At 50.6% G+C, this 72,089-nt stretch overlaps 1 protein-coding gene and 1 pseudogene across 1 annotated transcript; one reads left to right on the forward strand and one right to left on the reverse strand.

The window, feature by feature from the left end:
• Positions 1–10,257: 10,257 nt before the first annotated feature.
• On the reverse strand, positions 10,258–21,586 carry LOC140387665 (C-type lectin lectoxin-Enh6-like). Its single transcript, XM_072470858.1, has 6 exons — positions 21,557–21,586; positions 21,397–21,479; positions 13,631–13,791; positions 11,785–11,925; positions 11,589–11,697; positions 10,258–10,464 (listed from the first exon to the last, which is right to left on the reverse strand). The coding sequence occupies exons 2-6, from the start codon at positions 21,449–21,451 to the stop codon at positions 10,385–10,387; spliced, it is 546 nt and encodes a 181-aa protein (XP_072326959.1). The 5' UTR covers positions 21,452–21,479; positions 21,557–21,586; the 3' UTR covers positions 10,258–10,384.
• Positions 21,587–27,171: 5,585 nt separating this feature from the next.
• On the forward strand, positions 27,172–42,356 carry LOC140387793 (ras-related C3 botulinum toxin substrate 1 pseudogene; annotated as a pseudogene).
• Positions 42,357–72,089: the final 29,733 nt, after the last annotated feature.

Genomic DNA, 72,089 nt, shown 5'->3' on the forward strand with positions numbered 1-72,089 from the left:
TGAAACGAAAATCACTTATTGTCACAAGCAGGCTTCAATGAAGTTACTGTGAAAAGCCCCTAGTCGCCACATTCCGGCACCTGTTTGGGGAGGCTGGTACGGGAATTGAACCGTGCTGCTGGCCTGCCTTGGTCTGCTTTAAAAGCCAGCTATTTAGCCCAGTGTGCTAAACCAGCCCCCTTGATACCCTCAGTGCCTCTGACAAGTCATGTTCAACATGGAAAAGCTCTGATTGATCAGCTGTGGAAGGGGGTGGGACATAGGTAGTTATCACCAGGATGTGTCCTTGTCCATGTGTAGAATTACACCACAAGACTTAGAAACCTTTAACAAGGGCAGCAATGGGCACTAAGGTGGAGAATCTCTTTTCCTAAATAATACTTTACAAAGGGCTCAAACACTCCAAAGGCTGAGAGTCTCTTCCCATTCCTGTCACAAACAAATAGATGAAACCGGAGAAGATGGAGGCCATTCGGCCCCTCGAGCCTGCTATGTCGTTCAATAGGACCATGGTCGATCTGTTTGTGTTTCGAGTTCCACATTCCCATCTGCCCCAATGACCTTTGACTCTCTTCCCTCAGAACAATCTATTTACCTCGGTCTTAAAAATATTCAGTGACTCCTCTTCCACTGCAGTCTGAGGCAGCGTTCCCAAGTCGCACAACCCTCCGAGAGATAAAAAACCTCCTCATCTCTGCCCCGTAAGTGCGATCCCTAATTTAAAGACAGTGAATCCTAGTTCTGGGATCCTTTCCACGTCCTTCTTGTCAACACCGTTCAGGATCTGATACACTTCAATCAAGTCACCCCTCACTCTTCCAAACTCCAATGGAAACAAGAACAGCCCGGCCAACGAATCCTTACAAGACAACCGCTTCATTCCAGGTTTCAATCTAATGAACCTCCTCTGAACCACCTCAAATACATTTACATCCTTCCTTAAATAAGGAGACAAAACTGCGCACAGTATTCGAGATACAGTCTCACTAATGCCCTTTATAACTGAGGCATAACATCCCTACATTTATGTTCAATTCCTCCGTAATAAAGGATAACATTCCATTCGCCTTCTTGATTAGCTGCACAATGACCTTTTGTCTCTGATACACGAGAACACCTAGCTCCCTCTGCACCTCAGAATTCTGCAGTCATTCTCAGTTTATGTAATAGAACAAAGAACAATACAGCACAGGAACAGGCCCTTCGGCCCTCCCAGCCTGTAGCGGTCTTGATACGACCCTTGGCCAAAACCTCCGAAATTCCTAGAGCCATATCCCTCTATACCCATCCTATCCATGTGTTTGTCGAGATGCCTTTTGAACGCCGTTAAAGTATCTGCTTCCACAACCTCCCTTGTCAACGCGTTCCAGGCACTCACCAACCTCTGTGTGAAAATCCTGCCTCGCACATCGCCTCTAAACTTTGCCCCACGGACTTTAAGCCTGGTGACTGACCCATCCACCCTGGGAAAGAGTGCCTGCCCATCCACTCTATCCGTGCCCCTCATAATCTTGTAAACCTCCATCAGGTCACCCCTCAACCTCTGTCAATCTAATGAAAACAGTCCAAATCTATTCAGTCTCTCCGCTTAGCTAACAACCTCCAGACCAGGCAACATCTTGGTAAACCTCCTCTGCACCCTCTCCAAAGCCTCCACATCCTTCTGGTAGTGTGGCTACCAAAATTGTGTGCAATATTTCCAGTGCGGCCTCACCAAGTTTCTATGGAATTGCAGCATGACCTGCCAGTTTTTAAACACGTTGCCCCATCCAATGAAGACATCCCGGATGCTTTCTTGACTACCTTGTCCACTTGTGTTGCCACTTTCAAAGATTCGTGGACCTGCATGCCCAGATCTCTCTGACTTTCTATATTCCTAAGAGTTTTGCCATTTACTGTATATTTTCCCTCTGTTAGACCTACCAAAATGCATTACCTCACATTTGTCTGGATTAAACTCTATTTGCCATTTCTCTGCCCAAGTCTCCAACCTATCTATGTCCCGCTGTATCCTCTGACAATCCTCAACACTATCTGCCACTCCACCAACCTTGGTGTCATCCGCGAACTTACTAATCAGACCAGCTACATTTGCCTCCAAATCGTTTGTGTATACTACAAAGAACAGAGGCTCCAGCATAGATCCCTGTGGAACACCACTAGTCACAACCTTCTACTGCTACTCATTGTCTTCTGTGACCGAGCCAGTTCGGTCTCCATCTTGCCACCTCACCTCTGAACCTGTGTGACTTCACCTTTTATACCAGTCTGCCATGAGACACCTTGTCAAAGACGTTACTGAAGTCCATGGAAACAGCATCCACTACCCTCTCCTCATCAATCATCTTTGTCACCTCCTCAAAAAACACGAGGAAGCTAGTGAGGCATGACTTCCCCTTCACTAAACCATGCTGTCTATCGCTGATGAGTCCATTTGTTTCCAAATGGGTATAAATCCTGTCCCTGAGAATTCTCTCCAACAAGTTACCAACTCCCGACATGAGACTCACTGGCCTATAGTTTCCAGGATTATCCCTGCTACCTTTCTTAAACAGCGATACCACATTAGCTATTCTCCAATCCTCTGGGATCTCTCCTGTTGCAAATTAGAATACACAGATGTCAGTCAAGGCCCCAGTAATTTCCTCCCTTGCTTCCCTCAGTATTGTGGGGTAAATCCCATTGGCCCAAGAGACTTTTAAAACAATCATTACCTCCTCCTTTTTGATGTCAACATGACCCAGACTAACCACACATCCGACCCAAGAATCATCTTCCACAAAGTTATTTTCTTTGGTGAACACTGATGCAAAGTACTCATTTAATAACTCGCCCATTTCCTCTGGCTCAACATATAGATTCCCCCCACTGTCCTTTCCCTGGCTGCCCTCTGTAGCCATGTAAAATGGCTGCGTTCCGTTTAATCTGGCCAAAACCCAGTTTAAAACGGCTAACCCGAAAGACTGCTGGGAAAAGCAGCCAAGAAGACACAAGCAGGCAGCTGCAGACAGTTTTGCATATTCGGCTCTGGGAAGGTAGCCCAGATCGATACTCAGGGCTATCAACAGCCCATCAACCCAGGTATTCACAGTTGCATTCAGGACTGTTTGCAGCCAATCTATTCAGACATCCACAGTTAAATCGGCTATCCCTGGGAACAATTGCAACATATTAGCAATTGAATACCGGGCCAGACCTGTCGGCGCCTGCAGTGGCCGAAACAAAGACAGGTGAGCGACCACCCCCCGATCGAGGAATCGCCTTACCATTGGACACATCGACCCCAGAGATTGGGGACAGAATCCAATCACTTGGGACTCAGGGTCAAGGGCCGCCCCGGGAGGCGGGAAGTCCCTGGGCCCTATAAAAGTGAAGGTCTAAGTTCAGACCTCTCTCTCTCTCATCTTCGCCTGCTCAAGACCTTCGCAAGACCAGCCACCGTGTATAGTAAGTTTGAATCCAGCGATCGCTATCCGGTAGAGACACCTAGCCACCGACCTGTAGCAGCCTTTTGAATCCCGCGGGCCAGATTTGATTGGACAAGCCATTCGTTTCCCTGACTTGGTGGGCTCTTCCTAAGTTAAGTATTGGCCAGTAGTGATAGGTTTATTATATAGAAAGTAGTATTAGGGTATTAATATTGCTTGTTGTATATAATAAATGACCGTTGTTTTAATCCTTACAGCGGTGTGCTGTGTTATTAATCATAACCTGAACTTGAACCACTTGGCGGTATCATAAAGATACCTGGCGATTCATGAGCAAAGGTGACCTAAACAGAGCAAATAGACTAAGGTTAAAAAGAGCAACACCTCTTGCTTTTTAAAAATCTAAAGTGCCCAATTCATTTTTTTCCAATTAAGGGGCAATTTAGCGTGGCCAATCCACTTACCCTGCACAGCTTTGGGTTGTGGGGGTGAGACCCACGCAGGCACAGGGAGAATGTGCAAACTCCAGATGGACAGTGACTGTGCAAACTCCACACAGACAGTGACCCGGGACTAACCCAGTTCCTCGGTGCCGTGAGGCAGCAGTACTAACCACTGCACCACTGTGCCACCCCTCTCTTGCTTTTTACATATTAATAAAAAGCTTTGGGATTCACCTTAATCCTACTGGACTTTTAATGACCCCTCCCCGCCCTCGTAATTTTCCATTTCAATACCTTCCCACATTCTTTATACTCCTCAAGGGTTTTGACTGTCCCCACCCTTCTCGACCATACAAATACCTCCTTTTTCTTTTTGACAAGGTTCACAATATCCCTCATTATCCAAGGTTCCCTCAACTTCCCATATATATCCTTCGCTCTCTCAGGAATGTGACTTTCCTGAATCCTAATCAACTGTCGCTTGAAAGATTCCCACATGTCTGCTGTTGATTTACCTTCCAACAGCCACACCTAATCCAAATTCTTCAATCCCTGTCTAATGTTATCATAATTTGCCTTTCCCCAGTTTAGCACCTTAACGCGAGGGTTACCCTCATCCCTATCCAGAAGTACCCTAAAACTTACGCAATTGTGGTCACTACTCCCCAAATGTTCCCCCACTGAAACCTCAACCACCTGTCCAGGCACATTCCCCAAAACCAGCTCCTGTACTGACCCTTCCCTAGTTGGACTACCCACATATTGGTTAGCACTATGGTTTCACAGCGCCAGGGTCCCAGGTTTGATTCCGGGCTTGGGTCACCGTACGGAGTTTGCATGTTCTCCCCGTATCTGCTTGGATTTCCTCCGGGTGCTCCAGTTTCCTCCCACAAGTCACAAAAGACGTTCTGTTAGATAATTTGGACATTCTGAATTCTCCCTCTGTATACCCGAACAGGTGCTAGAATGTGGCAACTAGGAGCTTTTCACAGTAACTTCATTGCAGTGTGAAGTAAAAAACTCAGCAATATTCTTAGAATTCCCCCGATACTAAAAAGGATCAATAAGACATTCTAAATGGTGAACAGGGATTCTCACTCCCTGACTCCTATGCAGACTTAGGTGGGTGCTATTCGGGTCAATCTATAATTTCAAGTTAACCCATATCTTCAGAGAAGATTTCATCTACTTACCACCTGGTAGTCTGGGCCCCGCGTTGCTATGTAAGTAAAGTAGACTTTGTAATAATCCACAGTTTCATGTTAAAACTTTGTAATTTTATTATTATTTTTTCTTTTAAATGATAAAATCATTGTCTTTACAAAAAAGTAAAAAGATCTTGCTTCTGGATTCTCCTGGTTGGTTGAAAAGACCTTCAGGTCTGCCTTGACAATCTCTCTTCTTTATCTTTTGGTTGACATTATCGTAAAGTAACTTTGTTTTGCTCTTGATTGTTCAATGTACCTTTAATCTTAATTACTTCTAATGACTTTAGTTCATCGAACTCTGATTATATTTTTTCCCTTGTCATGTTCAAAAGTGATTTGATCCCAGAGGGGTGTTACATCTGGTTCCTGTCACTTCTAAAGTTGCTTTATTACCCAATAGTGCCCTTAGCTTGTCGGAACTCTGACCCCGATTTGGTGTTAACCTGTGCTTTCGTGGACACGTCGTCTCTGGCTTCCCATATTCAACTGGTGTCAGCAGGATTTCACGCCTAAACATTTGTCACCAATGCAACTGAAGATCCTGGCAATTCTTTTTTAGCTGCTTACTAAAATAATTAACTTCAAAGAAGGTGTGAAATATTGTTTCTCTTCATGTAACTAAAAGTTCAATCTGCTTTAACTTGAAAGACAGGCATCAGTTTTACAGCATGAGCTGTTACAAGCTGTTTTCTTAACACCTGTTTGATAAAGGCTATCTGCATTTAAAAACCTTCTTTGCAGCTGCCGTTAACCCTTTGTGGGATTTTTCCCTACATTTTCTCATGTACCCTCAGGTCAGGTTTTTCCAGACTTCTATGTTTCAAATGACATATTTTCTCATTTTTACTTTACAAGTGTTAATGGATACCTACTTGTGACAATAAAGATTTTTTTTTAATTAAAAGAAGCCTTCCTGGATACACCTTAGAAACTCTGCCCCATCCCTAGCACTAAGTGAATTCCAGTCAATAATGGGGAACGTTAAGATGCCTTACCACAACAACCCTGTTACTTTTGCACCTATCTAAAATCTCTCTTCCTATCTGCCCCTCTCTCTCTCACTGGCAGTTGGGGGGCCTGTAATAAAGCACCAACATTGTGATTGCTCCCTTTCTGTTCCTGAGCTCAACCCAGATTGCCTCATTGTATGAGCCCTCCAAGGTGTCCTCCCACAGTACGACTATAATATTCTCCTAAACCAGCAATGCTGCTCCCCCACCCTTTTTACATCCCCCCCATCTCTCCTGAAGCATCTATATCCTCCTACATTCAGCTGCCAAACCTGCCCTTCCTTCAACCACATTAATGTGATAGCCACAACAACATAGTTCCAAATATTAATAAGTGTTCTAAGTTCATCTGCCTCAGCCGCTATACTTATGGCGTTGAAACAAATACACTTCAAACCACTGCGTTTGAGCAGACAGAGTGATGTTATTCTCTTATTTTTGTTCTCTATTTTCCCTTCATTTATTACTCTGCTTTTTTATTCTTCTTGCCACATTATATTCCATTTGCCACATTTTTTTCCCACTCACTCAATCTTTCCATAACGGCCTGTTAATTCCTTTATGTCTTCTTCACAACATTTGTGCCCCTCATCAAAGTCATTGATGTACATTAATTGAGGCTCCAGCACTGAGCCCCGTGGACCCCACTCGTCACATCCTGCCTGTCAGACAACGGCCCATTTATACATACTCTCTGCTTTCGATGAGCCAGCCAGTCTTCAATCCAGGGTAATATGCTAAACCGCAAACCATGAGCTGTCAGTTTCTGCAATAACCTTGGACGTGGCAACTCACCAAATGCCTCGGGAATTGTCAGTGGGAGCCCAGTTTTGGTGGTAGGAGCAGCAGATAGTGACAGAGGGACAAGAGTCGGGAGTCATGGTGGACATGTTGGTGTCAGGGTGTTCAGGTTGCCATCAGGGTCAGAGGTTGCAGCAGGCAGGGCCTGAACTTTAAAGATCCAGTGATTTTGGGACTGTACTGAAATTAATAAACTCACTGTATTGAACCCTTAAAGTCAAACTGATGATCTGTGGATTGACATTTTTTGTAACTCTACCTCCTGACGGCAATAGCACCAAACCTCATTTTAGCCTCGGTCCAAACACGGATAAAAAAGGAGCTGAATCCAGAGATGAGGTGAGGGTCACTGCCCTTCACATCGAGGCTTTGGGACCAAAGGGCTCGAGTATAATTGGAATCAGTGGGAATAATCCCCACATATTGGAGTCATACCTGAGGAAGATTGGACCAATCATATAACTACAGCTGAGAGGTTGGGAATTGCCTCCTCATCTCCTGACTCCCCAAATCCTGTCCACATCTACAAGGCATAAATCAGGAATATGGTGGAATAATCTCCACTTGCCTGGATGAGTGCAGCTCCAACCAAACTCAACAAGACCCAACACCTTCCAGGACAAAGCAACCTGCTTGTTTGACACTTCCTATAACAGCAGTGCAGGATGGCAGCAATGCGCATCATCTGTGGTGATATGCATCACTGTAAATAAACAAGGGGTGAATATAAATACACTACACCTAGCTAGACACTAGAGGGAGCACCAGAGACATCATGACATGCAGACATACAGCCAATGGGACAGTAGATTAGGACATAACCAATGGCTAGCCAAGCCGCCCAGACGCAACACTACCACAGGGGGGCATTACACACACCCATATACAAGGACACAGCACAGTGTCTCTTTCCAGTGGCGACACTTAGTGAGTACAGGCAGGGTTGATTCAACACATCATACCCACACGTGGATTGTAGCAGACTGGTTAGTTAGTCTGAGTAGCTGTAGCAGGATTAACAGGAGCGTCGAATCCAAGTAGGAGACTCGTGAACAGTTTAATAAATGTGTTAAAGCTATCTCCAAGTCTGAACCTTCCTTTGTCAGAGTGTACATCAAGGAAGCAGCTTATGCTACGTCAAGAAGCATAACAAATCATGGCTTCTTTGACAGCACCTTTCAAACCTGTGACCTCCACTGCCCAGAAAAACAAGGGCAACAAGTGAACCACCTGCAATTCCCCCTCCACATCACACACCACCCTGACTTGGACCTATATTGTTCCATCACGGTAGGATAATGGTTAGTACAGTTGTTTCACAGCTCCAGGGTCCCAGGTTCGATTCCCGGCTGGGTCACTGTCTGTGCGGAGTCTGCACATTCTCCCCGTGTCTGCATGGGTTTCCTCCGGGTGCTCCGGTTTCCTCCCACAGTCCAAAGATGTGCGGATTAGGTGGATTGGCCATGCTAAATTGCCCTTAGTGTCCAAAACAAGTTAAGTAGGGGTTACTGGGTTACGGGGATAGGGTAGATACATGGGCTTCAGTCGGGTGCTCTTTGTAGGGGCTGGTGCAGACTCGATGGGCTGAATGGCCTCCTTCTGCACTGTAAACGCTATGATTCCTTCACTGTCACAGAATCACAATCCGAGAACTCACACCCTATCGTCAGGTGGACTGAAACAGTTCAAGAAAGAGGATGTTGTCTGTATGGACTTCAGTAAGGCCTTTGACAAGGTCCCTCATGGCAGACTGGTACAAAATTTGAAGTCACATGGGATCAGGGGTGAGCTGGCAAGATGGATACAGAACTGGCTAGGTCATAGAAGGCAGAGAGTAGCAATGGAAGGGTGCTTTTCTGATTGGAGGGCTGTGACTAGTGGTGTTCTGCAGGGATCAGTGCTTTGGAGGAAATGTAACTGGTCTGATTAGTAAGTTTGCAGACTACACAAAAGTTGGTGGAATTGCGGATAGCGATGAGGACTGTCAGAGGATACGGCAGGATTTAGATCATTTGGAGACTTGGGCGGAGAGATGGCAGATGGAGTTTAATCTGGACAAATGTGAGGTAATGCATTATGGAAGGTCTAATGCAGGTAGGGAATGTACAGTGAATGGTAGAACCCTCAAGAGTATTGACAGTCAGAGAGATCTTGGTGTACAGGTTCACAGGTCACTGAAAGGGGCAACAAGATGGAGAAGGTAGTCAAGAAGGCATACGGCATGCTTGCCTTCATTGGCCGGGGCATTGAGTATAAGCATTGGCAAGTCATGTTGCAGCTGTATAGAACCTTAGTTAGGCCACACTTGGAGTATAGTGTTCAATTCTGGTTGCCACACTACCAGAAGGATGTGGAGGCTTTAGAGAGGGTGCAGAAGGGATTTACCAGAATGTTGCCTGGCATGGAGGGCATTAGCTATGAGGAGCAGTTGAATAAACTCGGTTTGTTCTCACTGGAACGACGGAGGTTGAGGGGCGACCTGATAGAGGTCTACAAAATTATGAAGGGCATAGACAGAGTGGATAGTCAGAGGCTTTTCCCCGGGGTAGAGGGGTCAATTACTAGGGGGCATAGGTTTAAGGTGAGAGGGGCAAGGTTTAGAGTAGATGTACGAGGCAAGTTTTTTACACAGAGGGTAGTGGGTGCCTGGAACTCGCTCCCGGAAGAGGTGGTGGAAGCAGGGACGACAGTGACATTTAAGGGGCATCTTGATAAATACATGAATAGGATGGGAATAGAGGGATACGGACCCAGGAAGTGTAGAAGATTGTAGTTTAGTCGGGCAGATGGTCGGCACGGGCTTGGAGGGCCGAAGGGCCTGTTCCTGTGCTGTATATTTCTTTGTTCGTTGTTGACAGAGTGGATCGTCAAAGGCTTTTTCCCAGGGTAGAGGGGTCAATTACTTGGGGGCATTGGTTTAAGGTGCGAGGGGCAAGGTTAAGAGGAGATGTACGAGGCAGGTTTTTTTTACACAGAGGGTAGTGGGTGCCTGGAACTCGCTGCCGGAGGAGGTGGTGGAAGCAGGGGCATCTTGACAAATACATGAATAGGATGGGAATAGAGGGATACGGACCCAGGAAGTGTAAAGGATTTTAGTTTAGACGGGCAGCATGGTCGGCGCAGGCTTGGAAGGCTGAAGAGCCTGTTCCTGTGCTCTACTTTTCTTTGTTCTTTTGTTTGTTCTTACAACCACCTTCTCAAAGAGGGATCCATATGGACCTTGTCAGCAAATTTCCTATCACATGAATAAGTTAAAAAGTCATCCAAGTCTGTGCTGTCTGCTTCCCCATGGAGTATTGAGTGGAGGGGTGGTTAGGAAGCGACAGTGGGACAGGAAGGCTGCTATAAACTAGACTCACACAGCTCGTGATGCAATTCTATTTATTATTGATTCAGAGACTAAGTACAGTCACAGAGGCAGTGATTGTGTCTACAAACAAATCAAAACATTGAATCCACTCCTGGACAGGATCACGGAGCATCAGCAGATTCTTCTAGCAATAGGGCAGCTTGTAGGAGCAAATGGAAGAATATTCTATCTCGCAAGGTCCATCATTCCAAACAAACTGATTCCCTGTAGAAAGAAAGGTTGAATTCAGTGAAGTGAGCAGCTATTGTTCTAATTAGTTGATTCTTTCTGTTTTGAGAGTGTCAATGATCTTCTCATTTTAACCATCTCTTAATCCATGAGTAACCCGGGGGTGGGCACTATGTTCCTCTGCGCTGGGCCCCTGTAGGGCTCCGCCATGTTTCCTGGGGGCCGGCGCAGAGATAGCAACCCACACGCATGCGTGAACTCGCGCCGGCCGTGCTGGCGCCCGTTTCGGCAGCTGGAGCCGCATGAAGTGTTCCAGTGCCACACTGGCCCCCTGTGCAGCGCAGGATCGCTGCCCCTAGGGGCCAGATGACGTCGTCGTAAAACGCTCCGCTGTTTACGACGGCGTCAACACTTAGCCCCAGGATTGGAGAATCCCGCCCAGTGTGTGAGTCACTGAAATCTGAAAACCTGGTGATATTTAGTGTGGGTTTGGGCAGTTCCTGAGTGAAGATGCGGAGTTTACCCTGGGTGAGATTCTCCTGTGTGGGTGGACAGCACGGCCTCACCACCAGGGGTTAAACTGTCTCCTTCCCCATTGCACAAACTTCACACAATTGGAACATTCCCAATTAGAATTCAGCTTTCAAATATCTGTCTCGATTACATTATCTCCAATCTGGGAATTGAATCCTGCGGAATGGTGGACGTCTGTTTGGTGCATTAGTAAAGTGAGGGCTGGATACAGGAAGGTTGAATCTTTTGCGTCGGAATGTTGTATAAACATAGAGTGGAGTCTTGCTCACCGGGAGCATGGCTGCAGCCTGGGACATGTCAGGATCAGCTCAGTAAATGTGCAGTTATGAAGCTGCTCTTGGTCGAACCTCATCGCTGCAGAGCCCACAGAGACGCACAATTGAGCAGAAGGAGAAACTTTAGTGTCACTCCCAGTGAATGTTCCTTTCTTCACAGCATGTGACCCATGTACTTTCCCCCAGGAAACAGTTTTACCTGGAAGGTGACTGTCAGAGGGGCAGGAAGTAGAGATCTGTCAAAGTCTAAAACTCAACCACATGGAGTCCACTCAGAATCTCATCCACTGATCTATTTGCCTGGAATTACTTTCCCCTAGGACACAGTCACAATTCACAACATCAACTTACTCCATCCAAAATGCGCACAGTCTTCATTTCCTAAATTATTATTGGGTTCACCCAGATTCCATTTAGTAAAATCTATTGAAGATCCATCAGTCCAAAGGAAAGTCCCCTCCTGTGGAAATGTAAAATTAAATTACATTAAAAAATGTAGAATTTGTTTACCATAAGTAATAAGATGAATCACCTCAAGAAACGTTACCTTGAAGAAGTCATGTAAACCAATCCAAGTTCGGACAGCACTTCCCTGGGCTTCAGTCACCATCTTTCCAATGAAGGAATTTTGAGTCTCGAAGTGTATGGAGGCAAGATGGCTGCCTGGGCCCAGAGTTTGACAATGCAGCTTTAAATAGAAACAGACCAATTGTACCTTGTTATCTGTTTACATTGAACATATTCAATTGTTTTGCGAAATATGTTTAAGATTGAAACTTTGTTCTTTTACAGAATGTGAACAATAAAACTACAAACTCCTGCTAAATGTGCATGATCTCCTGATAGGGATTGATCCCAAACACCAGTGACTGGGACACTCACACTGATTACATGGAACCAATCGTATTGTGGCTTCAAATTACAATACCAGCAGCTTGTGTTTATCAGCTGATATTGAGCTGGGTTTGTGCTCGAACGAACGCTCTCTGGATTATTTGGTGTTTCTCCTGTTCTCGCCAATATTTATCCATACAACAGCTGTCAGCACAGACATTGACAGTCACTGCAGCCCATGGCATTGCAAAGTGACCACATTCACACTAACAGATTTATCATACTGACAGACCACTGCTCAGAGGTGTCTGTGGAGTTTCATTTAATTTAAATTACAATTCTATCTGGAGATCACGAGGCTCAATGGCAGCAACACAGGAATTTAACAAGTTGATGCTGAGGGAGGTGAAAGTTACACACTCAACGGCTTTGGTTCGAGCGCAAATGTGTAAATTGTGAGAGATTTAGGAATCCAAACTCAGAAATCACCGAAAGGCTTTGGACAGCCACAAGCAGCACGGTAGCATAGTGGTTAGCACTGTGATTTCAGAGCGTCAGGGAATTGTGAATCCAAAGTAGAGAGATTTAGGAATCAAAATTCAGAAATCACCGATTTCAGCTGCCTTGGCCACAATCCCTGCAAAAACCCTCTCGGGAGATTTAACGGTCTCGTCGCGTCACCGAGTTGGGCGCGGCGAGGCCGTTAAACAACAAATGGTGGGAAAGTCCTTCAACTATACTATAATTTCATTGCATGTGATTCCCGACCTTTGAACCTCGTTATGTGACCAGTGGGGGGCAGGGAGACTTGGAAAACGAGATGTTGTCTGCGGGTTTCTGGATTTCTGACTCTCGCGATATTTTGCGTCAAGTTGCCGTTTGCCCTTGTGGTGAACACGGGGACAACATCTTAGCATCTGTTTCCCTCTGCTTCAAAACATTCTTCAAAATGACAATTTCTGATCAAGCTTTTGCTGAGCTGTAGGGTGTAACTGGGTGAAGCCTGTAAGATGCAAACTCCACTGATTTGTATCTGAATTTGAATCAAAATCCAACAACGTGGGCAAAAACCAAACCCCGATTTGCATATTGGAGTGAACATTGTCTGGTCTGAAGTGTGGGTGTGGAGTGAATAATGCTGATCTTTCAATGGACCTTGTTTCCTCTGATCTGAAGATCAGGATCCCAATCCTGTCCCCACTAACCTTCCACACCTTGTGTTTTACAGCAAGTTGCACTGGATGGTGATCAGGATCAGGGAGCTGTGCTGATTGGATTTTCTTCTAATACAGAGACACTCAGACCAGTTCTAACACTCTCATCACTGTCCATGGATGAACCAATGATCTTCATTGTCTGCACTGTTCAATGTCACAGATCATTACCCTCAGTGTTAATGGAGAATCCAATGTAGATCATATTACCCAGGTGATGGAACACTGAGTCAATTCCAACTGTGCAGATATAAACAAGAAGATTCTTTCCTCCTGTGTTTGGTCAGGTTTAGAAACATTGAGGAACAAACACTTGAATAACTACCAAAGATTTCAGGGTCTTACCTCAGCATCTGCCCAAGTCTTTTTATCAGAAACAAATTTGTAGCAATGGCCAAAATAATACACGTCATCACCACAAAGTCCTTTCCCCGAGAGACCACGTTTCCCAAGGTCCTGCTCCACCTCTGCCTTTTTCTCCAATTCAACCGACGGAGGAGGTTTAGCTGCAAATTAAAACAAAACTGTAATAATCACAACATTCACAGTTCATTTCTCATTCATGGGGCTAGAAATTGATGAATACATGGTAGACAAGACCTGACTCACGAGTGGGATTTTTCACCTTATTGAATTAACCCATTACTCACAGACCATGTTTACATCAAAATATTGAGAAGTTACAGAACAGGAAGAGGATGTTTGCTCCAATTGGCCAATGCCTGTGTTTCTGTCCCTCAGGAGTCTCCTCCCACTCTGTTTACTTCCTCTCACCCGACCACCACATCACTTCATTCCCATATTCCCCATGTGTTTATCTAATTTCCCCTTAAGTGAATCCAGCAGCCTTTATCCTTATCCTCACAGCGGCAAGAATGAGAATTAGTCTCCATGGGGCCTCCTTCTCTCCCTCCTCTTGCCTCCTGACAGACACACAGTCATCTTCCTACAATGTGCTTCACTATGAGGTGACTGTGATCTGGAGAGAGCCGTGTGGGTATTTCCCCTCCTCCCTTGTGTTGGAGGCTCTAAAACTCACACTTCAGCTCAATGACTCTGAGCTGCTGTGTCTCAGGCAAGAGACACTTCCTACAGGTGTAGTCATCTGGGACAGTCTGATTGTTCCCAAATTCCCATGTCCTATTAATGGATACACCCCCTGTGCTGCCAATTTAATCTTTATTTTTGTTAACAGTCATTGATTTCTCGAGCTAATAGAATCAGTTTACCTGCATCTCTCCAGCAGCTCCAACTCACCCTATTCCAAACGCTGGTCTTGTCCCCATTTCCATCTCATTCTTTGTCTGACTGACGTTCAAACAAGAAACTAGTTCTCTATCTTTCTTGTTTTAATGAACACAATACTCCAACAACTTTACCAGATCAATTCCCACCTGGGTCCTTCCAGATCTTCCTGTCTCTCTAACCCCATCCCTTCTTCTAATGCCAGCTCTGACGTGTATTCACTGTGCACTCTGACCTTCTCCTCTCTGATGCTAAATGTTTTGTGCTCAGCTAAGGACTCCGTTTTATCACTTTCTGTCCTCCCCTCAAATAATTTTGTGCTCGACACGAAGCTGAACTCTTCTTCCATCATCTTCACCTCTGCGCTCACCTCTTTGGACAGGAATCCTCCCCCTCGTTCATTGGATCCTTTCACCCGTCTCCACCATTCTCCCGCTACCTGGAACCATCCTTCTGACCTTGATCGTTTCATTGAGAACTGTTACCATGACATCGGCCATCTTAACCACTCTGCTGCTCTCACCCACTCCAACACTTCTGAACTTTCTGCACTCAGTTCACACCCAACCCTGACTTTGTCGTCAAATCTGCCGACAAGGTTGGGGTTGTTGTTGTGTGGCGTACCGATCTCCACCTTGCAGAGGCTGAGTGCCAATTCTCAGACACTTCTTTCACCCTCCACCTGACCATGACCTCACCCCAAATATCAAACCATTATTTCCAGGCATCTGGAAATGCCTCATCATGTCTGGGGATCTTCCCTCTACAGGGGCGGGATTCTCTGATCCCCCGTTGGGTTGTAGAATCACTCAGGCACTGGAAATTCGGCGGGGGCGGGAACCGCTCCACGTTGGTCGGCGGGCCATCCCCCCACCCCCGGCAATTCTCCGGCCCATGATGGGCTGAATTCCCGCTGCTGTCATGCCAGTCCCGCCGGCGTGAATCAAACCACATACCTTAATGGCGGGGCTAGCGGCGCGGGCGGGCTCGGGGTCCTGAGGGGGGACGCGGGACGATCTGGCCTGGGGGTGCCCCCACAGTTGCCTGACCCGCAATTGGGGCCCACCGATCCGCGGGCGGGCCAGTGCCGTGGAGGCACGCTTTTCCTTCCGCCTCGGCCATAGCCTACGCAATGGTCGACGTGGAAGTGACCCCCCCCCCCGCGCATGCGCGGGGATGACGTCAGCAGCCACTGACCTGAAGGTGAGGGCTTAGCCCCTAAAGGTGCGGCGAAATCCGCACCCTTGGGGCGGCCCGACGCCAGAGTGGTTCATGCCACTCCCTCCCGCCGGGACCCCCCGCCCCGCCGGGTAGATGAGAATCCCGGCCCAGACTCCAAACTCATGGGCGCAATTCTCCCAACGGGAGACTAAGTGCCGACGCCGGAGTGAAAACCGGAGTGTTCACTCCGGCGTCGGAGTCCGCTCCCAGACCGCTATTCTCCCGCCCCGGGGGGCTAGGAGCGGCGTCGCGTCATTTACGCGTGTAGGGCCTTGGCGCCGCTTAAAAGCAGCGCTGCGTAAATGACGTGGCCGGCGCCACATAAATGACGTCACCCGTGCATCATGCGCGGGTTGGTCGGCGCCAACCTACGCATGCGCGGTTGCCGTCCTCCGAGGCCACCCCGCAAGAAGATGGCGGATGGATCTTGCGGGGCGGAGGAGGAAAGGAGGTCCTCCTTCAGAGAGGCCGGCCCGCCGATCGGTGGGCACCGATTGTGGGCCAGACCCCCCCCGGTACAGGTACCCCCCTCCCCCACTCCCCGCCCCCCACAGGCTGCCCCCCCAGCGTTCCCGCGCAGTTCCCGGCAGCAGCGACCAGGTGTGGACGGCGCCGGCGGGAACCCATCCTGTTGGGCCGGCCGCTCGGCCCATCCGGGCCGGAGAATCGCCCCTCGCCTGTTGCAAATGGCGAATGGCGATTCTCCCAGCGGCCAGCCGTGATTCTCGCCGCGCTGGTTTGGGGAGGCGTGGGAGAATCGCGTGCGGGTGTCGGGGCGGCCCATAGTCCCCAACCCTGCACAGCCCACTTCTACCTCCCTCCCAGAATTCACAACAGGATTGTCCTGGTAGAGCCATCGTACCAGCCTGGTCCTGCCCCACAGAGCCCATTTCCTCCTATCTTGCCTCCGTCCTCTCTCTCCTTCTCCAGTCTCTTCCCACCTACATTTACCATTCCTCTAATCCCAACCTCATTTTTATAATTTCCAATTCCTTGGCCCTAACTGTCTTCATGTCACCATGGACGTCCATTCCCTCTGCACTTCCATCCCTCACCAGGAGGTTTTGGGGGCTCTCCATTTCTTTCTAGAATGCAGGCCTGTCCAATCACCTTCCTCCACCTGGCTGAACTTGTTCTCTCATTGAATAATTTCTCCTTGAACTTGTCTCACTTCCTCCAAATAAAAGGTGTAGCTATGGGTACCTGCATGGGCCATGCCTTTTCCTTTGTGAGCTATGTGTTCCGGTCCTACTCTGTCCCCCCACACCCAGAGATCTCATTCCATTACAAAGGTGACTGTATCAGAGCCGTCTTAGCCTCTCGTCTGGACTTTGAAAGATTTATCAGTTTTGCTTCAAATTTCCACCCCTCTCTCACCTTTACATGATCTACCTCCCTTCATGGACACTTCCCTTCCCTCCCATGACTTTTGTGTCTCCATTCCTCGTGATAAGTGTCTACTAATAACCATTACAAGCCAACCAACTCCCACAGCTACCTCGACTACATTTCCTCACACCCTCACTCCATAAGGACTCCATCCGATTTTCCCAGTTTCCCTGCCTCCATTACAACTGTTCCAGTAATTCTACCTTTCAAAATGGTGCTTTTTCCTGAGCCAGCCGAGGTTTCCCACGATTGACAGGGCCCTCAACTGTGTCCGACCATGTACCGCACTTCTTAGCTCACCATTTCTCCTCCCTCCCATAACCATGATAGGCTTCTCCATGTTCTCACTTTTCACCCCAGCAGCCTCCGCGTTGAAAGGATCATCCTCCGCCATTTCTGTCAACTCCTGCATAGTGCCACCACCAAACACAATTTCCCCCTCATCTCTCCTGTCAGCATTCCACAGGGACCATCCACTTCGTGACACCCTCTTCCGCTCCTCTTTCAACCCAACACCTCATCCCTTCCCACATTACCGTGCTATGCAATTGCAGGGTGTGAACCACCTGCCACTTTACCTGCTCCCTCCTCTCTAATCAAGGCCACAGACGCCGCTTCCAGGTGAAGTCACAATTCACTTGCATCTGCCTCAAGTTAGTCGACTGCATTCACTGCTCACAATGTGGTCTCTCTACTTTGGGGAGACTAAACACAGGCTGGGTGATCCTTACGGAGGTGTAGCTATGGGTACCTGCATGGGCCATGCCTTTTCCTTTGTGAGCTATGTGTTCCGGTCCTACTCTGTCCCCCCACACCCAGAGATCCTTACGGATCACCGTTGCTCAATTCAGAAACATGACCTCCAAACATTTTCATTCACAATTTTGGTCTCAAGCTCACATTTCTGTCCTCGACCTGAGCTTGTTGCGCACATTGAAATTGGCTGGTATGATGTCGTGGGCATCACAGAGATGTGGCTGCAAGGGCATCAGGGCTGGGATCTAAATATCCAAGGATATATGTCCTATCGAAAGGACAGGCAGATGGGCAAAGAGGGCGGGGTTGCATGGTTAGTAAAAAATGAAGTTAAATCGATAGCAAGGAGCGATATCGGATCAGAAGACATAGAATCTCTGTGGGTAGAGTTGAGGAATCACAAAAGTAAAAAGACCCTGATGGGAGTTATGTACAGGCCCCCCAGCAGTAGGCAGGATGTGGTGCAGAAAATAAATCAGGAGATAGAAAAGGCATGTAAAGAAGGCAATAATACAATAATCATGGGGGACTTCAATATGCAGGTGGACTGGGAAAATCAGATTGGTAGTGGATCCCAACAAAAGGAATTTGTGGAATGTCTAAGAGATGTTTTTTTGCTTGTGACAGAGCCTAATTCTGGATTTGGTGATGTGGAATGAGGCAGACTTGATTAGGGAACCTAAGGTGAAGGAACCCTGAGGGAGCAGTGACCACAATATAATGGAATTTACCCTGCAGTTTGAGAGGGAGAAGCTGCAATCAGATGTAACGGTATTACTGTAAAATACGGGTAACCAGAAAGACATGAGGCCAGAGTTGATTGGAAAAGGAGCCTCGCAGGGAAGACAGTGGAACAGCAATGGCAGGGGCTTTTGGGGGTTATTCGGGAGGCACAATAGAAATTCATCCCAAGGACGTGGAAACATGCTAAGCGTAGGACAAGGCATCCATGGTTGATGAGGGAAGTCAAGGACAGCATAAAAGCTAAAGAAAAAGCATACAAAATGGCGAGAATTAGTGGGAAGTCAGAGGATTTGGAAGGCTTTAAAAGTGAGCAGAGGACAACTAAAAAAGCAATAAGGGGGGAGAAGATGAAGTATGAGTGCAAGCTAGCTAGTAATATAAAGGAAGATAGGAAGAGTTTTTTTTAATCTATAAAAGGCAAGAGAGAGGCAAAAATAGACACTGGACCACTGGAAAATGTGGCTGGAGAAGTAATAATAGGAAACAAAGAAATGGCAGATGAACTGAACAGTTACTTTGCATCAGTCTTCATGGTGGAAGACACCAGTGGGATGCCAGAGTTCCAGGAGAACCAGGGGGCAGAGGTGAGTGCAGTGACCATTACTAAGGAGAAGGTTCTGGGGAAACTGAAAGGTCTGAAGGTGGATAGGTCACCTGGACCAGATGGACTACACCCTGGGGTTCAAAAAGATATAGCTCAGGAGATTGTGGAGGCATTGGTGATGATCTTTCAGGAATCACTGGAGGCAAGAAGGGTCCCAGAGAACTGGGAAAGTGGCTAATGTAACACCTCTGTTTAAGAAGGGAGGGAGGCAGAAGACGGGAAATTATAGGCCAATTAGCCTGACTTCGGTCATTGGTAAGATTTTTGAGTCCATTATTAAAGATGAGATTGCGGAGTACTTGGAAGTGCATGATAAAATAGGACTGAGTCAGCATGGCTTCGTCAAGGGGAGGTCATGTCTGATAAATCTGTTAGAGTTCTTTGAAGAAGTAACAAGGAGGTTAGACAAAGGAAAACCAGTGGACGTGATTTATTTAGATTTCCAGAAGGCCTTTGACAAGGTGCCGCATAGGAAACTGTTAAGTAAGTTAAGAGCCCATGATGTTAAAGGTAAGATCCTGGTATGGATAGAGGATTGGCTGACTGGCAGAAGGCAGAGAGAGGGGATAGTTGCCAACGGCGACTAGTGGTGTACCTCAGGGGTCGGTGCTGGGATCACAACTTTTCACAATCTACATTAATGATCTGGAGGAAGGAACTGAAGGCACTGTTGCTAAGTTTGCAGATGTTACAAAGATTGGTAGAGGGGCAGGTAGTATTGAGGAAGCAGGCAGGCTGCAGAAGGACTTGGACAGGCTAGGAGAGTGGGCAAAGAAGTGGCAGATGGAATACAATGTGGAAAAGTGTGAGGTTATGCACTTTGGAAGGAAAAATGGAGGCATAGATTATTTTCTAAATGGGAAGATGCTTAGGACATCAGAAGCACAAAGGGACTTGGGAGTCCTTGTTCACGATTCTCTTCAGGTTAACGTGCAGGTTCAGTCGGCAGTTAGGAAGCAAATGCAATATTAGCATTCATGTCAAGAGGGCTAAAATACAAGACCAGGGATGTTCTTCTGAGGCTAGATAAGGCTCTGGTCAGACCCCATTTGGAGTAATGTGAGCAGTTTTGGGTCCCGTATCTGAGGAAAGATGTGATGGCCTTTGAAAGGGTCCAGAGGAGGTTCACAAGAATGATCCCTTGTGAATGAAGAGTTGTCGTATGAGGAACGGTTGAGGACTCTGGACTCTGTACTCGTTGGAGTTCAGAAGAATGAGGGTGAATCTTATTGAAGCTTTCAGGATACTGTGTGGCCTGGATAGAGTGGACATGGAGAGGATGTTTCCACTTGTTGGAAAAACTAAAAGCGGAGGACACAATTTCAGACTAAAGGGACGATCATTTAAAACAGAGATGAGGAGGAATTTCTTCAGCCAGAGGGTGGTGAATCTGTGGAGCTTTTTGCCGCAGAAGGCTGTGGAGGCCAAATTACTGTGTGTCTTAAAAAAGGAATAGATAGGTTTTTGACCAATAAGGCGATCAGGGGTTATGGGGAGAAGGCAGGAGAATGGGGGATGAGAAAAATATCAGCCATAATTGAATGGCGGAACAGGCTCGATAGGCCGAGTGGCCTAATTCTGCTCTTATGTCTTATGATCGTCTGGACCTGCTGCAATGTTCCAGTGAAGCCGAACACAAACTGGAGCAACAGCAGCTCATTTCCGATTGGAACTTCTGAATTTAACATTGAGTTCATTAACTTCAGACCATGATCTCTCTTCGCCGTTTTGAAATATTTATTTTTCTCCCCCCCCCGCCCCCCACCTCTGTTTACAGACCCAGTCCGTAACTTGCTCCTATGTTTTACTGTCAGAGACTGCTGACCCTTGTTTGGCTATTAACACATTCTGACCTTTATACCACTATTAACACCTGCTTTAGTCTTTAACACTCATTACCACTCCCTTTGTCTCATGTCCATGACATCTTTGTGAAATCTCTCCTCAACACGCCTGCCTACACCTGGTCTTCTGTTTTGCTCCATCTACTCCACCCTCGTTCTTCAACATCACAACACCATCACATTTCTCCCTCTTTTCAGCTCTGAAGAAGTCAGGCGGACTCAAAATGTCCACTCTGATTCTCTCTCCACAGATGCTGCCAGACATGATGTGTTTATTTCCAACATTTTCTGTTTTCATTTCAGTTTACCTGCTACATCACTGGTGAATAATGCAGCCAACAGCAAGACTCCAAACAGCATCATGTTTGTAGTGAAGTTCCTTTCTTCAAATCTGAAATATAAAAAAGATTCAACATTAACATTAAGATTCCCAATTAAAAGATGGGAATTTGCAGCTCCCATTCCTACCTCTCTCTTTCCCAGCTGTCTGATGTGATGGGGTTTTAAGTGCAACTGTGAATATATAGAGCAGACCAAAGACTAATGGAATCTCAAAATCAAATCCAATTGGCTGGACCATTAATGATGTCAAAATAATCATTGAGTAATTAGTGGCTGAGAGCCAACAGGAGATGCTGGAAGATTTACAAATATTTACTGTGCCACACCTGAGATTGTGTAACGTGGCTCTGTAACTTCTCAGTGAGGAATGGAAGCTGCTGTTATTTCCTAAACCCATTAATCAGACTGTAAATTAACCAATTGAAGAAATTAGGATTTAACGATCAATGAGAACATTTAGAATTTTCTCATTATTATGAGAAGAGGACCTCAAAATATAGAAATGATATCCTCAAAGCACGAGAATTTACATCAGATAATCCAATCCCTTTTGTAATAGATCTGAACCCCATCTATTCCCCCGTATCTCACCTTAATGGTAGATCTGCTTCACACACTGGCAGCAGTGAGAATGTAACCCATTTGTAAAGAATAGTACAGGAGACTCATGACAAAGATAAAAGCAGCTGAAGGAACAAGTTGTAGATGGACAGCAAACTGGCTTGAAAACAAAGAATAGGGGCTGGATCCTTCGTCAGCCGATGCTGAAATTGGGAAACGCGATTGGGCGAAGAATCGATTTCAACGCCAAATTTGCGGCGGCGCCGGTTTCATGCCAAAGCAAAATTCTCCGTCACCTCCACAGCGCCATCAGTATGTTGCGGAACGCATGTACAGTAGATACCGTTGGCATATCATTAGCGGCCCGACCCAGTATTTTCCAGGTCCTCCACGATTCCCCTCCTCTGGTTTGCCGAATTCCCAATTAGGCAGTTCACTTGTGCTTTTAAAAATCGTGAAACCAGCATCGTGGCTGATGAAAGACAGGGAGGAGGTAGAACACAGAGAGGCACCTCCATGGGCTGCTGAGCCGGACGCTCGCCTGGCTGGCTGGGGTGAGGAGGCCCTGCCAGAGACGAGGGGAGGGGGCGGTTGGGGGTGGGGGGGTTGGGGTGTGGGGTGGAGGTCTCGGGGGAATGGGCAGTGTGGCCGGGCTGACCCCCACGGTACTAGGTGGTGTCCAGGCATGGATTGCCATTGCCGCAACCTGCAAGGCAGCCATATTGCTGCACACCCACTGACCACCCACCTTGGCCCCTGTTTGTGCAGGGTGACACTGGCCTGCATCGAGGTGGCCTGCTGCATCCTCCACAACAGTGTGCAGCAGAGGGGCAATGGTCTCCCCGCCTGCAACCCCTTTCATGATGCACATCTGCCGCACCACAGTGTGCGCGCATTGGGTTGGCAGTAACACCGGGTATGGTCCATGGGATGGAGGATGATGACAACCCCGCTCTGCGATGAGCTCTGGTGCTCCACATTGTATGACAATGTAGCACTTTCCACCGTCTACCTGGGTGATCCCTGCTTGCGAGCTGCCCATTCCATCGCACGGTGCCGTCGAATCCCTGGGTGACGGTAGTGGGGACGGTCAAGGGGGAGGTTGGGGAGCCAGCCCACCCACAATGTCTGCCCATCCCCCCGCACCCATTCTCTGGCAAGCCCAGACCAGCCCACTCCTCACACCCATCTGACATAGCATCGAGGCAGGTTGTAACAGTGTTAATGCGTGCTTAATGTGCACAAAGATTTACAGAAACATGACTTAGCCCCTATAACTAAACTGTGCCCTGCACCCGTGCCAACTTAACAGGTGTCTAACTTTCTGACCTTTCGGGTCCTAACGCTACGTCTAGGTGGATCTGCAGGAGTGGAGGCGGCCTGCTGTCATTCCCACCCTGTGACCTGAGTCCCTGTTGGCAGATTTCTTCTGAGGCTGTTGCTCAGGTATCCCAAGTGGCATGGTGCCACCCTGTTCTCCCCACTTCCCCACCAGATGCACCAGGGACAGGAGAGGGGGAGTCCGATGCACTGTGGTGTTCTGGCATCTCCCCTGCAGAGTCACAAGCATGGCCCCCATCACCTCCTCCTCCCGCGGGCTGCCCGATGGCACCCGGGCTACTCCATGAGACGGGTGTGGGCGGAGCTAACCCCATGGCACCCCACCGCCTGGCGCTGCCAGTCCTGGAGGCACGCTCTGGTCCCGACCAGGATCTGCATGCTCGCGGCCTGGAGTGGACCATCACTGTCTGGGTCTGTGCCACATCACGCTGCGATTGTGCCACCACCTTCTGGGCCTGTGTCACATGAGTCATTGACTGTGCCAGCTCCCTTTCAGACTGGGCCACCTCCCTCTGTGTCCGTGCCATGTCAGCCAGTGGCTGGGCAATGCCGCCGATGTTCCCAGCAATGGCCCGCTGTGACTGGGCCATGCTGAGGAGCGCCGCTACGATGTCCAGGTGGCGCTGGCACATGGCTGCCTGTGAGAGGGCAGCCCTGTCTCTGGCCTCCACCTGTACAGAAGTCCCCAGGCCTTCAACGTGCTGATCCTTAGTCAAAACCCTTGCCCCCAAGGCCTCCGCCGCGGACGCCACCTGTGTGGTGTTGGCCTGCATATCACGCATGGTCGGAACCTCCTCCTGCTGTTGCACACGGTTGGACTCCTCCAACTGCACCTTCAGGTGCTGCATGCCGACATCCCCTCATGTTGTCTCTGGCTCTGTAACTGCATCACAACAAGAGATGGGCCCATCCATTCCAGAAGCCTGAAACCAGTCTGGACGACAGCCAGTTCCTGGGATTGGCCCGATCTCCGACTGTCTGCCCCCTCAGGAGTTCCTACCTCCACCTGATGTACCGGAGCAGCTGTGTGGTGTGCACCAGATAGTGTCCCAGGAGCCTCTTCACTAAAATGCCCAACCGAGGTGAGTGTCTCTGGGATGTGGAGGGTGATGGAGACAGCTGTGATGGGAAATCAGTTTCATCTCCGGATTCGAGCTCCGGGGTGTCTTTGGTCTCTTGCTGAGGGCTGCTGTCCGTGCTGCTCTCCTCATCACTGGTCGGCACACAGTGGGGGGGCTCTGTCTGTGGCACTGAGTGTGGGTGGGAGACACCGGATGGACTCACCCCATCTCCAGAAGGTCCTGCCAGGCACAAGACAAGGCGCATGTTTAGACTGTGGGCTGAAGGGTGGTGGTGGCGGGGGGGGGGGGGGGGGGGGGGGGGGGGAGGAGAGTGGGGATGAGGGTGAGGATGGGGGTGAGGGTAGGGGTGAGGATGAGGGTGGTGTTGTGGGGGTTGATACAATGAGTCTGGTTTAGCACAGTGGGCTAAAAAGCTGTCTTGTAATGCAGAACAATGCCAGCTGCGCGGGTTCAATTCCCAGACCGGCCTCCCCTAACAGGAATGTGGCGACCCGGGGCTTTTCACAGTAACCTCATTGAAGCCTACTTGTGACAATAAGTGATTATTATTATTATCATGTGACAAGTAGAACCGCAACTCAGCGGGGTCTCACTTCCTCGCCGACAGCCGATCTCCACCCCAGTGACCTCCCTTTCCTCTGTGCTGCCGTACACGTCCAGGGCCCTCTGTTCAGCCATGGGAAGGGGCCGCAGGTCCAGCGGGCCTCCTCCATTCGTCCCCTGCTTCCGGCAGTTATGGGCAGCCTTCTCCTGGGGGGAGAAATAGAAGACAACAGTGTTAGATAGTCTGACGCATGCAGCCCAGGGGGTGGGTAGCTGGTGGCCTCAGTGGCCAGGGCACCCAGCCATGACGGCCAGTGTAGAGATCTCTGTTTCTGCATGTATGTGCATGTGTAATCAGTAGAATCAGATGATCACTAGAGGGCAGTACTAACAGGGGTATAAAAGCAAGCTCATTCTGCTCCCTGGTCTTTTTTGGGTGTACTGTGATGAGAGAGAAGGAGTGTAGATTAGCTCAGAGTGTTAGTGCAATTAAAACATAGTTATTGTATTTGGATCTTGTTAACCTTATTGCTCGTATTAATATTAAAGTAAAGAACACATTAAATTATTGTTTTCGTTACTCAATGGATCTTTTGTTATTACTGGACGACTTTGCGTCTCTTTCATCAAGATTCAGAAAACCTCACCAACAACAGTATTGAGTAACAGATATTACATTCAGTAGTATAACATAACATACTTGAACATACATGTGAAGGGGAGGTCGTGTCTCACTAACTTGATAGAGTTTTTCGAAGAGGTCACAAAGATGATTGATGCAGGTAGGGCAGTGGATGTTGTCTATATGGACTTCAGTAAGGCCTTTGACAAGGTCCCTCATGGTAGACTAGTACAAAAGGTGAAGTCACACGGGATCAGGGGTGAGCTGGCAAGGTGGATACAGAACTGGCTAGATCATAGAAGGCAGAGAGTAGCTATGGAAGGATGCTTTTCTAATTGGAGGGCTGTGACTAGTGGCGTTCCGCAGGGATCAGTGCTGGGACCTTTGCTGTTTGTAGTATATATAAATGATTTGGAGGTAAATGTAACTGGTCTGATTAGTAAATTTGCAGACGACACAAAGGTTGGTGGAATTGCGGATAGCGATGAGGACTGTCAGAGGATACGGCAGGATTTAGATTGTTTGGAGGCTTGGGCGGAGAGATGGCAGATGGAGTTTAATCCGGACCAATGTGAGGTAATGCATTTTGGAAGGTCTAATGCAGGTAGGGAATATACAATGAATGGTAGAACCTTCAAGAGTATTGGAAGTCAGAGAGATCTAGGTGTACAGGTCCACAGGTCACGGAAAGGGGCAACACAGGTGGAGAAGGTAGTCAAGAAGGCATACGGCATGCTTGCCTTCATGGGCCGGGGCATTGAGTATAAGAATTGGCAAGTCATGTTGCAGCTGTATAGAACCTTAGTTAGGCCACACTTGGAGTATAGTGTTCAATTCTGGTCGCCACACTACCAGAAGGATGTGGAGGCTTTAGAGAGGGTGCAGAAGAGATTTACCAGAATGTTGCCTGGCATGGAGGGAATTAGCTATGAGGAGCGGTTGAAGAAACTCGGTTTGTTCTCACTGGAACGACGGAGGTTGAGGGGGCGACCTGATAGAGGTCTACAAAATTATGAGGGGAATAGACAGAGTGGATAGTCAGAGGCTTTTCCCCAGGGTAGAGGGGTCAATTACTAGGGGGCATAGGTTTGAGGTGCGAGGGGCAAGGTTTGGAGTAGATGTACGAGGCAAGTTTTTTACACAGAGGGTGGTGGATGCCTGGAACTCGCTACCGGAGGAGGTGGTGGAAGTCGGGACGATAGTGACATTTAAGGGGCATCTTGACAAATACATGAATAGGATGGGAATAGAGGGATACGGACCCAGGAAGTGTAGAAGATTGTAGTTTAGTCGGGCAGCATGGTCGGCACGGGCTTGGAGGGCCGAAGAGCCTGTTCCTGTGCTGTACTTTTCTTTGCTCTTTGTTCTTTGTGCTACCAGAAGTGTAATAAAACATGGTACTGGGATAATTGGCTTTAAAAGAACAGTACTAGTTAGATTAGATTAGAAAAAAGAAAGAAAATAAAGTACCGACTGTTCGACTGTGGAAGACTTCACAGCATTCGGTTCCTCGATGACCAACCAATTCAATGGAGCACGTTCAAGCTCCACGGCAGCTGAAAACTACCGGTAATGTAAGTAGTAACTGGAAAATGTTTAAACAGCAGTTCCAAATATATATGGAAGCTAGTGACTTTAATACAGCCTCTGAAGCAAAAAGAATAGCACAGCTACAGTCCCTGGCAGGTCAGCAAGCTGTAGAGATCTATAAATCCTTTAATTACTTGGAAGAAGAAGACAAAACTAAATTTAATGTGATAATCGCAAAATTTGACGACCACTGCAAAATGCAGCCTAATGAGATCCTGGAAAGATTTAAATTTTGTAGTAGGTCCCAGAGACACAGCGAGCCAATCACTAATTTTTGTTACAGACCTCAAGTTACTAGCACAAGCCTGCAATTTTGCTGATTTACGAGATTCAATGATCAGGGATCAATTAGTTGATGGACTCTGAGATGAAAGTTTAAGGGAATCACTTTTACAAAAAAATGACTAACTCTAAAAACCGTGATAGAAAAGTGCATATCGCATGAACAAAAAAAAATCAATACCTTGAATTTATTCAAAGAAAGAACGGCGCGAAAACTCACCACGAGGTAGAGGCAATGTTGAAAGTGAAGAAGATGCACGTTTTGAACGGCATCCATCTTGAGCGAGAGCAGTACGCACATGTGCACATCCAGAAAAGAAGCAAACCCGCAAAATTCCATTCTGCGCATGCGCAAAAAGCTGGGCAAGCGCAGTTGAAAAAGGAGCGCACTCAGGATGAAAATTGATTTGCACATGCGCAATCGATGATTACGCATGACGTCATGAGCATCATGATGTCAGAAGACTCAGACCATGCTCACTTAAAGGGAAACTGCCTGAAAATTAAAAATAAGAGTTTTAAAGCTACAAAACCCAAATTTTCACCTCGAAAGGCAGAACATTGCTTGAATTTCAATCAACTGTTGAAAATAACTTTCGCAGCACCCTGGAATAAGCAGTTTGCAGCATCCAACATGAAAAGCACATTAGCAAATCCAAAACTAAAGAAGATGCTTTGTTTATTGTAGATTACTACTCAGACATGGCTGAGTTATTTGGATATGATGATCAGCAACACAGTTGAAAAGTTCAATACGACTCTACTCATGGTAGATGAATCCAATACCATGATGGAATGGCAGATCGTTGATACATTGGATGACAACAACCTGTCAAATAGCCAAGAAGAAAACCACGCCACTAGGAGAGTACAGAACGGCTCCGTAGAGAGAGCGCTGATCATCTCCACAGAGAGAACACTGCACGACTCCACACAGAGAGCGATGGAAGACTCCACACAGACAGTGATGGAAGCCTCTACAGAGAGATCGTTGACAGACTCCAGAATGGAAGCAATTAAAGCCTCCAGAGTGACAACCATGCACGAAGAAGACTATGAAGGTCCATCCACCTCATTTAAACAACTACTAAAAAGACAATGAAAGTCTACCCACTGTATGTGAGAATAGTGACAAAGTGATCACAATCACCATATAAGATGTGCAAGATCACAGCGAGACTGACAGATCTCAGCTCGACTACACAGAAGCACTTAACAATCAAAATGAAACTACTCATGAGTCCAGTGAGACCACATCCAGTGAGACCTCATCAATTAAGACCTCATCTACTCTTGACAACCTACAAGAAACTGAAATCTTGAAGATGTTGACTCCAGAAGAGGAGCACCAAGAGATCAAAGATGAATCAGATCAACCAGAAATGATTCCAGGAGAGGAGCACCAAGGAATCAATGAGGAATCAAATCAACCAGAAATGACTGATGTCACCAAGAACAATGCAACATCAGATCATTCACAGAAACCTCAAACCATAAAGCTCAATGAAACATCAGGGGCAAAATTCTCTCCAACGGCGCGATGTCCGCCGACTGGTGCATAAAACGGCGCCAATCAGATGGGCATCGCGAAGTCTCTTTGGGGGCCGAGCCCCAACATTGAGGGGCTAGGCCGGCGCCGGAGGGATTTCCGCCCCGCCAGCTGGCGGAAATGGTGTTTGTTGCCCCGCCAGCTGGCGCGGAAATGCGGCGCATGCACGGGAGCGTCAGCGGCCGCCGACAGTTTCCCACGCATGCGGAGTGGGGAGAGTCTCTTCCGCCTCCGCCATGGTGGAGACCGTGGCGGAGGCGGAAGGGAAAGAGTGCCCCCACGGCACAGGCCCGCCCGCGGATCGGTGGGCCCCGATCGCGGGCCAGGCCACTGTGGGGGCAACCTCCAGGGCCAAATCGCCCCACGCCGCCCCCAGGACCCCGGAGCCCGCCCACGCCGCCTGGTCCCGCTGGAAAATACCAGCTTTGATTCACGCCGGCGGGACAGGCAATTTCTGGGCGGGACTTCGGCCCATCTGGGGTGGAGAATTGAGCGGGGGGTCCCGCCAACCGGCGCGGCCCGATTCCCGTCCCCGCCCAATCTCCGGTACCGGAGACTTTGGCGGGGGCGGGGGCGGGATTCATGGCGGCCAACGGCCATTCTCCGACCCGGCGGGGGGTCGGAGAATGACGCCCCAGATACCACAAAGGACACTGATACCAATAACTTTGAGAATTACTCAAATTACCCACAAGGACCAGTCACCAAGCACAACAAAAATAACAACGAAACAACAACCTGTACAACATGGTACAACTCTGCACATGAAGGACAATGTAACAGCACAGTCCAAAACATATCATGGGCATTGTTCAGACAAACTAAATGTCATGACAATGAAATTCACAAATTCATATTTGCTCCAAAACAAACAGACAAACCAGTTTTCAAGGCAGGTGACATACAAAATCGATACCACAAGCACAAGAAAAAGTCCAGGTCAGACAACGAACACTGCAACTGTAATATGACAAGCAGCACCATGCTCCTATATTGTAAAATCTGTTGAGGGTGTGCTGTTTAGACGTAATCGGGATAAAGATCGGGAGGCACTGGAAGACGAACAGAAATCTAGGGAGGGTTGTCATCTTTACAGTCTGCACCCTCCCCGCCAGTGACAACGGGAGAGCATCCCATCTCCGAAACTCCCTCTTCATTTGTTCCACCACCCTAGTCAAATTTAACTTATGCAACCTGCCCCAGTCTCGTGCCACCTGTATCCCCAAGTACCGGAAACTTTCCCCAGCCAGCCTAAATGGCAGCTCCTTCAGTCTATTCTCCTGGCCCCTTGCCTGCACCACAAACATCTCACTCTTGGCCATATTTAATTTGTACCCTGAAAATCGGCCGAACTTCCTCAATGTTTCCAGTATATTTTCCATCCCGGTCAGTGGGTCCGACACGTACAGGAGCAGGTCGTCCGCATAGAGAGAGACCCTATGTTCCACCACCCCCCGCAGGATTCCGGGTCCTTGTCCCGCTTCAGTATCAGCGAGATGGTGATTTGCGACATCGTCGGTGGCAGGGTCCCTCTGTCTCTTGCCTCATTAAAACCCCTTGTCAGGACCGGTCCCACTATCTCCAAGAACTTCTTGTAAAACTCTACTGGGTATCCATCCGGTCCCAGGGCTTTCCCCGACTGCATGGCCTTTAGGCCCCCCAATACCTCCTCCGCTCTAATCGGGGCCCCCAGCCCGTCCACTAGTCCCCTGCCTACTTTTGGGAAGGTCAGTCCATCCAGGAACCTTTTCATCTCCTCCGGCTCTTCCGGGGGTTCTGAAATGTACAGCTTACTATATAAGTCCCGAAATACCTTATTCAGTCCTGCCGGGTCCTCCACTCTGCTCCCCTCCCCATCGGCCACTCTACTTATTTCCCTGGTCGCCTCCCTCTGCCTGAGTTGCTGCGCTAGCAATCTACTGGCCTTCTCCCCATGCTCATACACCACTCCTAAGTTATTCCACGGCCCTACTCGTGGATAGCACCCCCAGTCCCGCCTGCAATCTCCGTCTCTCCCTGAATAGATCCTCCCCCGGGGACCCGCATGCTCCTCGTCTATCCGGTGAATTTCCCTAACCAATCTGTCCATTTCTGCTATGTCCGCCCTGACCCTGTGAGCCCGAATTGAGATCAGCTCCCCTCCTCACTGCTGCCTTCAGCGCCTCCCACAGAGTCGCTGCTGAAACCTCCCCCGTATCGGGGCATGGTTCGAGATAGTGATTGCCGAGTATTCCGTATTCTTTACCTCCCCTACACAGTCCCTGCTCACGATAAAAAAATCAATCCTAGAATATACTTTATGAACACGCGAATAAAACGAGTAGCCCCTTCCCGTCGGCTATCTGGCTCTCCATGGGTCCACAGCCCCCATTTTCTCCATGAACCCTTTCAGCTCCCTTGCCATTGCTGGGAGTCTGCCCGTTCTGGGACATGACCGGTCCAGCCCCGGGTCAAGGACAGTATTAAAGTCCCCCCCCCCCATTATCAACTTACGTGAGTCTAGGTCCGAGATCTTCCCCAGCACTCTTTTGATGAAGTCAACGTCATCCCAGTTCGGCGCATATATGTTCACCAGCACCACTCTTCTCCCCTCCAGCTTGTCCCTTACCATAAGGAATCTGTCCCCGCCGTCTGCGACTACGCCCTCCCCCTCAAATTGAACCCGCTTATTGATCATAATTGCTACCCCCCTGGACTTAGAATCCAAGTCCGAGTGGAAAACCTGGCTGATCCAGCCCTTCCTTAGCCTAGTCTGGTCAGACACTTTCAGATGTGTCTCCTGCAACATAATTATGTCCGCCTTTAGAGCCCGCAAATGCGCGAACACACGTGCCCTTTTAACTGGCCCATTTAGTCCTCTGACATTCCAGGTGATCAGCCTGGTTGAGGGGCACAACCTCCCCCCCACCCCCCCCACCCCGCTGCCGGTCAGCCATAACCTTTCTTGGGCCCGGCCCATGCGCCGTGCCATTCCTGGCTCGCCTCTTGGCTGCCTCCACCCCCGACCTCCTTTCCATTACCTACTTCAGATCCCCCCCACGTCAGCAAAATAACTCCCCCTCCTCCCCCCCCCCCCCAGCAACATCCCCGATAACCCCACCCCTGCCATTCACTGGCTGTATTCTCCCCCCCCACCTGACTCCCTTGACTAGCCAATCTGCTAGCCCGGTGACTCATTGCTCCAGCACCCCCTTGTCTCACTTCCATTGTTTCCCCGACCTCATCTCCCCACTCCCCAGCACACCATCCGCCACTCCGACCCACTGGAGCAGTCTCACTAAGATGGGAAAGATCAACCAAGATGTAAACATCAAACAGCAACGCGAGGCTGCTCCGGGTACAATACAGTCCCAGCTGTGTACACAGAAAAGTGTCAACCCACGTCCCTTTCTGAGCACCCAAAAATATATATATATATATATAACACCGCAATAACCCAGTACCCGTACATCCCCCATCCGGAACAAACATGAAAACCATAGACATAAATGAAACAAAAGCCCCCAACCAACATCTTTAATCCCCATTACTGACCGGCCACCCTTTTGTTACAATACAGGCTCCAGCGCACTCAGAGAGCCCAACAAAAGGTACCCACCACAACAGGAAAAAAAAGGAGAGAAACAAAAACAGAAAAAAGGAAAAAGACCATTCGAAAGGGGGGGGTGGATACTCTCCCCCCACACCCCCACGGGGGGGATACCCTCCCCCCACATCCCCCACAGGCAAAAACTGTCCTCACAAAATACACCACAAGGCACCTTTAAAGCAGTAAACAGTCGACCTGCAGTCCAGGCACAGTAGGCGCCCCTTCAACCAGTAATTCCCGGACCCTAGCTTGCGTCCGTGGGTCCTTTTTTCGAGACCAGCCCCTGATCCCTCACAAAGTCCATCGATTCTTCGGGCCCGGAGAAGTAGTGGTGTTGGCCCTGATGCGTAACCCAAAGACGGGCCGGGAAGAGCAGACCAAACTTCACGTGCTTTTTGAACAACACCTCCTTAACTTGTTTAAAGGCTGCTCGCCGCCTGGCCACCTCCTGGCTTAGGTCCTGGTGAATGCGAAGGACACTGTTATTCCACGTGCTGCTCTTAGCGCTCTTTGCCCACTGCAACACCCGCTCCTTCTCCACAAACCTGTGGAACCTAATCACCATCGGACGGGGGGGCCCCCCTGGGCGCACCTGTCTCACCTGTACTCTGTGTGCCCCCTCCAGCTCCGGCGGTCGTGGACAGGCTTCAGCCCCCATCAGCTGCATCAACAGGTCCGCCACGAACGCTGTGGCATCAGCTCCCTCCGCCCCCTCCGGGAGGCCGATGATCCTCAGATTTTGTCTACGGGCTCCTCTACTCTGTCCAGCAGTCTTCTCTGTCTCTCCTTCAACCCGTCGACTTCTAGCGCAGCAATTGTCTGCGCGTCCGCCTGCTCCTCCACCGCCTCCCCCAGCTCCTTAACTTTTTTGTCCTGGGCATCCAGTCTCTGGTTCAGCTAATCCACTGCCTTCTGAAGTGGGTCCAAGTTATCCCGCTTCAACGACTCAAAACTGCTCTTTATCACCTGCAGCATGTTTTCTAGCACCTGCTGGATCGCCGGGTCCGAGGTCCGCAGGTCCGCCATCTTTGTTCCCGGGTCAGCTTCCCCTGCACCATGCCTTTGTCCCTTCCTCTCCCGTTTGCGCTGCTTTCTGCTCTCCCGCAATTCCATGCAGCTCTGCTCGCTCCTTAGCCCCCCATGGCCGTCCTTTCATAGCCCCGCAAAACCGGGGAACCAGGTCCTCAAATCCCGCCGGAGTGAGAGCCCCCGAATGTGCGGCTCACTCACTCATTGCCGCCACCAGAAGTCCAGGCAGGCACTGTTCTAAGCTGATTAAAACCACGGTTTACATCTCCTCGTGTCTTTGAGTGAATTGATGGTTGCATCAATTTAATTAGCTTAAATACAACTATGGAATCAGCCCTCAAACCTGACAGACTAGAACTCGATCCGCAGGCCGTGGAGGCGAAATAAATATTTTCGCACTGGCTTCGATGCTTCAAGGCCCGACCTCGCCGCGTCGTCCACGCCATCTGTCACTGATGAACAGAAGCTGAGCCTCCTCCACGCACGGGTGAGCCATCGCATTTCAGTCCAGCTTGACGAGGCCGCCTCCTATACAGATGCCCTCGCGCTGCTCTAACACATCTACATACGGCCTGTGAACGAGGTCTACGCGCGACACATCTTCACCACTCGCCGCCAGCGCCCCGGGGAGTTGCCAGATGACTACCTACACGACCTCAAAGCCCTCGCACGCAACTGTAATTACCAGGCCGTTACGGCCACTCGGCACATGGAGCTCGCCGTCCGAGACGTCTACGTGGCGGGAGTCCGGTCAAATTATGTGAGACAGCGCCTGCTCGAAAAAGGGGCCCAGGACAGGACGACACGGTAAAGTTAGCCACCTCTCTGGAGGTTGCTTTTCAGAGCCTTACTGCGTTCCCGGCCGACCACGCGACCCCCTCGTGGGCCTCCGACCAGAGACTACCCCAGGCCTGTGCCGCGCGGCCGCCCGCCCATCATGGGAGGCTACCCTGCTATTTTTGCAGCACTGCCCGGCCCGCAACGCGAACTGCAGCAGCTGCAGGCGAAAAGGACACTTTGCCAAGGTCTGCCTCGCCAGCTCTAAGAACTCTAACTCACAGACCCGCTCCTCAGACTCACAGGCCTGCAAACCCCGCAATGTGGCAGCGTGTCTGCCGACTCCGCCCCCTCACAATATGTACAACTCATGGGGGCCGCCATCTTGGACGCCATCTTCCTCACCACCCGCCACGCTCGACCAACGGGGGCCGCCATCTTGGCCGCCATCTGCTACACCGCTCGACGCGTACGATCTACACGGACAGTCATCGCGGGGCCGCCCCAGCACCTCTGATCACGCCGCCGGCTACCCGCAACTCAGCGCGGTCACCCTGGACCAGTCGCGACCCAAGCACCTCCGGAGCTGTCATGATGGCTGTCCGGGTTAACGGGCACGAGATGTCCTGCCTTTTCGACTCCGGGAACACAGAGAGATTTATTCACCCAGACAAGGTAAGACGCTGCTCGCTCCCAATTTTCCCGATGCAACAAACCATCTCCCTCACCTCTGGGTCACACTCGGTGCAAATCCAAGGGTGCACTACTGCAACCATAGCGATACAGGGTGCTGAGTACGCTAATTTTAAACTATATGTGCTCCCAGACCTCTGCGCTCCTCTCCTATTGGGACTCGACTTCCAATGTAACCTCAGGTGCCTTACTCTTAAGTTCGGGCGGCCCCTACCCCCACTCACCATATGCAGCCTCGCGACCCGAAAAGTCGACCCTCCCCGTCTCTTCACAAACCTCACCGCCAACTGCAAGCCAGTCGCCACCAGAAGCAGGCGGTATAGCATGCAGGACAGGACGTTCATTAGGTCCGAGGTCCAGCATCTCTTGCGGGAGGGAGTCGTCGAGGCCAGCAATAGCCCCCGGAGAGTTCAGGTGGTGGTCGTCAAGACCGGGGAAAAGTTCTGGATGGTAGTTGATTACAGCCAAACCATTAACCGGTACACGCAACTCGATGCGTACCCCCTTCCCCGGATTGCAGTCTTGGTAAATCAGATCACACACTACCACGTGTTCTCCACGGTGGATCTGAAGTCTGCATACCCACCAGCTCCCAATCCGCCCGGAGGACCGCCACTACACGGCTTTTGAGGCAGACGGCCGCCTGTTCCATTTCCTCCGGGTCCCCTTTGGCATCACGAATTGGGTTTCGGTGTTTCAAAGAGCAATGGACCGAATGGTGGACCAGTATGGGCTGCGGGCCACATTTCCGTACTTGGACAATGTCACCATCTGCGGCCATGATCAGCAGGACCACGACGCCAACTTCCACCGATTTCTCCAAACCGCCCAAAAACTCAACCTCACCTACAACAAGGAGAAATAAATTTTCCACACAACCAGACTAGCCATCCTCGGCTACGTCGTGGACAATGGGGGTCCTAGGGCCCGACCTTGATCATATGTGCCCCCTCCTGCAACTCCCTCTCCCTCACTGTCCCAAGGCCCTGAAGAGGTGCCTTGGATTCTTCTCCTATTATGCCCAATGGGTCCCCCAGCATGCGGACAAAGCCCGCCCACTAATTAAGGCCACCATTTTTCCACTGGCAACTGAGGCCCGCCAGGCCTTCAGCTGCATCAAGGCGGACATCGCCAAAGCCGCGATGCGCGCGGTGGACGAGTCCATCCCCTTCCAGGTGGAGAGCGACGCATCGGAGGTCGCTCTCGCTGCCACCCTCAACCAAGCAGGCAGGCCGGTAGTGTTCTTTTCATGGACCCTCACCACCTCTGAAATTCGACACTCCTAGGCCGAAAAAGAATGCCAAGCCATCATGGAAGCCGTGCAGCACTGGAGGCACTACCTCGCTGGCAGGAGGTTTACCCTCGTCACCGACCAATGATCGGTAGCCTTCATGTTCGACAATACGCAGTGGGGCAAAATCAAGAACGATAAGATCTTGAGGTGGAGGATCAAACTCTTCACCTAGAACTACGATATAGTATATCGTCCTGGGAAGCTCAACGAGCCCCCAGATGCCCTGTCCCGCGGCACATGCGCCAGCGCGCAAGATGACCGACTACGGGCTATCCACAATGACCTCTGCCACCCGGGGGTCACCCGGCTCGCCCATTATATCAAGGCTCGCAACCTGCCCTACTCCACCGAGGAGGTCAGAACCATGACCAGGGACTGCCAAATCTGTGCGGAGTGTAAACCGCACTTCTATCGACCGGATAAGGCCCACCTGGTAAAGGCATCCCGGCCCTTTGAACGCCTCAGTATTGATTTCAAAGGGCCCCTCACCTCCAATAAGCCCAAACATACTTTCTCAACATCATTAGATGAGTTCTCCCACTTCCCATTTGCCATCCCCTGCCCCGATATGACCACTCCCACTGTCATTAAAGCCCTGCATAGTATCTTCACCCTGTTTGGTTTCCCCAGTTATGTCCACAGTGACCGGGGCTCGTCGTTCATGAGCGATGAACTGCATCAGTACCTGCTCAGTAAAGGCATTGCCTCGAGCAGAACGACCAGTTAAAACCCCAGGAGAAACGGGCAGGTGGAGAGGGACAACGTGACGGTCTGGAAGACCGTCCTACTGACCCTGCGGTCCAGGAATCTTCCAGTTTCTCACTGGCAGCAGGTCCTCCCCGATGCGCTCCACTCTATCAGGTCCCTCCTTTGCACGGCCACAAACCAGACTCCTCATGACCGCGTGTTTGTTTTCCCTAGGGGAGCTACCTCAGGGGCCTCACTTCCGTCCTGGCTGAAGATACCGGGACCAGTCCTCCTCCGAAAACACGTTCGGAGCCGTAAGACCGACCCCTTGGTAGAGAGGGTCCAGCTCCTACATTCCAACCCACAATATGCTTATGTTGAACACCCCGATGGGCTGTTTAGCACAGGGCTAAATCTCTGGTTTTGAAAGCAGACCAAGGCAGGCTAGCAGCACGGTTCAATTCCCGTACCAGCCTCCCCGAACAGGCGCTGGAATGTGGTGACTAGGGGCTTTTCACAGTAACTTCATTTGAAGCCTACTTGTGACAATAAGCGATTTTCATTTTCATTTCATTTTCAAGATACCGTCTCTCTCCGGGACGTGGCGCCCGCAGGCTCCACCACCACCACCGCAGCCCCCACACAATATCCCATCCAACCTACCATGTCCAGCGCCCCCACCCCAATATGGCTCCCGCGCTCCCTCCCACCAGCCACGCCGGTCCACAGGAATGAAGCTCCAGAAGAGCCGCTCCCTGAGTCCACGCCTGTGCCCGCACCGGACCCACTTCCACAGCCACCCGGACCGGCTGCAACACCAGTGCTTCGGCGATCACAGCGCATGATCCGTGCGCTGGACCGGCTGAACCTATGAGCCCGTCACCCCCGCCGGACTTCATTTTTTAACAGGGGGTGAATGTGGTGAATGTATAGTGTTAATAATTCACCAGTGCATTTGTATACGTTCTGCTGTTGTGTTATGTTGTTAACCCTGTGGGCTCCACCTATGGGCCATTGTGTGGCTTCACCCACAGGGTGATGTGTTGGGGCATGTACGGGCTCCGCCAATGGCTCCTCCCCTTAAGAGGAAGTATAAAGAGCAGCTGACCTGTAGGCAGTTCCCAGTATTGTACCAGTCGAAGGCAGGCACTGTTCTAAGCTGATTAAAACCACGGTTTACTTCTCCTCGTGTCTTTGAGTGAATTGATGGTCGCATCAGTAACAGTGAAGGAAATAGCATTTTAAGTTGACCACCTCAGCGTCATCCTGCCTCTGCCTCCACCTGATGCCTACTGAGGTAATCAGCAGGCCCGACTCCCGCCAATCCACCACTTCCTGTCATCAATAATGCTGGCGGACATTGCCGGTCAAGAAACAGGATCATTACATTGGGAAATCCCGCGATTTCCAATCCAGCTCGATGTATTAAACTCTTGGGAAAACTGTGGCGCAGTGGTATTGTCACCGGATTAGTAATCCAGAGACCCAGGGTAATTCTCTGGGGATTCGGGTTCGAGTCCTATCATGGCAGATGGTGACATTTTAATTCAGTAAGAATCTGGAATTAAAAGTCCAATGATGACCATGAAACCATTGTCCATTGTTGTAAAAACCCATCTGGTTCACTAATGAACTTTAGGGAAGGAAAACTGCCATCCTTACCCAGTCTGGCCTCCATGTGACTCCAGACCCACAGCAATGTGGTTGACTCTTAAATGCCCTCTGAAGAATGGCAATTAGGACTGGGCAATAAATGCTGGCCTAGTCAGCGATGCCCACATCCTATGATGGCAGGCAGGTTTGCATGATGGACTGGGCTGTGTTCATGACTCTCTGTAGTTTCTTACGGTTTTTGGTCAAGCAGTTGCCACACCAGGCTGTGATGCAGCCAGATAAGATGCTTTCTATGGTACATCTCCAAAATTGGTAAGAGTCAATGTGGACATACCGAATTTCCTTAGTTTCCTGTGAAGAATACGCACTGTTGTGCTTTCTTGGTCGTAGCATCGATGTGGGTGAAAAAGGACAGATTGTTGGCGATGTGTACATCTAGGAATTTGAAGCTGTCAACCATCCCCACCTCGGCACCATTGATAGGGGTATGTTCGATACTTTGCTTCCTGATATCAGTGACAAGCTCCTTAGTTTTGCTGACATTGAGGGAGAGATTGCTGTCGTTACACCACGCCACTCGATTCTCTATCTCCCTCCTGTAATCTGACTCATCGTTATTCCAGATCCGACCCACGAGAGCAGAATAATTCTGATCTCAATGTTCTCTTCAAATTTATCAGAACACGGGTCTTTTCACTTGATGCACGATCAATGACCACTAAAGCGAGGTTGTAGTCCAACTGAAGGCTTTAATAAGCTAGATGTTTCCCCAGCAGCTCAGGTACAGAATGAAGGCTGCTGGGGCGGCACGGGTTCTTATACCCCGCCTATCAGGGCGGAGCTACCATACATTCTACCAATAGAAAGCATACAGTTTCCACCAATGGTGCTTTAGCCTGTCAGGTACCGTAATACCTATAATACCACATCACTAAAAAACCAAAGACTGAGATTTGACCTAATTGCGTATTTAAATGTATGAAAGGGTTTGGTATGGCAAAAGGAGACTAAATATATCGGAGCAATTGAAGCTGTGTAGACGTGATTGTAATTGTGGGAATATTCCAAATACACAGCTGGCAAGCAATGATGTGGTTTAAACTGGGTCCTGCGGGATGGGTGACTATCCAGCGCCCAATTTGAGATGAGTTACAATAATGGGGAGGGTGTGGGGTGGTGATGGTGGGTAGGAACCAATCCGGAGTCCAGAATGAATTACTGACACATCTTAAACCTTTGCGCTGTTACATTTGCAATTCTGCCACACTGAGGTGCATGTTCCAGTTGTAAATGTGAGCAGCTGTGGGGAATTGGGGAACGGGCTGGGGCATTATTCTTCAGCATATATAAGAACTGGATTCCACCTGTCATGGGGGAGTCAAAAGATGTTTCTGTCTGTGTTCTCTGGGTTATATGAATAAACCAATGTTAAGGAAAGACTGGCGCCGGGCAGAATTCGTGCATTTTGACGACAGCAAAACTGATGCCAAACCTGGACTGATCCAGAAACTGTGGAGTGGCTAGCGCCGGCTCCACGTGGAAAACAATCTATTCCAATGAAAAATGGTGCGGAATCGCCGGGTCTGTGATTGACACACGGGAGGCTGACAAGCTTCAGCCCCATATACACATTACACTCCCCACACACACACTCCAGCCAACAAGGTGGCACTGGTTCTGCTGGAGCGCGCCCATACAGCTGATGGTCAGCTGGGACCAGAGGGCACCGCGGGGGGTGGCCTGAGGGAATACCTATACGACCCGGGCCCTAGGTGCACAGTGGCTGTTAGGGGCGTGCACAACTGCATGGCTGCCTTGACATCTGCGACTGTGGTGTTCCGTGTCTATCCACCCCGACCCCACAGCCCAACTCCCGGGCAACGGTCGCTACTCTCCCCGGCTCTGGCAGAAGCCTCCCGCCAGTGGCACAACAGTCAGCAAACCATGGCAATGTTGGGCATTTTCCGTACGCCCTCTCTCTCCCTCAGCAGCCAAGACACTGGTTTCACGATTATTAAAAGCACAAGTGAACCGCTCCGCAGGGAACTCGGCCCATCGGAGGGAGAGCATCGCGGGAGCCCCGGAGAATACCGGTTCGGGCCTGCTAATGACACTCAAACGGTGTTTACTGTACGTGCATTCCAGAACGTATTGACGCATTGTCGAGGTGATGAGAATTGTGATTCGGTGTCAAATCGGCGCCCGCCGCGATTTTAGCGTTGAAACCTATTGTCCTCCTGTTGTACCCTCAATAACTTCGCTTAGAGAGTAAATGGTAAAGAAGGCTTTAATAAGCTAAGAACTAGCCTGGTGCCGAGACAGCTGCTAACTGGGTGCCGCCCACAAGGCGGCCCCTTATATACGACTCCCAGGTGGGCGGAGCCAGAGGCGGAGTCCCCCAGGGTTCCAAGCCCGGCCATAAAGGGGACATCACCTTACATGATGATAAGGGGACAGTAGTACAGTAACCGTTCATCACACCTCCCAATCGCGTTCTGCGATTTCGGAGTCAGCCAATGCATAATCCCGCTCTATAACTTTCATCCACCCGTAGACTAGACACATGGTGAGAACTGGAGTTCAACAAGACCCCTGTGACTCAAACACAGGCAGCTCCAGGAGACGACCACATCACCCAGTGAAGCAGAAAAGCAGCCAATGTGTTTACAAATATCAGTTTGTAAAAAGCCCCGGACTCTCCCTCAAGAAGCTTTTCCAAGTTAAAAGTGAACAACATTAAACAGGTCCAGAAAAACAATCAATGAGGAAGTTTTCACATATTACAAAGATCATTAAGGCTTCTCTCTCTCTTATTGTTGTTCCTCTCTCCTTCCGTCTACCACCATCACCCCTCTCCTCAAAATATAACCCTTGACCTCCAAAATCACCCCCAGAGTCTGCTCCATCTTTCCTGGAATTCCATCCTGAATCTCTCCAACCAGGTTTCCGCCCCTGTAACAATTCTGAAGCAGCCCATATAAATGTTACAAGTCAAATCCGATGCGACTGTGAGAAAGGTAAACATTCGCTTCACATCCTTCTCAACTTTCAGCTGTCTTTGACAGGGGTGACCACACAATCCTCTTCCAACGTCTCCGCTCGCACGCAGCTGGGACTGCACTCATCTGATTCCATGCTTATCCATCCAATCATAGCCACACTATCGCCTCAGTGCGATGCTGAGGCAGATGGAGCGTGGGTCCGATGCAGGCGATAAAGTCTGTGGTGGTCGGTGATGGCGGGGTGAGTAAGACCAGCTGGGTCATCAGCTACATGACCAATGCCTTACCAGGAGAATAGATCCCTACTGTCTTTGACAACTATTCTGCCAATGTGATGGTTGGTGGGAAGCCTGTGGAATCTGGGGCTTTGGGACACGGTTGGACAAGAAGATTCTGATCGTCTGCGTTCACTTTCCTACCCTCAAACAGACGTTTTTCTAATCTGCTTCTCGCTGGTGAGCCCAGCATCTTTTGAAAATATCCGTGCCAAGTGGTATCCTGAAGTGAGGCATCATTGTCCAAACTCACCCATCATCCTGGTGGGCACCCAGCTTGATCTGCGGGATGACAAGGACACAATTGAAAAGTTGAGGGAATAGAAACTGACTCCTATCACATATCCGCAGGGCCTTGCAATGGCGAAAGAGATTGGTATGAATTTCCTCCTTTGATTGACTCTGTTGGGCAGCACGGTAGCACAGTGGGTAGCACTGTTGCTTCACAGCACCAGGGTCCCAGGTTCGATTCCCGGCTTGGGTCACTTTGTGGAACGTGTGGAGTCTGCACGTTCTCCCCCTGTCTGCGTGGGTTTCCTCCGGCTGCTCCAGTTTCCTTCCACAAGTCCCGAAAGACGTGCTTGTTAGAGAATTTGGACATTCTGAATTCTCCCTCAGTGTACCCGAACAGGTGCCGGAGTGCCAGGGGATTTTCACAGTAATTTCATTGCAGTGTTAATGTAAGCCTACTTGTGACAATAATAAAGATTATTATTATCTCCCCGGAGTGTGGGCCGAGTGGAATAAAGTAAGAGGTATTCGGAGTACTGAACAAACTATTGTTGTTATAAATCCCTGGTACCAGTCACTAGAACTCAGCATTTTGACATGGTGTCAGGAGTTGGCATTGTGGCACAAGAACGTTGTCATAGCGACCCGCTCGACGAAAACATTGTGGAGAAAAGAATGGCGCATCTGCTGTGGTGTCAGATTATCGGACAAATCCAAAACAGTACAGCATACACCTTAATCAATCTCGTGGAACCTGCGGCCGTCTAGAAATCGCAATAACTTGTCTTTCAAATGGAGGGGAAGAAAGAGAATCCGAGAATGTCTGGAATTTTCCGGTCGTTGAGAGTCACGTTTCCTGCCGGCAACTCACCCCCGCCCATGGGTTTCCCGGCGGCATGGGGGGGCTTCAATGTGAAATCCCATTGACAAGCGGCAGGAAGACAGAATCCCACCACCAAGGGTGAGAAATAGAGGGCGCGATTCTCCAGAAAGATTTCTCAGTGTTGTAGAAAGCGGGAATTGCCCCGAACTTTCCAGCATTCGGCCCAGCGAGGCCAGCAATGCAGTTCATCGTTAATTGGCCCACTTAATAAGGCCTCACAGGCTTTTCACCGCAAATGAAGACTCGGCAGCTGATTCGCCGGGACCGCACACGCCAGCCTCCCGCTAACAAGGTCGAGCAGCACTTAAGCTACACTTGTTCAGCCAACACCAGCCAGCTCACAACAATGGTGCCAAGGAGACCAGCCCCAAGATTGGGATCTCTGACCTGGGGAGGCTGCTAGACGCCATGGAGGCCAGGAGGGATGTCCTGTTCCCCGAGGGTCTCGGAGAGTGGGCCACAAGGCACCCAGTGCTACCTGGGATGAGGTGGCGGCAGCTGTCAGCTCGGGGAGTTTGACCAGAAGGACTGGCCTTCAGTGCCGGAAGAAGGTCAACAACCTACACCGGGCAGCACGAGTGAGTAGACCCCAACGTCCCCGAGCCCCCTCCAAAGGATCATCCACCCCACAACTCTCCATGCAACCCCCAGCCCTTCCTCCACTCCTGCTCCCCCTTAAACCCCCCAACCCGTCCTTCAGCACCCTCTCCCACCACTGTGAACCTCGCATGTGGCTAACGATGCCCCCTCTATGTCTCCTCAGGAAAAGCTCTTCCATATCCGTCAGGAAAGGGCACAGACCAGCAGAGGGGTGCCGGACATAAGAATCCTGGAGGTGGCCGAGGACAGATCGGTCAGTCACGCGGAGGCTGGCGGACGCCACAGATGTGAAGAGCTACCGGGCTCCACTCAGGGGACCTGTCAAACGTGAGTAGTGATTGCCTTACTGACTGACCCATCCCTAAACACTGTCCACATGTCCATTCTCCCACATGTCCTCCAGCCGACGGAACCGGCCCATCACGGGCGGCCCCTCTCCTGATTCCAAGGAGAACACCTCGGGGGAGAGCTCCGAGGATGCAACCATTATAGTCGCGGCACAGCTTCAACCCTACCTGCAGAGATAAGGCAGGAGCCTCCAGGAGAGACAGCAGTCGGAGGGCTGCTGGATCCAAGCTGGGTCCCAGCCTGACGCTGAGCCTGTGGTACAGCATTACCCGGAGCTGGTGCAGATGATAGGGAGTGGCCAAGACATTCAGAGGGAGATGTCAGCGACAGTTCAGCAGATTCATAGCAGCTTGGAGGAGTCCCAGAGACGAGGGGTGCGGGAGATGGTGCCGGCAATGAGTGGCACTGAGACCAACATTGCTAGGGTGGCGACCGCAGTGGAGAACCTGGTGCACAATGCCAGCACCACGTGTGAAGGTGGCCAAGGTGTTGCGCAGTCAGTGACGGCCATAGCCGAGGATCTTGGCAGAATGTCCGACTCGCTGGGGGATGTCACCCAGTACCAGGCCGACCTTGATGAGGTTCTGCGGGCCTTGTCCCACTCTCAGATGGGAATGACCGAGGCACTGCGGAGCTTGTCCCAGTCGCAGGTGGGCATGCCTGAGGTGCTGCAGAGCATGTCCCAGTCACTAAGGAGCATCGGCGAGGGTGTGGACACGACGGCATGGACCATGGAGAACCACCAGGGCTGGCAGAGCCAGATGATGCAAGGGCAGCCAGAGCTCAAACCAGCTGCCCCCTGATCCCAAGGTGATCCCCGGGGGCCTATGGGCACCGACCGGGAGTGAACCCAAATAGGGGAGGGACAGAGCTGGATGGGCTCCCTTTTAAAATAGATTCCGATACCTGGGGATCCAAATAGCCAGAGACTGAACACAGATCCACAAGTGGAACCTGATCAGCCTGGTGAGGAAAGAGTGAGGGGATGGGTACACAAACCCAATTCGGAGTGGGTGCAGATGGAAGAGGCCTCCTGCAAGGGGACGACCCTCCGGCTCCTAGCTACGGCAGCACTCCCATCTCCCTCAGCAAAATACACATCCAGCCCAGTGTTAGCGGCCACACTGAAAACGTGGAACCAATTAAGACAACATTTTGGGCTGACCAAGGTGTCCCCCATGGCCCCCATCTGTGGAAACCACAGGTTCCCACCAGCCATGCTAGACCCCACCTTTAAAAAGTGGAGACGGGACGGGGGAACGCTGATAGTTAGGGACTCTTTTTAGGAAATAGACCAGCGACGCTAAACAAACTAATGGAGGAATGGGAATTACCGACAGGAAAGGAAATGAGACACCTACAAATAAAACACTTTGTCCGCAAAGAGACAGTAGGATACCCAGGGCCCCGGATGTTAGGAATGTGTTAAGAGACATTCCAATTACATGTCAAATTGATGTTAAGTATCCAATAATTGACACTGACATGTAAAGGGGTTGCAGGTGGCACTTATGGTGGTGATAGTTTTGTGTAAAGTGTGTTCAAGGAAAATAAAACAGAATGGATGTTAATAAAAACAAAATAATGTGAATGCTGGAAATCCGGAATAAAATCAGAAAATACTGGATAATCTCACCAGGTCTGGCAGCATCTGTGGAGAGAAACAGAGTTACGTTTTGGATCTAAATGATCCTTCACAGAACTATTGGGATATATTTAACTGGGATGTGACCTTTAATCCCAGACAAGATAGGCCAGATTCTTCATCCCAACTCAGGCCTGAATCATGTGAGGGGGGCTTTCGAAATGAGAGAATGGGCAGTACGGTGGCGCAGTGGGTTAGCACTGCTGCCTCACGACGCCGAGGTCCCAGGTTCGATCCCGGCTCTGGGTCGCTGTCCGTGTGGAGTTTGCACATTCTCCCCGTGTTCGCGTGGGTTTCGCCCCCACAAACCAAAGATGTGCAGGGTAGGTGGATTGGCCACGCTAAATGGAGAAGTGTAGTTAAATAAAAGCAAATTACCGCGGATGCTGGAATCTGAAACAAAAGAGAAAATGCTGGAAAATCTCAGCAAGTCTGGCAGCATCTGTCGGGAGAGAAAAGAGCTAACGTTTCGAGTCCGATGACTCTTTGTCAAAGCTAACAGACCGAGAAAGTGGGAAATATTTATACTGTGGAGTGAGAATGAAAGATGAGTCATAGCCACAGAAACCCAGGGAAACCGGGTGCTAATGGCCACAGAAACCAAGGGGAAAGTGTGCTAATGGCAGTCCCCAGAGAGGACAAAAGATGTGAAAGGTTTCACATTTCACCTATCCAGTAGAATCAGAAGACTGGATCAGAAGGTTCGCAGAAAAATACTTTTCACTGTACCTCGGTACACGTGACAATAAACAAATCCAATCCAATCCAAATAACTAAAACATTTTGAAAAAGGTTCCAGCATTGAAATGAAATCTATCAAGCTGAAATATTTGGAATGTTCCACCAAGAAAGATAAAATGACATTACAGATGTTCCAGATGCAGTTGGGTGTTATGCTGAATGAGTTAAAGTATAGGAGGGGCAAACTTCAATGGGCCAAATGGCCATTCGTCACTCAAATCTTTCTGACATTAATATGCTGCAGCGCTTTAATGTATTTGTGCAGTTTCTTTCCAAGGTTGGGAAAGCAGAAAATTATTTGTATAACTAAAAGGATAAAAGATTAAAAAGCTGATAGAACTGGAGCATTTGCTGTCATTAACTTCTATAATTGGACATCAGAACATAGGAACACAAATTTATGTTGTGAAGTTTTGTGACACAAGGAAACCATCTCATTTCTTAGGAATCATTGGTACCCCGCCCGCACCTAAAGCCATATTTTCTGGGGTATCATATTTTGAATTCAGCAAAACCTCTTAAGGTTCCAGTCCTAAATGGAATTGGGCCTCAGAATGTTTGATATTCCTTGCCAGGGAAGTAGGGGTGTTTCTTATTGTCTCCCCCTGTCTCGTCTAGAAGGAAGGTGAGCAAAGCTGGAGCAGGGGGAGGGGTGCAAGGTTGGGGTTGGTGAGGTTAGTTCACCCGCGGTGTGATTGAGGACAGTCCCCCAGTTAGGACCAATCAAAAGCTCATAGTTCATAAGGTATAGGAGCAGAATTAGGCCATTTGGCCCATCGAGTCTGCTCCGCCATTCAATCACGGCTGATTTCATCCTGGCCTTAACTCCACCCTCCTGCCCATTCTCCATAACCCTTGAACCCATTACCAATTAAAAATCCTGACATGTAAAGGGGTTGCAGGTGGCACTTGTGGTGGTGATAGTTTTGTGTAACGTGCTTTTATTTAACTGCACTTCTCCATTGGCCATACGATCCCCTTTCAGAAAATAATGGCGGATAGTCATATCCTGGCATCTTTATTCTAGGTTCAGCCAGATATTTTTTTTTCTCACTCACTCCTTGGTTGATTCAGATTTTTTTTTCTTCTTCTGGAAAGGTTGTATCTTTCAACCCTTGACTTTTGCACAGCCTCTGCTACCACTGCCAGCCTCTGGCTGCTATTGACTAAAGAGTCAAGAGTTCTGCTCCTTTCCCAAAACTCCTTAAATTTACTCACTGTCCCAGTATGCACCACACTCTGGGTAATGAATTCCACAGATTCACAGCCCTTTGGGAGAAGTAGGGCTCGATTCTTCTGCCCCACGTGCCGCAAGAACGCCATGGGTGCGACCCTGACAATGGAAAAGTCATTGACCTCGAGCGGGATTCTCAGGTTGCCAGGCGAACGTAGCCGGAGAATTCCGCCAGTAGTTTCTCCTCAAATCTATTTTAAATTTGCTCCTCTTATCCTGAAACTATGACATCTCGTTCTAGAATGCCCCACAAGAGGAAGCATCCGCTCCATGCCTACTTAACCATACCTTTTATCATCTTGTATACTTCAATTTGATCACCTCTCATTCTTCTAAACTCGAGAGAGTATCGGCCTAAACTGTTCAACCTCTCTTCATTCGACAAATCTCTAATCTCTGGAATCAATCTAGTGAACCTCCTGTGAACTGCCTCAAATACCACTACATCTTTCCTCAAATAAGGGACCAAAATTGTGCACAATACTCTTTTAGCTGTGAATGCCAGCATTCCATTCGCTTTCTTTATTGTCTGCTGTACCTGACATGCTAGTTTTCTATGAACGAGGACCCCCAGATCCCTTTGCAGCGTAGCACCACAAAGTCTCTCCCCATTTCGATAATAAGTTGCCTTCCTATTTTTCCGTTACCCTTATCTACGTTAAACTCCATTTGCCACATTTTGGCCCACTCTCCCAACTTATCTATATCCATTTGTAAGGTTATTTCCTCTTTGCAACTTGCTGTGCCACCTATTTTTGTGTTGTCTGCAAATTTGGCTATAGTTCCTTCTCTCCCTGTTTCCAAGTCGTTTTTTTAGATTGTGAATAGCTGGGGCCAAAGGACAGAACCCTGGGCCACCCCACTAGTTACATCTTACCATCCAGAAAAAGACCCATTTATCCCGACTCTCTGGGCACGATTCTCTCCCAAAACATTTTGAAGTTAATTTATGGCGGGTTTTTCAGGTTTTCCTGATGGCTCTGCCGGCGAATTCCCCACCACTATTCAATAACACTTCATCACTATGTCTAGATAAACGTCTAAGTACCCATGCCTCGTTGTGTATCTATTCGGCCGGATCAAAGTTGACGCAAGCCTTTTTACCTGCTTGTGTGGCATGGGAGACTAAAGTGCTGGCCCAGTCAGCGGCGTCGAAATTAGCGCAATCTAAATCTCTAAATGCGGCTTTAAAATGTATCCAGAGGCGACTGGCAAAGGCAGTCGGATGTTCTTTTTCCTCTGTCTGCATTTATTGGAACCATTCACAGGATCCCCTTTATTGTGACCGATGGCAGTTAATATGTCTTCCTTCATTTCATCTAAGGTTCCACCCCGTACATTTTGGGGCGCAGGTTGAGCTGATCGTATGGATTGGCCAAGGTTCATGACTATTAATTTTACCTCTTCTTGTTCATCTGAACCGTACATAATTTTCTGTTGGCGAATCGCTTCAAAGAAGCTATGTGGGTCCGCAGTGGGCTCAAATGTTGTGATTTTGTTACACGTGTCCCTTAACTGGGTTACTGTGAGTGGGGTGGTGTAGGTAATAGCAGGATCTACGATATTCCCGATCCTTCTTTCCGTAGTGACCGGATTCATTGGTACCGGGGCAGTTTCACTACTCACTGGGGATGGTGTGACCTGTGCAACCGGGCCTCCGGGTGCGGCTGGTGCATTTATTCCTGGGGTTGGCAGTGGTTGCTTTCAACTCTCAGTTCTCACTATATACATTAGAGCACTTTCCTGTAACTCCTCCCAATCAGCCATCTCTTCTTCCTCTGTCCCTACTGTCCCGAAGGTACACATAAATCCCTCTTGAACTGAAAGTAATGAATAGAGTCTCTCTCTATTTCTCGCTGGCATTTGGTGTGGTTAACGCTAGTTAGCCTTTGCTCCTTGGTGGACTGATGGAGCACTTTTAAAGCTGCCTGCAAATTGGCATATTTGGTTTCTAACTGGGCGACCTTCTGTTCGGCCTCCTCTCTTACCGAGACAGCACGTTGTGTGTCCTGGAAGGCCTTGTCATACTGGGTCTGGTAGGTGCTAAGATGGATTATACTGGACTGGTGAGCACGTTTAACATCCGCGATCTCCCTGTCCTTAGCGGCTAACTCCTCCTTCTCCACTAACTGACCATGGAGCGTCTCTAGGCCCTCCTCGGTTCCTCTTAACCGAGACAAGCAGCACACTACGGCCATTGGCTTTTTAAACTTCAACACATTCTTCTTATAAATTTTGCATAAATCATCCCACCAGGTTTGTCCTATCTTCCCCGGACCTGACTCGGTGTTCGCACAGAAATTTACCCATAGGGGCCATCCTTTCCCCTTTTAGTATTTCCTCAGCACATCCGCCAGTAGTGGCCTCTAGCAGGTGCGTGTTTCTGTATAAGTTGTTTGCAATATACACAAGTTGTGATCTGTCTGTGTTCCAACCTGACCACAATTCCCATCATCCTTGTGGGCACCCATTTTAGATGGCCACAATAGTCAGACTCTTTTTCCCAGGGTGGAAGAATCAATTACTCGGGGACATAAGTTTAAGGTGTGAGGGGAAAGTTTCGAGGAGATTTGCGAAGGACATTTGTTTACACAGAGGGGGGTTCTCGCTGCCGGGGGAGGTGGTGGAAGCAGATGCGATAGCGATGTTTAAGAGGGATCTCGACAAATACATGTAGAGTATAGGAATAGAGGGATACGGACCTCAGAAATGTAGAAGGTTTTAGTTTAGACAGGCATCATAATCGGCGCAGGTTTTGAGGGCCGAAGGGCCTGTTCCTGTGCTGTATTGTGTCATGAGAGAGTACCTTTAAGAAATGGGTGTTTATAAATGGGTATGTATATAAATATCTGCAGTGATAGTACCTTTAAGAAATGGGGTTTATTACTGCAGTGATGTCAGAGAGTGGGTGGAGCTGGGCTGTCTGTCAGCTTTTTATTTTCATTTTAGGCTGTTTGCTGCAGTGTGTGTTTTAGTTTCGTTTTCAGAGCTGAATAGCTGCAGTCACAGCTAGAAGGTGTATTAGAGTCTCTCTCTGTAATCTAAAGAATGTAAATCGATTCTGGTGATTTAAAACTAATAACTGCTCGCAGTAGTGACTTTAACCTGATGTGCTTCTGTTAAAAGGTGTTTTAAGTCTTATGGATGTGAAAAGGAAAGTAAGAATTACTTAGTGTTGTATTCTTTGGGGGTTGTATTTGAATTAATGGTTGCTAAGTTGTTCACTGTATGTTTTAAAAAGGTCAACTTGAGTTCATAGAATAAACATTGTTTTGCTGTAAAAAATACTTTTCCATTAACTCCATGGTACACTTTGGGGTTCTCTAAAACCTGGCCCATAACAATTGCTCTTTGAAATATATATTGTTAAAAAACAAAGAGGTACATTTAATTTCAAATAGATGATACATATAAACATCTCATGTTGTCACAAGAACTCACATTACTTCCCCCATAAATAAGGGACCATGTGCAAATACAGTCTTTCCAATCAGGCCTCAATTCTGTGGGAATTCTCACTTCTCGTCCAATCATTTCTGCCCTTGAGCCAATTTCACCAGTTTCTATATTCCAGCTGAAGTTCCTGGGCACAGTTTGCACTGACAAGGTGCTCATCCACAACTGGTCATTCACTGGGGTCATGGCAGTTCTATGGCATGAATGGTAGAATCCTTACACTGCAGAAGAAGGCCATTCAGCCCATCACGTCTGCACATACCCTCTGAAAGAGCACCCGCTGAGAATCCTTTCTTTAACCCTCTAAATGGTCTGGTGGACTCTGGCAACACTGCGATAATGGGTCTTGTCCAATCCATAATCCCCTTCCCTTCCTGCCTTCTCCCCTCTGCTCTTTTCAGCTGTAAACAACACAGAGTAACACAGTCACTGCTTTATTTTCAGAGATCAGCTCCAACACCAGAATCTGTTCAAAGACTGTCAAACAGAAAACGTCCACTTGTCAAAAATCTTGCTTGGCTATTCTTTATGCAAATTCTTTTTTTCGAATTAAAGGGCGATTTAGCGTGGCCAGTCCACCGACCCTGCACATGTTTTGGGTTGTGGGGGTGAGCCCCACGCACACACAGGGAGAATGTACAAATACCACATGGACAGTGACCCAGGGCTGGGATTGAACCTGGGAAGTTGGCGCAGTGAGGCAGCAGCGCTAACCACAGCTTTTTGCGAATGCTCAGTGTGTTCTGAGCTGCCAAACAGAAAACACAGGCTCACCACGCCTGCCACCTGCACCCACGCCCAGTGTAGGGCAGCAGGTGGCAGCCTCATTCCCACCCCGAGGTAGAGGGTAGCTCTGAAAGCGGTGCCAATTTTGCTGTCAGAGAAGACCACCGATTCTGTCCCGGTAGCGACACCGGTTTGATCCTATGGCCACGCTGTGCCGGAAAAGCGGATCTCCGCGCGCAGCATGGTCCAGCCACGTGCCCACGTCTCCCACACCCTCCAGTCCCCCAGGCGGCGGACGCCCGCCCCGACTACCTCTCCTACTTCCAGCTCCCCTTTGGCCAATGCAGCAGCAACCCAGTTCCCCTCCCCCCCTCCCCCCCGCTAGATCCTCATCTAGCCATTTTGCTCCTCCCATGACTCCTGCTGACCCCGGCCTCTCCCGCCATTCCATCGACCCCCCAGTGTGAGAATCCCCCCACCCCTTGGCAGTCAGTGTGCGCTCCTCTCCAGCACTGCCCTTCCCCCCTGGCCCCGCCCCCATCCTTCCCTAGCGCAGGAAAAAGCCCGCGCTTTCCGTCTGAGCCGGACCCGCCCCCTCTGGCGCAGCTCCATTTTACGGCCTTACCCCAACTCCCCATCCCCGGGCCTCCACCCCCCCCCTTCCTCCGCGGGGCCCTGCCCCTCCAACACCGATGCCCACATTCTCCCACAGCCCCCACATCAAATCCATTCACCCATCCTGTAGAAGGCTATTCCTAATGGTGGCATCATGATTCCCAGCATTTGTGCCCATGTCATAACACTGCGTGTCGTCCTGTGATGGGGATGGTCCTTTAGTTGTTGGACGTGATGTACATAAGGGACTACGTATCCCAAATAGCAGGAGCCCTCCCAATTTTCTGGTAACCATAGGTACGCCTTGCGTCCACAGATAAAGTATGTGTGGTTATATGCCGTCAGGTATCCTTTACTATCAGTCATCATTAGTCTAATCGGATTCCCCCCCGCAGGGGCCTCCATTAGTACGATTTTCAACCGCTGACCAGCCAAAGATGAATAGCCCTTTAACTATAAGGCGGGGCATAGGGGGTTGCCAATTCAAGGTCTGGTCGCACTGACTTGTGCCAACTGGGTAGGTCCCATATGTTTTATGTTTCCTAAAGCATATGCTACCTTTTGGGACTCCAGTATAATTGGGAAGGATCAAACAGGGCGGCTGGCGTGTCACATTAAATCTAGGCCCCCACCATTCCTCAAACCTATTCATATCGTATCCAGCTAATCTCCAATCGAACATATTCTGTGTATCTTCCCCACGTCCTGTACTATTTTGTCTTAGAGCCCACTCTGCTATCTCGTTACTGGTGAATGGGATAGGTCGCACAGGGAAGCCCTCCTCTAAGCATCTGGGAATTTGTGTACAAACCCAACAACTGAATTTATTTACCCTCTCTGCGTATGAGTGGGACATGTATGTCAAGGTGTTAGTGTTCAGTTTACCCTCTACATGATGTTGGATTAGTATGAAAATATATAAAAACATCAACGGTGTCATTCTCTTCAGGTCAGCGTTTCGCTAGTACTCGCAAAGTTCCGTCTGATGTAGTTTACACCGAGTTGCGTGGATCCCATCTGGCTTTTCTTTTACTTTAACGGCTGTTCGGGTTGTTAGCAGCACTTGGTAGGGTCCATTCCACCTGGGAGAAAAATAATCTTTGTTTAGTGCTTTCACATACACTTGATCTCCAGGTTTAAAGGGTGTGTATTTCCCTCTTTTGCACCTTTCCATGTTTTTTTTTGCTTTTTTTTCCCCAGCAGTTTCACACATGGCCTGGGCACACTTTAGTGATGCCTCACCTACCCATATTATGGCTACTGCCGCTGGAGTCATTGGGGGTTTAGTTCCAGTTGTCATAGGACGTCCCAATTATTTTCTCGTACGGGGTTAAACCCGTATTACGATTTCTCTGATTTCTCAGGGCATACATTACTATGGGTATGGCATCCGGCCATAGCAGCCCATTTTGTTGACACACTTTTGTAACTGCAGTTTTAATTATTCCATTCGCCCTTTCCACCATTCCTGAGGATTGGGGCTGATATGGGGGCGAAATTCTCCGTTATCGGCGGAAACTCCGCCGATCGGCGCAAAAAACGGCGCAAATCCCACTTGCGTCACGTCATAAAAATGGGCCGATAGTCTGCGGCCCGAAATGGGCTAGCAGCGACGTAACGGGATCCGCGCTTGCGCAGTGGTTCACGCCGTGCAGCGTCATACGCGCTGCACGGCGTGACGGCTCATAAGGCCACGCAGCTCCCCCCCACCCGACCGGAACAGCCGACCGCAACACCCGACTTGATGGCTGGCCATCGCTCAGCCCCGAGGTTCGAGTCACGCGATGTGGAGGCGCTCCTGGATGCGGTGGAGCAGAGGAGGGACGCCCTGTATCCCGGGCACGGCCGCAGAGTTGCCCCACGCCACAGCCGGCGTCTGTGGAGGGAGGTGGCAGAGGCCGTCACCGCTGTGGCCCTAACACCACGGACAGGCACCCAGTGCCACAAGAAGGTGAACGACCTCGTCAGAGCAGGCAGGGTGAGCCTCCCCATATCCCCCATATCCCCTCTCCCCCAAATCCCCCCCTCCCCCATATCCCCCCTCCCCCATATCCCCCTCTCCCCCATATCCCCCATATCCCCCCTCCCCCATATCCCCCCCTCCCCCATATCCCCCATATCCCCCCTCCCCCATATCCCCCATACTCCCCCCTCCCCCATATCCCCCCACCCCCATATCCCCATATCCCCCCTCCCCCATATCCCCCATATTCCCCCCTCCCCCATATCCCCCCTCCCCCATATCCCCCTCCCCCATATCCCCCATATCCCCCCTCCCCCATATCCCCCCTCCCCCATATCCCCCATATCCCCCCTCCCCCATATCCCCCATATCCCCCCTCCCCCATATCCCCCATATCCCCCCTCCCCCATATCCCCCATATTCCCCCCTCCCCCATATCCCCCCTCCCCATATCCCCATATCCCCCCTCCCCCATATCCCCCATATTCCCCCCTCCCCCATATCCCCCCTCCCCCATATCCCCCCTCCCCCATATCCCCCATATCCCCCCTCCCCCATATCCCCCATATCCCCCCTCCCCCATATCCCCCCCTCTCCCATATCCCCCATATCCCCAAGTGAATCCAGCCCTAACCTTAACCTCTGCAATGCACGCGCAACCGATGGCGTGCATTCATATACCTGCCTAACACTGTTGCCTTTTACCCCTGCCACCGCCCCCCCCCCCCCCACAGGAGAAGCGCGCACACAACACCAGGGAGCATGTGAGGACTGGAGTAGGGCCCGCTGATGAGAGGCCACTGACCGTACACGAGGAAAGGGCCCTGGAACTGGCTGGCGGACCTGAGGACCGGGAGGTTGCTGATGCAGAGGTCAGGGCCCCACGAGCAAGTGAGCCACCAACAGCCCGTCCCCATATCCCCCCTCCCCTATATCCCCCTCTCCCGTATCACCTGATCACTGCCTGATGTCTAACCATGCATGCTTCATTGTGTATCGCAGGACCAAACGTCCAGGCACCCATCCCCGCAGATGCAGACCGTCCGCAGGATGCCCCTCGGAGACCACGCGAGACGGAGAGACCCGCACCCTCCAGCATGCGACGCCCGCAGGATGCCCCTCGGAGACCTCGGGAGACGGAGAGACCCGCACCCTCCAGCATGCGACGCCCGCAGGATGCCCCTCGGAGACCACGGGAGACGGAGAGACCCGAACCCTCCAGCATGCGACGCCCGCAGGATGCCCCTCGGAGACCACGGGAGACGGAGAGACCCGGACCCTCCAGCATGCGACGCCCGCAGGATGCCCCTCGGAGACCACGGGAGACGGAGAGACCCGGACCCTCCAGCATGCGACGCCCGCAGGATGCCCCTCGGAGACCACGGGAGACGGAGAGACCCGGACCCTCCAGCATGCGACGCCCGCAGGATGCCCCTCGGAGACCACGGGAGACGGAGAGACCCGGACCCTCCAGCATGCGACGCCCGCAGGATGCCCCTCGGAGACCACGGGAGACGGAGAGACCCGGACCCTCCAGCATGCGACGCCCGCAGGATGCCCCTCGGAGACCACGGGAGACGGAGAGACCCGGACCCTCCAGCATGCGACGCCCGCAGGATGCCTCTCGCACACCACGGGAGACGGAGAGACCTGGAGCAACAGGGAGACGACACCCCCGTCACGTGCGGGAGTGACCACCCAGCGATGAGGGGGGCAGCCACAGGCCCCCGTCACATCCGGGCCAGGACACCACTACCCAGGACACCACTATCCAGGACACCCCTACCCGGGACACCACTACCCAGGACACCCCTACCCGGGACACCACTACCCGGGACAGCACTACCCGGGACAGCACTACCCGGGACAGCACTACCCGGGACAGCACTACCCAGGACACCCCTACCCGGGAAGACGAAATACCGGACAGTGACTCAGAGTGGATGGGTGGAGACGAACCCCCACCCCAAAGTGTCATGGACTCAGAGTGGGACGAAGAGCACGACACAACGCCACTGCTGTCACCAACACCCTCCACCATCGCAGAAACACTCACCACGGTTGGGCACTTTAGTGATGAGGCGTCTGGTACACTCACTGGTGCGCACAACACAGCCGTCCCGGTACAGCAGGTGGAGGTAGGAGCAGCAGAGGGACCGGGCGGTCGGAGGGCAGCCCAGGCCAAGCGAACATCTGCCGCCCAGATGGATCCCGGGTTCCTGCAGTTACCACACCCACACATAGATCCGATGCAACCACCGACACGGAGACGAGCGAATAGGGTGACGGGTGGCTTGCGGCGGCTGCGGTCGCAGGTGGAGGAGTCCACCCGCGTCCAGGAGCTGGGAGTGGTCCCGGTCATGCGTGCCACCCAGGCTGACACCGCACGGGTGGCGTCCGCGGTGGAGGCAATGGGTGCGACGGTGTCAGACATGGGGAACGGTTTGCGAGGCCTGGGGCCTTCCGTGCAGGCGGCGTCTGTGGCCCAGGAAATGGCTGCCCTCTCACAGGAGGCCATGAGCCAGTGCCAGCGCCAGATGGCAGAGGCGCTCAACGCGATAGCCCAGTCTCAGCACGCCATAGCCCAGTCTCAGCAGGCCATGGCCCAGTCTCAGCAGGCCATGGCCCAGTCTCAGCAGGCCATAGCCCAGTCTCTGCAGGCCATGGCCCAGTCTCTGCAGGCCATGGCCCAGTCTCAGCAGGCCATCGCTGAGGGCATCGGCGCCAGTGGCCATGTGCGAGCTGGCGTCGCACTGTCGCAGACAGGGTTCGACAACCCCCTGGGCTCCATGGCTGCAAACCTGCAGACCCCTGTCGATACCAGCACGGGCCTCCAGGACTGGCAGCGCCAGATGTCGGGGGCGCGTCGGATGGCCAGTCCGTTCGCATCCCCCACCCATGTAGAGGCCTGGGGGCCATCGGGCACCCCGAGGGAGGAGGAGGTGGTGTGGTCCGTCCCGGCTCCCTCTGTAGGGGAGGTCCCGGTACACCGCGACACCTCGGACTCCCCCCCTTCCGTCCCAGGTGCATCGGGTGGGCAACGGGCAGGACAGGCTGGCAGCTCGCCATCCCAGTCGCCCGGGCCGCAGCCGGGCCCATCTAGGCCAGGACGCCCCAGGAAACGGCCGCCAAAGGGATCCAGTGTCAGAGGGCAGGAATCACAGGAGTCCACCTCCAGTTCTGCTGTACCGTCTGGGGAACCACGTAGACGTAGTCAAAGGGCCCGTAAGGCCAAACAATTAGACACTGAGTAAGTTGGCACGGGTGCAGGGCACAGATGAGTTTTAGGCGCTAGGGCACGTGCATGAACTCCTTTGGTTATTAAAGTCAATGTTACACCTACCAAAGCTGCCTTTGTGCTCTGTCCAAAGTGTGCGGGGGTGTCATGTACGTTGAGCGCAAGTGTGTGTGTGAGGGGTGGTCTTACCTCAGCCCCAGGTGAGTCTGCCCCCTTCCCCCTGGGCCGCCATCAACATCCCCCGGGCAGAGGATGGGACCGTGCGCTGCAGTGTCACAGCCGCATGCAGGGATGGTCCGGGTGGATGGTGGTACTGTGGCCATGGGTCAGACATAGTCCAACGATGTAGAGCCAGGAGCTCATCGGAGGCGGGTTGTCATCATTCTCCATGGCCTGCGATAGACACGCGTCCACCCGCAACTGGGTGAGCCCGGCCCGTTGTGCCGCCGGTGGATCGGCAATTGGGGGTGGGTGGGTGGTGTGCATGCGGGTGGGGTGTGTGGGGTTGGGGAGGGGGGTGAGGGTGCTGGGTGGGTGGATGGGTGGGGGGTGTGGGTGGTCAGCTGTTGTCATGGTGTGCGGTCTGTGGCCATACTACCCGATTCCCACGCCCATCTAGTCAGTGAAGCTGGCGTCTATCAGTCTGTCCCGTGCCCGCTGGGCCAGCCGGTAACGGTGGACAGCCACCCGTCTGTGTCTACCCCGTCTGCCCTGACCATTGCCCCCATCCCCCTCATCTGGGGAGGACTGGGCCTCTTCCTGCTGCTCCTCCACTCCGCCCTCCTCTGCCTGCGGCACATCGCCCCTCTGCTGGGCTATGTTGTGCAGGACGCAGCACACCACAATGATGTGGCCGACCCTATCTGACCGATACTGGAGGGCGCCCCCAGAGAGGTCCAGGCACCTGAAACGCATCTTCAGCACGCCAAAGCACCTTTCGATCACTCCCCTTGTCGCTACATGGGCATCATTGTAGCGGTTCTCCGCCTCATTGCGTGGCCTCCGTATAGGCGTCATCAGCCACGATCGCAATGGGTAGCCCCTGTCGCCCAGCAACCAGCCCCTCAGCCGGGGATGGCGTCCCTCGTACATGCCGGGGATGGATGACCGCGACAACACGAATGAGTCGTGTACACTGCCTGGGTGACGGGCGCAGACGTGCAGGATCATCATGCGGTGGTCGCAGACCACCTGTACGTTCATCGAATAGGTCCCCTTCCTATTAGTGAACACGGCCCTGTTATCTGCAGGTGGCCGCACGGCGACGTGCATCCCATCGATCGCGCCCTGGACCATGGGGAACCCGGCAATGGCAGAGAAGCCCACGGCCCGGGCATCTTGGCTGGCCCGGTCCACGGGGAAGCGGATGTAGCGGTGCGCCATGGCATAAAGGGCATCTGTCACTGCCCGGATGCACCGATGCACCGATGTCTGCGATATGCCGGACAGGTCCCCACTCGGTGCCTGGAATGACCCCGTTGCATAAAAGTTCAGGGCCACCGTAACCTTGACGGACACGGGGAGAGGGTGTCCCCCGCCAGTGCCACGCGGTGACAGGTGTGCCAGCAGGTGGCAGATGTGTGCCACGGTTTCCCGGCTCATCCGGAGTCTCCTCCTGCATTCCCGGTCCGTGAGGTGCTGGTATGACTGCCGGGGCCGGTACACACGGGGCGCCCTCGGGTGCCTCCGTTGCCGTGGGGCCGCGACGTCCTCCTCCCCCTCCTCGTCCTGTCGGTCAGGTGTCCCTCCAGCCTGGGCGGCTGCCGCCTGCCCCTCTGCGGCAGCCTGCGCCGCCTCTCTGGCACGCTCCTCCTCCTCCTCCTCCTCATCCAGGGCAACATAGACATGAGCGGCTGCCACCACGGCGGCCAACATCGCTGGATGGTCTGAAAACATGACGGCCTGGTGGGGGGGAGGGGAACGACGACATGTCATCATTGCCCATATCCCCTCCTCCCCCCAGCCAGGTGGCATGGACCGCATGGGTCCAACTGTTCGAGGCTGGCACCTGGCCAGGTGGACCAACTCATTTGCCCTACCATCACCCACCCCGGCACGGCCCCCTCCCCAACCTCCACCCCAGCACGGACCCCCCCCCCAACCTCCACCCCGACACGGACCCCCTCCCCAACAGCCACCCCGGCACGGACCCCCTCCCCAACCTCCACCCCGGCACGGACCCCCTCCCCAACCCCCAACCTCCACCCCAGCACGGACCCCCCCAACCTCCACCCCGGCACGGACCCCCTCCCCAACCCCCAACCTCCACCCCAGCACGGACCCCCCCACAACCTCCACCCCGGCACGGACCCCCTCCCCAACCTCCACCCCGGCACGGACCCCCCCCCCCAACCTCCACCCCGGCACGGACCCCCTCCCCAACCTCCACCCCGGCACGGACCCCCTCCCCAACCTCCACACCGGCACGGACCCCCTCCCCAACCCCCAACCTCCACCCCAGTACGGACCCCCCCCCAACCTCCACCCCGGCACGGACCCCCTCCACAACCCCCAACCTCCACCCCAGCACGGACCCCCCCAACCTCCACCCCAGCACAGACCCCCCCCAACCTCCACCCCGGCACGGACCCCCTCCCCAACACCCAACCTCCACCCCAGCACGCAACCCCCCCAACCTCCACCCCGGCACGGCCCCCTCCCCAACCCCCAACCTCCACCCCAGCACGGACCCCCCCAACCTCCACCCCGGCACGGACCCCCTCCCCAACCCCCAACCTGCACCCCAGCACGGACCCCCCCCCAACCTCCACCCCGGCACGGACCCCCTCCCCAACCTCCACACCGGCACGGACCCCCTCCCCAACCCCCAACCTCCACCCCAGCACGGACCCCCCCCAACCTCCACCCCGGCACGGACCCCCTCCACAACCCCCAACCTCCACCCCAGCACGGACCCCCCCAACCTCCACCCCAGCACGGACCCCCCCCAACCTCCACCCCGGCACGGACCCCCTCCCCAACACCCAACCTCCACCCCAGCACGGACCCCCCCAACCTCCACCCCGGCACGGCCCCCTCCCCAACCCCCAACCTCCACCCCAGCACGGACCCCCCCCAACCTCCACCCCGGCACGGACCCCCTCCCCAACCCCCAACCTCCACCCCAGCACGGACCCCCCCCCAACCTCCACCCCGGCACGGACCCCCTCCCCAACCTCCACCCCGGCACGGACCCCCCCCCCAACCTCCACCCCGGCACGGACCCCCTCCCCAACCTCCACCCCGGCACGGACCCCCTCCCCAACCTCCACCCCGGCACGGCCCCCTCCCCAACCCCCAACCTCCACCCCAGCACGGACCCCCCCCAACCTCCACCCCGGCACGGACCCCCTCCACAACCCCCAACCTCCACCCCAGCACGGACCCCCTCCACAACCCCCAACCTCCACCCCGGCACGGACCCCCTCCCGGCACTCCCCCGGAGCCCAGCCTACTCTAACCACCCCCCCCCCCCCCCCCCGCCGCACACACACACAAGCCGAGACACACCTCTCCTCAGGCAATCAGTCTGCGGCCACGCCATTTCCTGCCCAGAGCCAACCCCCCAGGCCGTCACTCACCTCCTCGCTGGTCGGCGTGAGCCTGGAGCACCGGGTCACGCCGATGAAAAGGAGGTTTGATTCACGTCGACGTGAACGGTCATCACGTCGACGGGACTTCGGCCCATCCGGAAGGGAGAATATCGGCAGGCCGAAAATCGGCTGCCTTGCGCAGACCCGTGACATTCTCCGCGGCAGCGGCGCCATTAACGCCCCGCCGACTTTTCTCCCTTCGGAGACTTCGGCGGGGGCGGGGGCGGGATTCACGGCGGCCAACGGCCATTCTCCGACCCGGCGGGGGGTCGGAGAATGACGCCCGGGATATGCAATTTCCAATCAAATCCCATGGCTTCTGTTCGGGCTTTGGTCAATTTGCTAGTGAAATGAGTTCCCCTGACACTGTTAATACCCATTGGTATCACAATCCCAGGATATTCGTCCTTCAACACTTCAGTTGTCTGATGTTCCACTGGCTTATCAACCACAGTAGGCATCACTCCCACCTGCGATCCAGCTATATCATTACCCAAGATAAACTGTATTCCTGGACAAGATAGTTTCTCTATTACTCCTACTACCACTTCACCACTCTTCGCTGGACTTTCCAACCTTACCTTATATAATGGAACATTACTCTCACTCTGAATTCCACATATTACCACCTTTTCTGGCAACATTTTTCCCAGACTACATAACTTCTCATCTCCAACCACCAAAGATTGACTAGCTCCCGTATCTCTTAAAATTGTGACTTCATTACCTGCTCCTCCTGATACACATGAGTAAACTTTACCCACACAAGTAAATTCTTTAAAAAGATCTGGCACCTTCTTATCAATCACCTCTTGATCAGGCTGTACAATATTTTGCACCTCCTTCGCTTCACTTGGGCTTTCCTTTACCACTTTAACAAACCCCACAGCCTTATCCTGTTTTACCACATCAGCCTTCCCAGTGCTTTTCTTCAACCACCAACACTGTGACTTCACATGGCCTAGTTTATTACAGTGAAAACATTTTAAACTTTTCACTTTTTTTCCACCCTCCTGGATTTCTTTTTTAATCTGAGGTACACTCTCCTTATTATCTCCCATCAGATCACCTTTACCTTTACCACTTGAGTATTTCTCATGTCTCCAGTTTCTATCCCTCACAAGCTGAAACTGATATTGGAAACCAAGCTTTGATTTATGAACTAATTCATAATCATCTGCCATTTCTGCTGCTAATCTCGCAGTTTTAACCCTCTGTTCCCATATGAGTTCTCACTACATCAGGAATTGAATTTTCAAACTCCTCCAAAAGTATAATTTCTCTGAGAGCTTCATACATTTGGTTTATTTTCGAAGCCCTTATCCACCTATCAAAATTGTCTTGATAGCAACCTGCTTTTAGCCAAGAGTGATGCTCCTGTAGAGAAGCTTGCTCCTGTGCCTTTTTTTTAACTTTGGTTCTGTTATGGTGGACGGAAGTTCAACTGCAGAAGCTTCTAGTTGTGGCTGCTGATTGAGAGCCACTTCCTTAGCTATTTTATCAGCAAATCTGTTTCTCCTGGAGATTTCCATTGTCTGCGGTAGTGTGCGCTTCGCACTTTAATACAGCTATTTTGCTGGGCAGCTGAACAGCATCTAATAAATTTAAAACCAATTTAGCATGCTTAATAGGTTGGCCGGAGGAAGTTATGAACCCCCTGTTTTTCCATAATTGGCCAAAATCGTGTACTAACCCAAAAGGGTATCGAGAATCAGTGTAAATGTTGACTGTCTTACTCTTTGCTAGAATACATGCCCGAGTAAGCGCGAATAATTCAGCCGCTTGGGCAGACGTTCCCGAAGGCAGAGCAAAAGTTTCCACTATCTCGAATGGAGTTACTATTGCGTAGCCGGCCAGGAGGGTTGTATCATTTGGTCGGTTCGCGGACCCATCAGTAAAAAAAATGATGTCTGGATTTTCAAGTGGGTGACTCAATAAATCAGGGCGAGGGGTTGTGGTGGCTTCAACCAATTGTACACAGTCATGATGAAACAAATGTTCTTCATCCGAGGGCGCGGGTAAGAGTGTAGCAGGGTTGATAGCTGGCGCTCGCTTGTAGACAACGTTAGTCTTAGAGAGAAGGATTACCTCGTACCCAATGCGTCGAGATGCAGAAAAATGCTGCGTTGCGGATGAATTAAGCAGGAGCAAAACAGAGTGAGGAACCAATACTGTACACGGGTGGTCGAGTACAAGGGGTACTGATTTTTCTACTATGGCGGCCGTGGCTGCTACTGCTCTTAAGCAACTTGGCATACCCTTTACCACTGCACATAGGGCGACCGAGTAATAGGCAAGGGGTCTTTTCCCTCCTCAATGCTCTTGCATCAGGACCCCTGTTGCAAATCCCCCTGCTTCATTCACATAAAGAGTAAAGGGCTTGGCGTAATTAGGAAGTCCCAAGGCAGGGGCGCTCTCTGGGGTCCAGGTAACAACTGAAGGGGCATCCTGTAGGGTAGCCGTGCGCAGTACCGCGTCCATCTCCCTAAAGTCCGGTATCCATTGCCTGCAATAGCCCACCATGCCGAGGAAAGTGAGGGTCTCCTTTTTTGTACGCGGAGTTGGAACCCTTGCTATAGCCTGTATTCTTTCAGACCCAAGCCTCCGCTGTCCTTGCTGCAGCTGAAATCCCAAATACTGAACTGTCTCCTGACAGAATTGCAGCTTGTCCATTGAGGCCCTATGCCCTCTTTTTGCCAGATGTGTCAATAACAAAAGGGTATTCTGTTGACAAACAAGCCCTCCCTCTGAGGCTATCAATAAATTGTCATCATATTGAGGGAATGTTGAGCCTGCAGACAACTGGCACTCGTCCAAGTCTCTTTTAATACTGTTAATTCCGATATGTAAAGCAAATAGATGTTGACTTTCCGGGTGCAATGGTATGGAGAAAACGGCTGAGAAAGTATCCGTTGTTGGTGGTATAGAAGACAAAATGACATTTGGGTCCGGCACCAATGGAGCAATAGTGATAACAGTTTTATTGATGGCTCTAAGATCTTGCACAACCCACCACGCGTTGGGTCTTCCTACCTTTGGAATGGGGAGTTTAGGGGGGTTACAGGGGCTTTTTGTTCTCTTCAGCACCCCTGCTGTAATAGTACATTGATCACTCCCTCTATCCCTTTTTCTGTTTCCGGTGCCAACCTGTATAGTTTTAGGCAGGGCAGGGCAACGTTCTTCTGTAACTGCACCCTATGCACTGGGGCAGAATGTACTTTTCCAACATGATGTTTACGTTGGGCCCATAGATGTGCCAGTACCTGGGCCAGGATTGAAGTGAGTAAATGATGGCTCTCTCGGGGAGGTTGTTGTATTTCAAATGTAGCGGGCCATTGCTCCTCTTTCCAGGTCACTTTGCCCTCCTGTTTGCCATAAAATTCTATCAGGCAATTTTGTCCATCCATTTCAATATAAATCGCTTTGATCACTTCTCCTATTTGCTTTGCCTTAGCGGGATGTCTTACGGCCAATGTTAAATGGGGTTCTGAAGTTAAACCCATCCTAAAAAGGTCCCTCTGACTATAGGTCAACTGTACTAACATTCCTAATCCCACAACACCGAAAAATAAAAAGGAGTGACATGCAACGATGTCTGCTGTCCTAAGTGACTTTGCGTTTATAAATTGTATGCGTGCTCATCCTCACGAGCATACCAAGCCGTGCAATGGGTCACTAGATTCTCTCATCTGGACTCTATCAGGTGTTTTAATAACTGCGCCCAAGGGTCAGTAATCTTTTGCAATGCTTCCTGCAGTTGTTTAACAATGGTGCTGTAAGGGTTCATGTCCAGCTGCCAGCAATATAACACAGACACAGAGCGATCTGGCTCTTGGTCAGAAGCTATTAAATTCAACAACTGATGAGTACGTGTCTGAGGCAGTTCCATAAACATGCCTTTGTTAGTGCAATGAATTATTGCCCCTAATTTGCAGAGGGTCTGCCTGTCAAGCAGAGGGAGGGGCGTAGTTTTTGAAATAATCATAGTATCGACCAAGGGGATATCGTCAATTTCCAGGTTAGTCGGGCGTGATAATGGCTCAGTCATGGGAATGCCGGCTACTCCCACAGTGACAATAGAGGACTCACCGGGGGTTAATTCCACGGAGGGGGGGGCACAGACGACATAGTAGCGCCGGTATCGACCAGCAGGTCCACATAATGATCTCCTATTTTAACCGTTGTCATGGGTTCGTCTCTTATTGAGTTGGACAGTCTGATCATAGCCGCGTGTATCACCTTTTCTCCGTGGCACCTCTATTGGTTTTGGTTAGGGTTCGGGTCAGTGTACGTAAATGGAGGCGGGGGAGGGGGCATGTCTCCGAGTGGGGCGCATCCTTCCTGGAGATTAAAGTTACAATCATGAGCCCAACGTCCCTTTGCCCCACATCGCCTACATTGATCCTGGGATCTATCTCTTCCTTGCCACTGTCCCCTGCCTCTACCCCTACCTCTCTGCCCCCTGCTGGCCTGCTGACCACGACCGTGCACACCCTTTCCTTGGTAGAATTGCCCTGTGATTCTAGGCTTTTGATCTTTGGGGGCCATGAACAGTCCTTCCCGGTCCATGTTCACCAAGGAGGTAACCGCTGTCGTCCATGGCTGTGTTTGCCAGGTGAGATTAATCAATTTGTAACTTTGTGCATGCTCTGGTAGCATGCAATTCAATAATGTCTGCACCTTCCTGGGGGTTAAATGCTCCTTGGCCCCTTGCATGATAGCCTCTCTCCCCCTATTTGCTAACCAGTGTTCAAGGGACTAATTTCTTTCATTTAAATGAGCATCATTGTAAGCCCAGTCCCCGTTTATACCAGGTGGGACCGCGATTCCGTCTTTTAAAGCTGGCCAAGATGCACCATAAGAGTATTTTAAAAGCAGCAAAACATCTCCTGGGAGGAGGCTATAAATAGCACACATTTAAGTCAATTTCCAATGATTGATTTTATAGGCATTAGCTATTCTTAGAGACGTATATTTTCTCTTTGTCAATTCAGAAAAGATCAACTGTCTGCTGAAATGGTTAATGTTTCCTGCAGAATCTAAGGGGCGGAGAACTTGGCATGATGCCATTTACGTTTTTTCACGTAATCTAAAAACTTATTCATATTCAATTACTTTTAATCGTAAAGGCACTTTCTTTCTTTTAAACTGATCGTAATTTCCAATGTTTCCGTTCATTAGAGAAATCTCAACAAAAATCACTTAAGTTATAATCTTTGACTCACAAAGACAGACAATAAAAAATACAACCTACTTCATGCTTTGACTAAAATTAATTGGTTAAACAAAACACACAGATTCTCACAGCTCACAAATATCACAGTTAACCGTTAGCCTTATCTCACGGCTGCAGAAAATCTGAATTCCCTTTCTCTCCAGGAACTCATCTGTTACGCTTTTACCGTAATCTTCTATTTACTTTTACTCCCCTATTTTTTTTCCGAAAGGGGGTCAACTTCATTAAATTCCTATGCGGGACATATAGGTTTTCCTACCTCATTCCGTTGCTTTACGATTGTTTCTTTTCATTTTCTTACTCATTTTGACTCCCTTATCTGTCCTCTTTAAGGAGTTCACCTTCTTTCTCGCTCCGGATATCTTTACCGAGGCTTCGGGACGACCTGTGAGGGAGCGGCGAGTTTAGTGCTCATCGTTCCTTCTGCGAAATACTTTAGAACATTATGTATAACAATAACAACAACCGCAGAAATCATTTACAAATACTCCAGGGAGCGCACACCGGTGTTTATCCTTTCACGAATCTCAAAGTCTTTTTTTTTAAAATTCTAGTCTCTAAGGCACCTTTTTCTTCCCATGCAGCTATCATTAATTTATTAACTAAGATAGCTCTCCTAGCATGAGTCACTGGCCAGTAATTAAGGCTGCCGAGCCGCAGACCCCCCTTTCAGCTGGGGTCGCTCTATGGCTCTCTCCCTTTCAGCGGAGAGAGTCCTGTTTAGAGATCTGTTTCGGGGTTCGCTTCCCGTTAAATTAGGGAAACTGCACGACTACGCCAATTGTTGTGGAAAAAACTAGCCAGCACGTCGAGGTTTCGCAAAAGGTCTTTTATTATAACACGAAGTTCGTGGAGGGAGTTAGAGTGACCACCGTCCTTCTAATTGTCCCCACCTTACAAGAGTATAGCAGTATTTATATGGTTTAATAAGCAATATTTAGAAAAAACGAGGCATTCCTTTGATAAGCCCAGACACAGAAAGGCGAGCAGCGTTAAACAGCAGGCCTTGAATTCCCAGCCTAAGAACAATAATAATTGTCTACTCTCAGCAAAATGTGCAGCTGTGCACTTGTTTACATAGTCTGACCTTCTGCCTAACACATGCAGAACTTCTTGACTGAAATAAAGCTAATATATCCATCATGCTTTGCCAAGTGCCTATTGCCATGAAATATAGTCAAGCAGCCAGTTAAGAAGGAATACGGGGTATTAAGGCAACTAATCCGCCAACTAAAGTTCCTTCTACACATCCCCTCCCAGCACCAAAACAAAAAGAACATTCCCCAAACGCAGTAAACAGAATAAACACAGTAAACATCCCCCCACGACAAACCCTCAGTTTGAGTCCAACTTTTCAGACTTGATAAAGTTCCATGCCTCATCAGGCGTTTCAAAATAGTGGTGCCGATCTTGGAACGTGACCCACAATCGCGCTGGCTGCAGCATCCCGAACTTCACCCCCTTCGCCCGGTTAAAACCAGCTCTCTTCTTAGCCACCTCCGCACTCCAGTCCTGGTAAATACGGATCTCCGTGTTCTCCCACCTGCTGCTCTGTTCTTTTTTGGCCCATCTCAGGACACACTCTCTGTTGTTTAAGCGGTGGAACCTCACCACTACAGCCCTTGGCGGCTCGTTGGCTTTGGGTCTCCTTGCCAGACCCGATGAGCCCCATCCAGCTCCAGGGGCCTCGGGAAAGCTTCCGCGCCCATCAGCGAATTGAGCATCGTGCTCATGTACGCCCCGGCATCGGGCCCCTCCACTCCGGGAGGGAGACCCAGAATCTGGAGATTCTTCCTCCTCGACCTATTCTCCAGGTCCTCAAATGTTTCCTGCCACCTCTTGTGCAGCGCCTCATGCGCCTCCACCTTCACTGCCAGGCCCAAGATTTTGTCCTCGTTCTCCGAGGCTTTTGGCCGCACCTCCTGGATCCTTGGGCCTCTGGGTCTCCACAAGCTTCATAATCGTCGCCTTCATTGGCGGCAGCATTTCTGTCTTCAGCTCCGCAAAGCAGCGTTTAAGGAATTCCTGCTGCTCCTGCGATCACTGCGCCCATGCTGCTTGGTCTCCACCCGCCGCCATCTTGCTTTTCCTCCCTCGCACTTTCCGCTGCACCAGGATCACTTTTTTAACTGCTCCACTCCTGATCCAATCCATATAATGTCGGGGGAACCTTGCTGTCACCTTCCCACACTGGGAGCCATCAAATAATTGCCATTGGGGCCCCTCTGAAGAGCCCAAAAGTCCGTTCCCGGTGGGAGCTGCCGAACGTGCGACCTACCTCGGCATAGCCGCAACCAGAAGTCCGGTGTTGTGTGTGCTGATTGGTCCCGCTGTGTGTCCATCAGTGTGTGTGTGTATCTGCACCATGATATACTGGTGTATATTATGACAATACCCACCGTCAAAACTTCCGAAGTCAGATCGGCCTTCCTGAAAGTGAACCCTGGGAAGGCAACGGGTCCAGACGGGATGCCTGAACGTGCACTCAGAGCCTGCGCGGACCAGCTTGCAGATGTGTTCGCGGACATCTTTAACCTGTCCCTACTCCGTTCTGAGGTCCCCAACTGCTTCGTACCGATGTCAAAGAAGAACCAGGCAACGAGCCTCAATGACTACCGTCCGGTGGCCTTGACATCAATCGTGATCAAGTGCTTCGAGAGGTTGGTCATGAAGCGCATCACCTGCATACTGCCAGAACGCGTAAATCCACTGCAATTCGCATATCGCCGCAATCAGTCCACAGCAGACGCTATCTCCCTGGCCCTACACTCATCCTTAGATCATCTCGACAACAAGGACTCCTACATCAGACTCCTATTAATCGACTACAGCTCCGCCTTCAACCATTATCCCAGCCAAGCTCATACCAAAGCTCCAAACCCTAGGACTTGTCTTCTCACTCTGCAATTGAATCCTCGACTTTCTGACCCATAGACCACAATCAGTAAGAATAAACAACAACACCTCCACGATAGTCCTCAATACTGGGGCCCCGCAAGATTGCTTACTAAGCCCACTACTATACTCCCTCTACACACATGACTGCGAGACAAAATTTGGTTCCAACTCTATCTACAAGTTTGTTGACGACATGACCATAGTGGGTCGGATCTCGAATAACAACGAGTCAAAATACAGGAGGGAGATAGAGAACCTAGTGGAGTGGTGCAACAACAACAATCTGTCCCTTAATGCCAGCAAAACTAAAGTGCTGGTCATTGACTTCAGGAAGCAAAGTACTGTACACACCCCTGTCTGCATCAACAGGGCCAAGGTGGAGATGGTTAACAGCTTCAAATTTCTTGTGGTCCACATCACCAAAAATCTGTCTTGGTCCACCCACGTCGACGCTACCATCAAGAAAGCACAACAGCGCCTATTCGTCCTCAGGAAACTAAGGTAAATTGGCATGTTCACACTGACTCTTACCAACTTTAACAGATGCACCATAGAAAGCATCCTATCTGGCTGCATCACAGCCTGCTAGGGCAACTGCTCAGCCCACGATCGCAAGAAACATCAGAGTCGTGAACACAGCCCAGTCCATCACTCAAACCTACCTCCCATTCATTGACTCCATCTACACCTCCTGCTGCCTGGGGAAAGCGGGCAACATAATCGAAGCTCCCTCCCACCCGGCTTCCTCACTCTTCCAACTTCTTCCATCGGGCAGGAGATACGAAAGTCTGAGAACACGCACGGACAGATTCAAAAACAGTTACTTCCCCACTATTACCAGACGCCTCAATGACCCTCTTATGGACTGACCTGATTAATACTACACTCTTGTGTGCTTCACCCGATGCAGGTGTCTATGTATTTATATTGTGTACCTTGTGTTGCCCTATTATTTATTTTCTTTTTCTTTTATTTTATTTTCATGGACTAAATGACCTGTTTGAGCTGCTCGCAGAAAAATACTTTTCACTGTACCTCAGTACACGTGACAATAAACAAACCCATCCATCCATCCAGACTGTCTCACATCAACCTGCTGAACCAATCCCACAGTCAGGAGGAAGATACACAAGCACAGCTCTGTCAGCCAGTCAGGCTAATGGAGGGTGAAAGGGACAGTGAGGATGAGGCAGAGGGAGGGCTGCACAGCTCCCAAATTCAACCCCCTCCTGTCCAATTAGCAATCCATGAAAGAGATCAGATGCTGTGCTCTCTTATTTAAACACACAGCAATTATTGCCGTGCATTTGTATAATCTACCTTTAAGATTCAGTAGTGCAAATAATTCATGCCAATTGCTACTGTATGTAAATATTATAAGTGAAATGTTTTCATAAATAAACACTTTGTGAACAATGATTATCAGTTGACGAAATCTCACAATGAAACTAGTTTGGGTTCCTTGGAACAAGGGACTTATGAAATGAGCTATAACTGTGATGGAGCCAAAACAAACAACAACTCTGCAATCACACAACAAGGAAGCTCAGCAGAGAAAACACTGCAGTTTGAGGCAGTCGGGATCCGGATTGACTGAATCTACAAATCCCTTGTGGCAGGCTGGAAGAGGCTGGAGGGAAAGAGGTTTATGGTCAATGTGACCTTGACTGTAAATGACAATGCAGAGCTGACTGTGGCTGCTGGTTGTACAACCTGGAATCATTAAATTTAACAGCAACACAAGAGGCCATTCAGCCCATCCTGTGTTAGCTCTGTTCAAAAGCTGTCCTCTTTCAGTCCACACCAAAACATCTTTCCTCACAACCCCGCATATTAATCATCATCAAGGGCAACAGCAAGAGGAGGAGAATGAAGATACTGAAGAGGAGGAGCTGGAGGAGAGACTGGGGACCAGGAAGAGGACCAGAGGCTTCCATGTAGATGGTCTACACCTGGGAGGGACACTCACCACCATCTCATTGAAGAACCTTTTTCAAAGACGTGATCCAATCTCTGGGGCACAGTTGCACCGATTTATCTTCCATGAATTAGAGTCCATCAGGCAGTTCATCAGCTGCACTCATTATTTTAACCCTTTCCCCAGGAGGACCATCATGAAGGTTTAGCTCAGTGGGCTGGACAGCTGGTTTGTGATGCAGAATAAATCCAGCAGCGTGGGTTCAATTCCTGCACCAGCTGCGGTTATTCATGAAGACCCTATCTTCCCAACCTTGCCCCTCGCCTGAGGTGTGGTGACCCTTCGTTTAAACCTCCACCAGTCAGCTCTCTCCCTCAAAGAGGAAAGCAGCCTATGGACATCTGGGACTATGGCAACTTCACCTTTCACCTTCCATCATGAAGATGGTCACTGATTCCACCATAATACAAATAACATCATCAGTCTTTATCTAGAACAAAGACAATGGAAACATGACTCAATCTACAGCAGCTGCAAATATTAAACTATTCGCCGATAGCTTCTGCTTTGAGGTTATTTACACTGAGTTAAACAGCAGGCTTGAAATGCAGAACAAGGCCAGCAGCGGGGGTTCAATTCCCGTACCGGCCTCCCCAAACAGGCGCCAGAATGTGGTGACTAGGGGCTTTTCACAGTAACTTCACTGAAGCCTACTTGTGACAATAAGCGATTATTATTATTATTGTACAAGGGCTCTTTGGTAAACCGGTGCTTCTACAAATTGTAATCTCAGTGACATCAGCG

The sequence above is a fragment of the Scyliorhinus torazame genome, chromosome 13, assembly GCF_047496885.1.
Source record: "Scyliorhinus torazame isolate Kashiwa2021f chromosome 13, sScyTor2.1, whole genome shotgun sequence".
NCBI classification, from domain to species: Eukaryota; Metazoa; Chordata; class Chondrichthyes; order Carcharhiniformes; family Scyliorhinidae; genus Scyliorhinus; species Scyliorhinus torazame.

Excerpts from the sequence above, each read along its gene's own strand:
- LOC140387665 (XM_072470858.1), bottom strand. The coding sequence starts at position 21,451 with ATGATGCTGTTTGGAGTCTTGCTGTTGGCTGCATTATTCACCAGTGAT. Across the intron at positions 13,792-21,396 it reads ATTCACCAGTGATGTAGCAG|CTAAACCTCCTCCGTCGGTT; the intron begins GTAAACTGAAAT and ends TTTAATTTGCAG. Across the intron at positions 11,926-13,630 it reads AGACTTGGGCAGATGCTGAG|CTGCATTGTCAAACTCTGGG; the intron begins GTAAGACCCTGA and ends TTCTATTTAAAG.